Source organism: Oncorhynchus mykiss, chromosome 2 (genome assembly GCF_013265735.2).
Source record: "Oncorhynchus mykiss isolate Arlee chromosome 2, USDA_OmykA_1.1, whole genome shotgun sequence".
Classification (NCBI taxonomy): domain Eukaryota; kingdom Metazoa; phylum Chordata; class Actinopteri; order Salmoniformes; family Salmonidae; genus Oncorhynchus; species Oncorhynchus mykiss.
The window spans coordinates 18,479,080-18,548,860 of record NC_048566.1 but is presented as its reverse complement, the minus strand read 5'-3'; the positions used below and the strand labels follow the sequence as shown (position 1 = coordinate 18,548,860).

General features: G+C 42.8%; 6 protein-coding genes across 17 annotated transcripts in view; 2 read left to right on the top strand and 4 right to left on the bottom strand.

Moving 5' to 3' along the window:
• LOC110536748 (CCR4-NOT transcription complex subunit 3) overlaps positions 1–3,855 on the bottom strand; it is an 11,592-nt gene extending 7,737 nt beyond the window's left edge. For 5 of the 8 annotated variants that reach the window (XM_036940452.1, XM_036940495.1, XM_036940489.1 and 2 more), the window contains exons 1-5: positions 3,179–3,335; positions 2,593–2,647; positions 2,353–2,420; positions 2,179–2,253; positions 1,955–2,044 (exon numbers count right to left, since the gene is read on the bottom strand). In XM_036940452.1, coding sequence (XP_036796347.1) covers positions 1,955–2,044; positions 2,179–2,253; positions 2,353–2,420; positions 2,593–2,617 — 258 coding nt within the window. In that variant the 5' untranslated portion in view covers positions 2,618–2,647; positions 3,179–3,335. The other 3 variants (XM_036940478.1, XM_036940462.1, XM_036940470.1) reach the window with 3 other exon arrangements.
• LOC110536755 (TCF3 fusion partner homolog) lies at positions 3,479–6,376 on the bottom strand. The gene is made up of 7 exons (XM_021622420.2): positions 6,233–6,376; positions 5,629–5,730; positions 5,239–5,385; positions 4,792–4,862; positions 4,594–4,663; positions 4,184–4,336; positions 3,479–3,914 (listed from the first exon to the last, which is right to left on the bottom strand). Exons 1-7 carry the CDS (start codon positions 6,239–6,241, stop codon positions 3,840–3,842), a joined length of 627 nt encoding a protein of 208 aa, XP_021478095.2. The 5' UTR covers positions 6,242–6,376; the 3' UTR covers positions 3,479–3,839.
• Positions 6,238–7,811, top strand: LOC110536756 (NADH dehydrogenase [ubiquinone] 1 alpha subcomplex subunit 3). Its single transcript, XM_021622432.2, has 4 exons — positions 6,238–6,392; positions 7,159–7,233; positions 7,444–7,521; positions 7,611–7,811. Exons 1-4 carry the CDS (start codon positions 6,386–6,388, stop codon positions 7,700–7,702), a joined length of 252 nt encoding a protein of 83 aa, XP_021478107.1. The 5' UTR covers positions 6,238–6,385; the 3' UTR covers positions 7,703–7,811.
• A 2,343-nt stretch (positions 7,812–10,154) lies between these two features.
• Positions 10,155–24,573, bottom strand: LOC110536732 (brain-specific angiogenesis inhibitor 1-associated protein 2). 3 transcript variants are annotated; one of them, XR_005035471.1, is made up of 16 exons: positions 24,033–24,573; positions 20,398–20,527; positions 20,134–20,209; positions 19,831–19,917; positions 17,888–17,949; positions 17,717–17,788; positions 17,441–17,578; positions 15,639–15,791; positions 15,351–15,527; positions 14,485–15,139; positions 14,174–14,378; positions 13,952–14,017; positions 13,123–13,378; positions 12,994–13,034; positions 12,212–12,850; positions 10,155–12,123 (listed from the first exon to the last, which is right to left on the bottom strand). XR_005035471.1 is itself a non-coding variant. In XM_036940438.1 (15 exons), the coding sequence occupies exons 2-15, from the start codon at positions 20,443–20,445 to the stop codon at positions 12,778–12,780; spliced, it is 2,109 nt and encodes a 702-aa protein (XP_036796333.1). In that variant the 5' UTR covers positions 20,446–20,527; positions 24,033–24,573; the 3' UTR covers positions 10,155–12,777. The 3 variants fall into 3 exon arrangements, 2 of the variants coding, with proteins under 2 accessions (XP_036796333.1, XP_036796341.1); XM_036940438.1 differs by having other exon boundaries at positions 10,155–12,850; XM_036940446.1 differs by having other exon boundaries at positions 10,155–12,850; positions 24,223–24,573.
• Positions 24,574–32,849: 8,276 nt separating this feature from the next.
• LOC110536706 (neuronal pentraxin-2-like) lies at positions 32,850–49,062 on the top strand. Of its 2 annotated transcripts, none has more exons than XM_036940432.1 (5): positions 32,850–32,915; positions 35,303–36,182; positions 37,243–37,857; positions 46,938–47,117; positions 48,084–49,062. In XM_036940432.1, the coding sequence occupies exons 2-5, from the start codon at positions 35,496–35,498 to the stop codon at positions 48,291–48,293; spliced, it is 1,692 nt and encodes a 563-aa protein (XP_036796327.1). In that variant the 5' UTR covers positions 32,850–32,915; positions 35,303–35,495; the 3' UTR covers positions 48,294–49,062. The 2 variants fall into 2 exon arrangements, with proteins under 2 accessions (XP_036796327.1, XP_036796325.1); XM_036940430.1 differs by having other exon boundaries at positions 37,240–37,857.
• Positions 49,063–55,807: 6,745 nt separating this feature from the next.
• LOC110536690 (cytohesin-2) lies at positions 55,808–63,779 on the bottom strand. Of its 2 annotated transcripts, none has more exons than XM_021622389.2 (12): positions 63,583–63,779; positions 61,802–61,952; positions 61,285–61,351; positions 60,993–61,111; positions 60,822–60,902; positions 60,554–60,666; positions 60,329–60,477; positions 59,920–60,031; positions 58,770–58,846; positions 58,549–58,620; positions 58,308–58,462; positions 55,808–58,189 (listed from the first exon to the last, which is right to left on the bottom strand). In XM_021622389.2, exons 1-12 carry the CDS (start codon positions 63,647–63,649, stop codon positions 58,102–58,104), a joined length of 1,251 nt encoding a protein of 416 aa, XP_021478064.1. In that variant the 5' UTR covers positions 63,650–63,779; the 3' UTR covers positions 55,808–58,101. The 2 variants fall into 2 exon arrangements, with proteins under 2 accessions (XP_021478064.1, XP_036796313.1); XM_036940418.1 differs by lacking the exon at positions 63,583–63,779 and adding an exon at positions 62,673–62,791 and having other exon boundaries at positions 58,770–58,848; positions 59,919–60,031.
• Positions 63,780–69,781: the final 6,002 nt, after the last annotated feature.

The window sequence follows — 69,781 nt, the reverse complement described above, 5'->3', positions numbered from 1 at the left end:
GTTCGACTTAATACACCTATCAGCAGCTGGTGTGGCTGAAATTGCTGAATACATTCATTTGAATGGGTGTCCAAATACTTTTGTATATATAGTACATATACAGGGAGTACCAGATCAATGTGCAGGGGTACAGTACAAGGTATTTGAGATAGATGTGTACAGAAAATGCAAAGTGACTAGGCATCAGAATAGATAATAGTAAGAATAAGGAACAGAGTAGCAGCAGCAAATGATGGGTGTGAAAGTGTGTTATGTTGGTATGTGTGCGTATGTAGTGTATGTGAATGTGTTTGGGCTGTGTGAGTGTCAGTGTAGTGTATATAAACTGAGCGTACAAAACATTAGGAACAGATGCTCTTTCCATGACAGACCAGGTGAATGCTATGATCCCTTATTGATGTCACCTGTTAAATCCCCTTGAAATCAGTGTCGATGAAGGGGAGGGAGACAGGTTAAAGATTTTTAAACCTTGAGACTGATTGTGTATGTGTGCCATTCAGAGGGACAGCGGGCAAGACAAAAGCTTTAAGTGCCTTTGAACAGGGTATTAAGGTGGTAGTAAGTGCCAGACGCACCGGTTTGAGTGCGTCAAGAACTGCAACGCTGCTGGGTTTGTCACACTAAAGGTTTTCCTGTGTGTATCAAGAATGGTCCCCCACCCAAAGAACATCCAGCCAACTTGACAACTGTGGGAAGCATTGGAGTCAACATTGGCCAGCATCCCTGTGAAACCCTGACACCTTGTAGAGTCCATGCCTGAAAAATGTAGGCTGTTCTGAGGGCAAAAGGGGGTACAACTCAATATTAGGAAGGTGTTCCTAATGTTTTGTACACTCAGTGTATAGTGCGTATATATAGTCTTGTGAGTGTGCATAGTCAGTGCAAGATAATATCAGTTAACCAATAGCTACCCGGACTATCTGCTTTGATCCTTTTGCACTAACTCTTTCGACCCAACACATACGCTGCTGTTACTGTTTATTATATATCCTGTTGCCTAGTCATTCAATAATTTCTAATATTTTACTAAGCTACAGTTCATATAAGGAAATCAGTCAATTGATATGAATTCATTAGGTCCTAATCTATGGATTTCACATGACTGGGCAGTGGTGAAGCCGCGGTTGGGCACAGGCCCACCCACTGGGGAGCCAGGACCAGCCAATCAGAATAAGTTTTTCCCCATAAAAGGGCTTCATTAGTGACTGAAATACCCCATTGGGTTGCCTTTTATTGTACCCAGCACAAGGTGCACCTGTGTAATCAGCCTCTTGATATGCCACACCTGTCAGGTGGATGGATTATCTTGGCAAAGGAGAAAAGCTCACTAACAGGGATATAAACAAATTTGTGCTCAAAATTTGAAAGAAATAAGCTTTATGTGCGTATGGAACATTTGTGGGATTTTTTTTATTTCAGCTCATAAAACACAGGACCAACACTTTATATGGTGTATTTATACTTTTGTTCAGTCTATATGGTTGTACACATCAACCTCAATTACCTCATACCCCTACACATACTCATGTACATAGCTAAGTTATTGTTACCTACTGTGTATTTATTCCTCATGTTATTATTTTTCTACACTTTCTCTCTGCACTGTTAGTCTACACTGATTGTTCACAAAGCATGTGCCAAATAGAATTGGGATTTGAGATAGGGTTAATGCAGATAGTCCATAGAACCATTTAATTAACTATTTAGCAGTCTTATGGCTATGGTCCTTTAAAACACTGCTGTCCCTCTGGACAACATAATGATATACAGTGTGTGTGTGTATATATATATATATATATTATTTTATCCGCTTCGTGTTTTGTTTCCTTGCCACGGTATCGCAACACTGGTATCGTCCTGGCCCTAGTTGAAAGGTAAACACAATATGGTGGAGACCTAATCGCCCTTTTCTCCTATCAGTGTTAAACAAAGAAGCTATTTTGGAGAGTATTACCGTCTCTATGACCTTGCGATTATCCACTAGCTGCCTTTTGTCTTTGATCTCATTTGATGCCACCCATGTTTTTATCTGATCCCTCAATCGCTGCAGGAGAGATGACAAGAAAACAACAATTAGAACTTAAGTAAAGACCCATAGCTTTATCAGTGTGAGCAGACAACATGGGATATTAAGACAGCTGCATATATTGCTTACTATTAGTAAGCAATGAGTCTTACCTGTAGCTTTTTAATCTCTTTTTTAAGGTCTGCCTCATATTTTTCCTTTTGGTTGGCATTGGCTGCATTGTGAAGCTGTGAAACAAAGTGACAAAGATCAGTTTGTTTGATAGGAGACAAATCATTATTTCATGCACAGTGAATATGCAATGCATAGTGTTAAGGAGTCCTCACCTTCTGCCAAATGTCTTCAAACTGTTCTACGCCTTCAGCTACCTTTTTCAAACATCTGTCAATTTCACCTGGGGAGGAAAGAAAGAGGTCATTATGAAAATATGCCAATATATTTTACTGGACTAACATATTACATTGAATCTCAAAGATTAATCCAATAATTTAAATAACTGATAGTCGAAAGTGTGTGAGAGGTCAGTCTCCAGTCCATTACGTCCATCATCGCTCTATGCTAGTTACCTTGGAGTTTTCTCTTATCAGCCATGGCTTCACTACGACAATGTCCTCATACCGTCTTTCATTGAGAGAAGGAGATTAACGTTAGCTAAAAACAATGCAAACAGACTAAATGAACATTGATTGCATTGTATCTAAGTCCCTAGCTAGCTTCATAGCATCTAGTAGCTACAGATTATTCAAACACTTGCAGCGAAATGTACCTCGGTTTAGCAAATAATTAACATGCGGGTAATTTTAGCGTACATCACTATTTGCATCAATCGTAAAACAGTTCAATAGATGTCTAGCTGGAAATGTCAGCAACATTAGCCAGCTAGCTAACGTAGCCAATTCACATGCTGTTTGGCAGGTTTCGACAACTCATTTCAATGCAATTGCTATTCGATGCATTATTATGCATGAAGTGTATATATTGCAATTATATTTTGGGCACAGTTGACGTTATGTTGGTAATTGTTATAATGCTAGCAAATGTAGCTAGCTACTGCAATCACAATGCTAGCTAGCTAGCTAGCTAGCTGGTAATTTATGAAAATTAGGGAAACTGTGTCAACCAGCTAAATTCACATTTGTTTTAGACATTTACCTAGGGTTTGGGCTTTTCGTTTGTCTCTTTCAATTAGAACTAAAACTATTTCCCCAGTCTTCTTTACTTCCAATTTGTGTTTTCTTTTCGTCAATCTGGCTGTACAGTACACTAAAGATGGACGGTAGATAAATCCCACCCACAAAATGTGGATTCTGGCCTAAACCCTACCTCCAAGCTATGATAGGACCAAATTCTCCACCGTCGTTGGACAACTTCCGCAGGTATACTTTCCTGTGATTGGTTTATCAGATGATTGATGGGTCAATGATAAAATATATAACAAACTGAACCCTGAAGTTCTGAATAAACATTTTATACGGAACATTTAGTAAGCGTCACGTCGACAAACAATCATAAAACATGTTCAGAGTATCCTGATAAAAGGTTCACATCAATACATGTACTGTCAATGTAACTTCCACAAGGACCGGACCATGCATTCTCTACTCGAGCAGAATGGGTGGGTGGATTACCATGGTCAAGACCTTCAGCCATTTCCAGACCATAGTTGTGCATAAATTATAATCTTATCCACCTTGTTTTTCATTACAGCCCTGGCTGTATGTGTTTCAGTGACATCACGTCTGGGGAAGTGGGAGGCCAAGCAACAGAATGCTGCTTCATTTCTCCTCCCACTAGCAGCCGGCCATTCCCCTGGTCAGTGAGACAAAGCGGTTGGGCTGGGAAAGTCACTGAACTGCGTCTCTGCCAACATGGAGAGGTCTGCTTCAGTCTGTAGAGAGGAGTGAAGATGGTGTTAACAGAACCACTGTAGGGAAACAGACTGACAGATCTGTCGTCTGCCAGATTGGAGAACGCTGGAGTGCAATCTGTTCCATATGCACAGAATAGAACACGCAATACACTGTCAGTGTAAAGGAGAAGCCGTCACCTTTCTCTGCACAGTCGCACAAACATTTCACCACTAGTCTTTGTTCATTCATTTAGTTTGGGTGTACACGTTAATTTCACACTCAAGGTTTATGAGTGCGTCTCACACACCTGTGGGTCTTTCTCCTGTTTTGGAACTCGATGCCTCTTCTTCTTGGATCCCACTGTGGATTGGAAAGGGACAGAGGGGGAGGAGCTAGGAAGGTCATTCAGCCCATCATCTTCTACTCCAGGGCCGATGTCTAAATGGGCACCAGACTCTTCCTGAAACAACAACAGTGTTACTTTTAGTATAAAGATATAGTATGTGGGGGGGAACTCAGTTTCAGAAGAGTTCTCCAGTTTCATGCCAACAGAAAACCACCCAGTTGACATCTTCTACATCACCATCAAAGTTAATGGTGAAAGATTGAATAACGAATCGTTGTTACATTTCAATATACTATAACTGTATATCATGGAACTCTACTGGTTTATTATTAAAGAAACACTTTTTAACTTTTTGAAAATCTCATTCTCACCTCAAGCGATATGGTGAGCTGTGCATTTCTATAGTCATCTCCATGGGCATCGAGGGTCTTCATTAGGAACCTACAGTAGGGAAGTTCAGTTGCTGTTGTAGTTGAGCTAGCCTGTATTTACAATGGACAGGCCAATAGACCAGACTGAAAAAGACATGAACCAATGAAAGGACAGACAGAGCTTCAGTCCTTTTTTACCTTCTCTCTTTCTTCATGCGACGTGTTAGTCTTTGTACCTGGTGAAGGCGACCAAGGATCTTCTCATTCACCTGCAGAGAAAATGGTGAAAGGATTAGGGGTGCAAAGTTCCTGGAACGGTCAATAAATGCCCTGGTTTGCGGATTCCCGGAATCAGGAGGGAATAAGCAGGAAATCCAGAAACCTCCAACCAGGATTTCTGGAAAACCAGAAAATGTATTGAACATTTTGCAACCCTAGAAAGGATTCATTACCATGCATTTCTTTATGCCACATGTGTGCACTGGCATTACCAACAGCAAACTATATGTTCACAGATGCTCATCCATATAACTTGGTTCTTAAATAGAGCACTACCTGAAGATACGATAGTAAAGGCGCAATAAAAATCCACACTTGGCAGGGTCGTACAATCACACACACAAATGATTCCCCACAGTCACTCACCTGTTCGATCTCCTTACACCTCTTGATCAAAGCCAGGTACTTCCTCTTCTCCAATTCTCTCATCTCCTCCTGCTGCTGCTCTGGCCTTGCTCCTGACCCTTGACCTCTGCCCTCTAGCAACTCACTGACCCCAGGGCCAAGCTCTACCTAATGATAAACTGTCATTTAGCACACACCATTTTTGTTTCTTTCATCATTCCCCTCTAAGCAGGGACTGAATTAGACCTTGGACACCTGGGGTGTGCAATTCATTATCAGGTAGAACAAAAAAACAGCAGATTCTGGACCTTGTTGAGTAAGAGTTGAATAACCCGGCTCTAGCACCATATTCAATTTCCAACCAACCGAGCCACTGGATTCATAATAGTCTGACTCAGAACTCTTACTTACCTCCCCTGGGCCCAGTTCCACCCCACCTGGCTCCAGCTCTGCTTCCAGGATGTGGCCCCCAAAGAGAGGCGGCAGGGCCAGGCCGGAGAAATCCTCCATCATCTGTGTGAGGGGTGGAAGGAGGAATAAGATCGTTCACCCCCTCATAAATCACCCCCTAGACGGTGTCACGAATCTACACTACATTTGACAAACAGGTAGGGTTAATTCCTTGACTCAACCTGACAGCATATTTTCTTTAGCCCTACACTAAAGGACGCCTCGTCCTATGTGGGGCTAATCTTTAGGAATGTTATAGCTAGTTACCATAATAACTAATTGCTTGCAGACAGCGTTAGCTAATCAGCTACACCGTCCTCAACTCCAAATAAAACTACATTTAGGTGACCTAAGTTTGATTTGGTTAACGAAATCACAACTCGTTAACGTGAGCTTTTCTTGAAAACGATTAAACCGAGATGACAACACATTCGATTAGCTAATGTTAGCCTAACTTTCTAACGACGTTACTGAAAAGCATCTAACATGCGCAGCATTATTTTGAAGATTTACGACTAACTACTGTATCTGGATGGCCTGACTGACACTTTAAACATATGTTTACCCGATCCATTGACCGCAGCGGTCAAAGCATCACCGCAGGTTTCACGCTGTCAAACAACCTTTTTGTGTTGTTGCAACTGGCGCAATAATTATACGACATTATGTAGACTACAGTTCCCATGTTCCCCAGCCCGGCAATACTACAAACAGCAACATGGCAGGTGGGTGAACTTTGCTATTAGCGAGCTAGCTGTTTCGTTTTATGCTTGATCCCTCTGTCAATCAAACACTGGTGTTCTGATAATGCTAGTGTATGATTAATTGTAACAAAATATTGTATTCAACTCTAATTTAGTATGCATATTTTAATTTACCATGCCAAACGAAATGTGTGACCTTGGACCAACATAGTGTTAGCCGATTTGTTTTAGCTGCATGTCGCGTCTCCACTTCATTCTTTACCTAACCTTTTTTAGGTAAAAGCTCAAATCAGAATGTAGTAGTTTGATCATTAAATATCTCCAATCTGAATCGCTTGCATTCCGCAGTCCACCGCTCTCTTCTGACTGAGCTGAGTGTAAACCTGGGCCACGTTCAGTTGTCGAACTTTGCAGATAGAAATCCCATTAATTAGAGCTGATGTGATTCTTATTCTACATGTCAGAGAGGCATGTTTGTTGTATATAGCGTATTTCTATCGGAACGTTCCCAAACGTTGTGTCCTGCTTACCCTTGTGTAAACAGAGCAGTTGGATAGGGTTGATCTTCTAGCTTCATCTTCAGTATTTATCTGCGCAATGCTGTCATGTTTACAATACTGTATAGACTCAAACTAATGGGTATATGACATGTAGTTTCGAGTCATATAAGCCCAGCAAGCTATTTGTATCTAGTTATATCCTTAAAACAATCATCAATCATAGATCATCCATAACACAGTGCATTTGTGCCACTGTAACTTAAATGTCTGTTTGCTTCTCCTGCCAGGAATTGGAGCTTTCCTGAAGAATGCATGGAATAAGGAGCCAGTGGTATTGGCCGCCTGTGCAATTGGACTTCTCGGTCAGTACATCTCTCAAAGTATACATCACAGGTTGTAATGCTCATATCTTACAATATGCTAAATTCAACTGTAGTTACACCTTATGGATTCTGACATTACATGATACACATAAAATAAACTTGTGTGCACTGCCCTTCAGCCCTCCCTGAATTGAGTTGTGTGTTCACTTTGTGTAACATATCATTGATATTTTATGTATTTCTTCCCAGCCGTTACTGTTCCATTAGTGAGTCCCTTAACGAAGTACTCGGGCATGATGAATGCAGCTGTGCCATACAACTACCCAGGTAAGCCATTAAACCATTATGAGCAAATAATTAAGTCTGGCCCTAGACAGTTGATGGCATAAACAAAACCTTTTTCCTCTCTCCCCCAGTCCCTGTGCGAAACAATGGCAAGATGGACGATGTCCCCAGCCACCCTTGTGACCCTAAAGGACCAAACCTGGACTGGATTAAAAGCCTGTAACCGTCCACATTCTCCTCCCTGTACAGATCACAGCCCGTTGTTCCTGTCTCTCTGTGTCTGCTTCTCAGTAGATGGCCCTCAATAAAGATGATCTATTTAATACCACCAACTTTGCTCTTGGATTCTGTTGGGATGTTGTTTGATGTCAATATGATTTGGCCATTTTTATGAATATTGTAGCATGTGTATTGTATTGTGAAACACAATACATATTTCCTTATTAATAAAATGACTTATTCAAAAGGTATTCACAACCTCATTGGATTAATACACCCTTGATTCAATTCAGAAATTAATGTTAGGAAACCTACTAATATACAATGTATACTGCATTAACCTATTATGTACTTTTATACAATAGGCAACAGACTTTAGAACTACAAGCTATTACCCTACACACACACACAAGAAATGTCTGGCAGTCAAGTGGATGTGAGATGGTGGATGACCACAAAAAAAGGAGGGGGAAATTATAATTTTAAATGTGGCTTTGACATCCAGAAAATGTATTTAAAAATCAAATCAGATTACAAACCCCTCTGATATCATCCCCCATTTGGGAAGTATTGGTTAATTATGGGACCTTTGGTCTGTGCTTTGTGTCCATAAAGCTCTCTGCTCTCTTATCTATTGGTCTCCTGGGGGTGTCTGTGTTCAGGTTACACCTCTTCCTCACAGGGCTGAGGACCCCTTCATAAACCAACCTCAGGTCAATGAGGAACTCACATAACTCTTGGAAACACAGAGAAAGCTTGAAATTAACACCTGCTCCAAATCTAGAATCTCCAATCACTTGTTCTCTTTTCTCCTGGGATATGATGTGGAAAGCAGTGGTACTAGCGTGTATCTGCTGGTGGCTGGGCTGCAGGCGATAGACAGAAAAACATATAGAGTGTCGCTGTGTGGTTGAGAGTTCATTCCAGTGGTCATCTTCACCTGTGGAGGAAGACGGTCACTCAGTGCAGATGAGGCATGCTGCTGGCTGGAGAAGCTTTATCTCAGCTGGCTTATAGCTCAGTGTTTCTAAGTGTTGCACATTTTATTCTAGCCCAGCACTAATACACCAGATGCAGCTAATCAGTGGCTGTATATGTTTAGTTGAGTAGCTGAATCAGGTGTGTTGGGCTGGAACAGAAGTGGTGCAACTCTGGTGCCTGGAACTGGAATACAGTATCTGACTGTACCTATTAGTGGAACTGGCATACTGGAATACAGTATCTGACTGTACCTATTAGTGGAACTGGAATACTGGAATACAGTATCTGACTGTACCTATTAGTGGAACTGGAATACTGGAATACAGTATCTGACTGTACCTATTAGTGGAACTGGAATACTGGAATACAGTATCTGACTGTACCTATTAGTGGAACTGGAATACTGGAATACAGTATCTGACTGTACCTATTACATCCTGTTAGACAGTTAACTGGTGTGATGAAAGAAGTTTGAATGCTGATCCAGCTAGTTTTTAGTTACGGAATTACAGCAATCTTTGAGTTTTGAGCAGTATGAGAAACAGTCAAGATGCTACACTGTATTTCAGGAGACTTCCCTCAAGACCCCTTCAGCTCCCATGATGAGGACTCATCTGAAGGCTGGAACCCAGACTTGGCCCCACGGGGTCCCTTCCAGCAGGCCACCTCCTTGGGGGCCCCTGGCTGGTCCAGAGAGTTCCAGGAGGCTGGGATGTTCAGCAGTCCAGCCCACACCCTTATCTCAGAGGAGGTGCTGGGGGCTCTTCGTACATCTGACTTTCTATGTTTCCCCACCAGCTACATATATGACCACACTTATCAAGAATTAAATCTGTTTATAAAATACATTAAATAGATTACATTAGAAAAATGTTATTGTCCATGCAATGTGGAAATGTGCTTTTACACATAAAAACAATCAGGGCATCGGAATGCTTTATCATCAAGAACATAGACTACTGGGGCCTCCCGAGTGGCGCAGTGGTCTAGCTGCCTAGCTGTGCCACTAGAGTCCAGGCTCTGTCGCAGCCGGCCGTGACCGGGAGACCCATAGGGCGGCGCACAATTGGCCCAGCGTCGTTCGGGCTAGCGGAGGGTTCGGCCGGCAGAGATGTTCTTGTCCCATTGCGCTCTAGCGACTCCTGTGGCAGGCCGGGCACAACTCACGATGCAGCGTTTCCTCCGACACATTGTTGCGGCTGGTTAAGCGGGTAATTGTGACATTGTGTGTTTCGGAGTCCATACGGGAGTTGCAGCGATGGGATAAGACTAACTACCAATTGGATACCGTAAAATCCCCAAAATACTACTGAAACTATTGCCTACAGTAAAATTGTACTAATCATGTGCATAGGGTCTTATGGATTAAGGAGTATAAGGCATTTGTGGCCACTCAATTCCACTGAAGCTGAGGAGATTTTAAATGAAATACCAGCAAAATGGTTTGGTTGTTCAATGCGAAGATGAACACTGGGTATAGTGATTAACATGTTTATTGAAGTATTCATTGGAAACAAATACAATAACAGTGGTATCAGGAATGTGTGTGTATTTGTAAGGTTTTATACTGTGACCATGATTGTTGTGTGTCTCGGAAAGGCAATGCTGTTTTAAAGAGAAAAAAGCTACAGATGAAGTAACAAAATAATATAACAAAACAAATTAAAAGACGGAAATAAAAGTAGGGGCAGAGGCAATTGTTTCGTTCTTAAACACGTAGTTAAGACAATCCTACTAACAGAGACATCCTGAATATAAGATCCTGAATAGTCACCACAGCATCACCTTTATTTTGCCTTTTACAACTGGATCCCATTCTCATATAGCTAGATTGACATTGAAAGGTCATATTTTGAAGAAGGTTAGGACGGTGAAAAGGTGCAAGGTTAAGGAATAACAAAGTTAAACAAGATCAAAAACTGTTTTTTTTGTGTGCAATTTGTACAAACATAAGTAAACTTCAACTATGTGATTTCACTATACTCAGTATTTAAATCAACAGAAATGTTTTTTTATTGTGTGTTAGAATTACCATAGCAAGAAAGTCAATCATTTCACAGGCTAGGTTAGAGATGCAAGTTAATACGATACAGAAACATGCGGAGAGAAGGAACTATACACTGTAAGGGCCGGAAATCAGAATAAAGATCATAAAGAGAAACTCCATTTTCCCAGCCACATATTTCCACCCTGAATCTCTCAACTGCAGTTTTCTAGATGACAGAGACACCAGCGAGATACCAGATGACAGACTAGAGAGACACCAGACATGGAGAAAGTGAGAGAAATATACTACTTTCTACATCTAGTTTACCATTGACACTTGCTCACACACTGTTCCACTTTCCAAATACTTTCCTCAACACTTTCAAAGTTAGACTTCATAAACACAATCAGTCTTCGCCCTTTAAATAAGGTTCTGTACGGTTTGCAATTGGTAAACGTGCAGCTAAAATCTGCTAGATGTGAACAATCTGTTGGAGTCGAATTCTAAATCAATCGAGAAGACACTAGTAAAAACAAGCGAGTTGAATCCATCTCTTTTCTTATACTTTTATCCCTCAACACAATGCCAATTTCTCAAACCTACTGTCCAGGAAAACCCATCCTCCAAACCCTCCACTGTTTCTTTCCTCTTCTACCTGTCCAATACAAATGGAAGTACAGTTCACCCCACAGGGATGCATTGTTACAGATGTAAGATCTTCATTTTAGCCAGTTGCAGGAAAATAATCCTGCAGCAACAAGAAATGTAAATTAATCTACATTTTTGTAGGGGTTGATAGACACACTTTAGAAGCCTTTTTAAAACTAAAATACACTACAAGTTTGCATTTCCTGCTACGCAGGAACATTCTCACCAACAAAAGAGTGATCAAATAAAGATCCTACATCTGTACGGTTGCTCCTTCTTACTTCTATTAATACGTTTGTCGATAACAGAGACTCTTGAAGGTAAACGTTCAATACAATCTACACATAGCAGCAATAGCTTTGCAATGCAACATATTTCTGTGTATAACATATCACATCAACTGCCTTTGTAAATTGATCACTTGATCTTAAAAATATAATTCCTTATACAAATCCTACCGCACATTAAAACAAATTATTTAAAAAATATTGGTGTTTAAACTTATTCCTACCCAGCATTTTGCTGATGACATCAGTAAGCAACATCAATACACTTTTATTTAAATCTTCATACAGAGAACATGTAAATTAAGTTGTACAAAGTGATTGGTAGGTCTGCATCTATCGTGGAACTACATCTGCCTAGCTAACAATGTGTTTAAACATACTCTTATTGAATCCCAACAATGAAAAACATTTTATGACAATTCTTCAACATGTTTGGATTTTCCTGGATCATACACACACATATCTCTGCACAACTCTCTTCTCAAAAATCCTCCTCGATGAAAATACTGATAAAACAGGAGCCTGTCCTTTAAGACAATTCCTAATGGTACAAGTAAAGTATGCTATAATTCATTAAACTATTACCCAACTACAGGCTGCTACCAGGAACCAGTCCCTGAAAGGGTACAGACAAAAAAACATAATAAACATTTTCTACCAAGGTTACTTTTAGAAAAGTGTTGTAAAATGAAAATAACATTATAAAATTATCAGTAATGCCCAGGGCTCAAATGTTAATGTTGGACATTCTGACAAAATGGCCCTCATCTGTTTGTGTTTTTACTAACATCACAGAGCTTTTCAAATTCCAACTCACACTCATCTTTTTACTCTATAATTCTCAAATACTATGGTAGATTTTTAATCAAGTTCTCATTTTGTCCAAAGGGTCTTTAACAATTACGGTTGGCACTCAAATTTCAGCTTTGATTCTTCTATCTTCAAAATAACACCACATAAGTGTCTGTATTTTGACTTAGGCCTGATTAATACACATCTAATCAGCACTTGTAAATAACCAACATGAACAGAAAGGTTTACTTAAGGCTTTCTCTTAAGGCTGAACAGTTGAGAACTCAACCAACACAGTTACTGGACTCTGAGAACAAACTCAAAACACATGAATGTTTCCTATTAACACCTCTCCATTGGATGCCTGTTCAAGGAGACCATGTCCTATTCGATGATGGGTGCAGAGCGATCGTTGGTCACCGTCTTTCTGAGCCGGACATGGGCAAATGGGTTGGTCCTGCCAGGGAGACAATGTGCATATCAGGCATGACAGGAGCTTAGACACGTTTATCGACAGTCATCTATCTAAAGTGGACCAGGGTTGGTGACTACTGCAATGCAGTATGTCTACTGTATAAATAATACAATGAATGCATTTACCAGGTTGGGGAGGGTGGAGGAGAGGCGAAGTCTGACGAGAGCTGTGGTAAAAGCGAAGAAGATCCTAGTGTTATTAACCCATTACATATCATATCTACATTATATTCTGTCATTATAAGCCATCTATACCTCTTGCATCAGCATTGACAGAGCCGGTCGGTCAGGGGGCCCTGCCCACTCTACCCCTTCACCTCTGACCTTCGGCCTCAGGCTGACCTGGTTGGAGTCGGCCATGCTGTATGGGCGCGGGCGGAAGGTGCTGACCCTCTGAGGGGGGAACGAGCGCTCCTCCTCAGACTCAGGGGTCAGGGCAGGCAGGCCAGGGGAGACCAGCTTGTCTAACTGACCCGTACTGGTACTGTTGACCTTAGAGAGGAGCGGGGAGCTGGAGAGAAAGTGTCTTGCTCAACTCAATATCCTTAATGACAATCGCAGGCATATTGTTCTGACATTTCAGACTGAGGATAAATGGAGGAAAGTGGTCATGCTAACTCATCAACTGTACTGTTGATCTTGGAGAGCAAAGGGGACCTACGAGGTGGTAGAAGATTAGGACGGAGCTTAGGTAGATGGAAAGAATGATGGTCATTCATTCTCTAAAGGCCCGGTCTCTTTGCTTGGCATGGACACATCAAAACGACAATGACACTTAGAGGAAAAAAAGAGCATATGTGTGTCAAAGTGTCAGTGATCTCTCTCAGCTTCCTGTGAATAAGCCAAAGTCATCACTGCCAGTTTGTAGACATCGTACTGACAGACAATGTTGTTGACAACGCTGCAGCTAGGCTGTTAGATCAGAGTCAATACAGGGAAGGGTGGAGAGCATAGCGGAAGGATTTCTAGAGTTAGTGTCAAGATTTAATCATAACCCTACAAGTTGACTTCCATTTAAGACAATAACATTTTGAGGAATGAAATGACAATATCATAACAGTTTCTTGTTTCTATGGTGACGGACCTGCTGTCGAGGGGATCCAAGGTGTTTGGGTAGGGTTGAGTGTAGGAGAAAGGGAACCAGCCTTTCCTGTAAGGGAGAGAGGGAGGAATTGTTTTGGTATTATCTGTATATAACCTAGAAAACCCATGGATTGCCTGAATATGTCATTTCAGAACAGTCCTCAGTTGGTGTTTGAAGAATTGTAGGGTTTTGTACAGCTGAATGGTGGGTTCTAACTCTTACCGTCCCGTCCGTTCGTTCTGACCATAGTGCCACCCGTCTCTGGGCTCAGAGATGAGGAGGCTGAGAGCGTCGCCTGGCAGGAAGTGAAGTAAGCAGGCCCCGCCCACTCCACTGCCCTCTGAACCCCCAGGAGCGTGGGCAAATATGGCTTCCACACGAGACGGGCTGGAGAGAGGGAGAACTCGGTCTCTGGGCAGAGTGGAACCTGAAAGATAGAGAGGGACAGAGGTGTGAAATTAATTAAATAGACATCACATTGGGAAAGAAATGGACAAGATGGCAAATAAGTGAAGGGGGGTATCAAAACCTACCCATAAACCCTCCCACCCGGGCCTCGCTGACTGGTTTCCTTGGCAACGGCAGTGTAGACGTTCCATACATCTCTGCTGCCTTCATCAGCATGGGATTATGGGACCGCAATGCTGTGTTCCCTCCTCCTTGCACTCCCTGGTGATGCAGCGAGGGGGTTATGGCTCTGGAAAGAGGTGCACTGTGGGGTAGTGGAGGACTGTGAGGGGCACTGAGGGACAACGGCAGGGCCAGGCCCTGTAGGGAGGAGTAGGATGGGGAGCCCTGGCTGAGAGAAAGCACAGTGGAGGGGATCAGACTAGGAGAAAGGCTGGAGGTGCTGGTGGCCAGGAGAAGAGAGGTCTGCTGGGCTTGGCTGGAGCCAACCGTGGAGGAGGTGGATGAAGTGATGGGAGTGTTAGCAGTAGTGATAGCATTAGCACTTGTGTTGTTGTTAGCATTGGGGCTAGCTGAGACACTAATAGGCGTGCTGATCTGCTGAGGGGAGCCTGCCCCACTCCCTCCAATAGCCCCTCCAGTGGCAGCGAGGGAGCGGAAGGTCTGGGGTCCGGGGGAATGTTGGGGAGGGGAGATGTCACTCTGGGAAGAAGAGGGGATGGGTCTCTGCTGCTTGGAGCCACCATTCAACAAGGGAGGCACCTCCTGTACTGACAGCCTCTGAAAGAGAGAAATGGTAAGAGAGAGAGATAAGACAGAGAGATGAGAAGAAACAATGGAATTTTGCTAAATGACTGAAAACCATCTGAATGCTGTCTAAATAACAGAATACCCTAATCTTATAATAACTTCACTTTATCTTCTGAAGTACATGTAATTCAGACATTTGTCTGTGAATTCCTACTAATGAACTGAATCCCCTTGCCCTCACCTGTTCTGGCTGTGCAGCGCCCAGCTTGGCATGTCGGAGGAGCTCAGCTATCCCAGATGCCCCAGAGCCCTGAGGGGCGGTGTGACGCAGCAGGTTGAGCGCCCGTTCAGGTAGTCTGGTTGGCTGGGAGCATGACTGTTGCCATGAGGACAGCTTCTGTGACAGGAGCTCTCTCACCTGGACACAGGGAGGAAGGAGAGGCAGGTTGGCAGTTGGATGGGAGTCAGGGACCGTGTGTGTGTGTGTGTGTGTGTGTGTGTGTGTGTGTGTGTGTGTGTGTGTGTGTACCTTGCAGTGGTAGTTGATGAGCAGCTTGGTGACTGAACACTGGCGGTCCACAAGGAAGCAGTATCGTCTCCTCTCCTCCGTCAGCGCTGAGCGGTAACCCACAGCAACCAGCGTGTCCAGCTCAGCCTGACGACGACTCATTAGCTCCACATACTGACAGAGGTTAGTAAACACACACATAAAAACAAATGCAGCATAACAGAGAAAGGCTCTGGAGCAACGAACCGCCCTTGCTGTCTCTGCCTGGCCGGTTCCCCTCTCTCCACTGGGATTCTCTGCCTCTAACCCTCTTACAGGGGCTGAGTTACTGGTGCTCTTCCATGCCGTCCCTAGGAGGGGTGCGTCACTTGAGTGGGTTGAGTCACTGACGTGATCTTCCTGTCTGGGTTGGCGCCCCCCCTTGGGTTGTGCTGTGGCGGAGATCTTTGTGGGCTATACTCGGCCTTGTCTCAGGATGGTAAGTTGGTGGTTGAAGATATCCCTCTAGTGGTGTGGGGGCTGTGCTTTGGCAAAGTGGGTGGGGTTATATCCTTCCTGTTTGGACCTGTCTGGGGGTATCATCAGATGGGGCCACAGTGTCTCCTGACCCCTCCTGTCTCAGCCTCCAGTGTTTATGCTGCAGTAGTTTATGTGTCGGGGGGCTAGGGTCAGTTTGTTATATCTGGAGTACTTCTCCTGTCTTATCCGGTGTCTTGTGTGGATTTAAGTATGCTCTCTCTAATTCTCTCTTTCTTTCTCTCGGAGGAGGACCTGAGTCCTAGGACCATGCCTCAGGACTACCTGGCATGATGACTCCTTGCTGTCCCCAGTCCACCTGGCCGTGCTGCTGCTCCAGTTTCAACTGCTCTGCCTGCGGCTATGGAATCCTGACCTGTTCACCAGACGTGCTACCTGTCCCAGACCTCCTGTTTTCAACTCTCTAGAGACAGCAGGAGTGGTAGAGATACTCTCAATGATCGGCTATGAAAAGCCAACTGACATTTACTCCTGAGGTGCTGACTTGCTGCACCCTCGACAACTACTGTGATTATTATTATTTGACCATGCTAGTCATTTATGAACATTTGAACATTTTGGCCATGTTCTGTTATAATCTCCACCCGGCACAGCCAGAAGAGGACTGGCCACCCCTCATAGGCTGGTTCCTCTCTAGGTTTCTTCCTAGGTTTTGACCTTTCTAGGGAGTTTTTCCTAGCCATCGTGCTTCTACACCTGCATTGCTTGCTGTTTGGGGTTTTAGGCTGGGTTTCTGTACAGCACTTTGAGATATCAGCTGATGTACGAAGGGCTATATAAATAAATTTGATTTGAACAGAGGCAGAGGAGTAGGAGATATGTGACCTTTATAATACACTGTAGGGAGAGAGGCTCATCGGAGGGACCAAAAGGAAGAAGTGACATCATATCCTATCTGCTGAGCAGCGATAAACTAAATCCTAATCACAAAATATTATCCCTCACCTTCCTTAACCTTTTCTTCCATTGTCCACCCCTTCTTATTTCCTGTCCTCTCATTCCAAAGATTTCTCCTCTTTCTCTTCCAAATCAGCTGAGCCAGATTGCTGTTTAATCTCATCCATACTTCCGCACACAGACTGTACATACACACACACAAACACTTGACTGTGCCTTGTAATGCTGAGTAAGATGATTTAGTCTGGTGGTGTTTCCAAGAAAATCCCACACAAATCTCAAGTGTCAAAACACAATTGTAAGTGTTTCAAAAATACACAAATGGCATCGTTGAAACCTTACACTCAAAGCACTACTGACACAAAATGGTGTTGTTGAATGCTAGTTACCTGCATCTCCCTATCTCCATACTTGTTGGGGTGGCGACTGCCCTGGCTCTTCCTGCGCAGCTTCTTGAGCTGTGATTGGCAGCACTCGATAGATTCCGACTTCGACTTGCGCTCACTCTGATATTTCTTCAACGTGGCCTGAGATCGAGAGAGAACGGGAGCGAGAACACCCGATTGAGAGAGAGACAGAGCAACAGATAGAAAAATAGTCAGAAAAGTGGTTGCGCTGTAGAGAGAAGGAAATATGTTAACGTAAAATGAAATAGATAAACTCACGGTAAGATATTTAATGTCCAACTCCAGCTTTTGCTCCAACTGGGACAGCAGCTCAGAATGGAACAGCTTCAACTGTAGATCATATTCCACCATCATTCATACAGCATCACAATAGTTAACAATCATATCACCACACACACACACACACGCACACACACGGTAAACACTCACCACGTCCTCCAGTTGAACCTGAATCTGCCTGTGCACCTCGGCCATCTGGAATAACGTGTCTCCTGGAATCCCCAAGAAGACACAGGGATACAGAGAATACGTCACCAACACAGGATACACAGAATACGTCATCAACACAGGGATACAGAGAATACGTCATCAACACAGGGATACAGAGAATACGTCATCATCACAGGGATACAGAGAATACGTCATCAACACAGGATACAGAGAATACGTCATCAACACAGGGATACAGAGAATACGTCATCAACACAGGGATACAGAGAATACGTCATCAACACAGGGATACAGAGAATACGTCATCAACACAGGGATACAGAGAATACGTCATCAACACAGGGATACAGAGAATATGTCATCAACACAGGGATACAGAGAATACGTCATCAACACAGGGATACAGAGAATACGTCATCAACACAGGGATACAGAGAATACGTCATCAACACAGGGATACAGAGAATACGTCATCAACACAGGGATACAGAGAATACGTCATCAACACAGGATACAGAGAATACGTCATCAACACAGGATACAGAGAATACGTCATCAACACAGGATACAGAGAATACGTCATCAACACAGGATACAGAGAATACGTCATCAACACAGGATACAGAGAATACGTCATCAACACAGGATACAGAGAATACGTCATCAACACAGGATACAGAGAATATGTCATCAACACAGGATACAGAGAATACGTCATCAACACAGGATACAGAGAATACGTTATCAACACAGGGATAGAGAATACATCATCAATACAGGATACAGAGAATACGTCATCAACACAGGGATACAGAGAATACGTCATCAACACAGGGATACAGATATTACGTCATCAACACAGGGATACAGAGAATACGTCATCAACACAGGGATACAGAGAATAGGTTATCAACACAGGATACAGAGAATACGTCATCAACACAGTATACGTTATCAACACAGGATACAGAGAATACGTTATCAACACAGGATACAGAGAATACGTCATCAACACAGGGATAGAGAGAATACGTCATCAACACAGGGATACAGAGAATACGTCATCAACACAGGATACAGAGAATACATCATCAACACAGGGATACAGAGAATACGTCATCAACACAGGATACAGAGAATACGTCATCAACACAGGATACAGAGATTACATCATCAACACAGGGATACAGAGAATACGTCATCAACACAGGATACAGAGAATACATCATCTACACAGGATACAGAGAATACATCATCAACACAGGGATACAGAGAATACGTCATCAACACAGGGATACAGAGAATACGTCATCAACACAGGGATACAGAGCGGGATAAAATTGTTGGTAAAAAAACACTTGTTGTGACTTCACGTTGTCTGTATGTGCAATATTGTGTCTGAGGTGTCGGATCAATAAAGTAGTATCTTATCTCACCTGGAGCTGTTAACTGACTGAATGATTGCATCTCTCAACTTCTCAGTCTATGATGTCAGCTGTGAATCTGCCAATGTGGTAAAGGCTGTGTGTCTCTCCCACAGCACAGTAGTTTGTGGTGTCTGGCATCTCTCCCTCCCTACCCGACTGTTTGCAGCATTACAATGAGATCATGTGGTGTTGTTAATCTCTTAACAATCACCCCACTCTCTCCCTCTCCCTCAGTTCCCTCACGCTCGCTCTCACTCTCAGCTCCCTCCCTCACTCACTCACTCACTCCCTACTTTCTCTCGTTCCTCCACTCTCTAGCTCGCTTCTTCTCCCATAGTCCCTTAGTGTTTCTCACCCCACCCACCGGTCTCTCTCTCTCAATCTCTCCCACTCACCCAGTCACCCACTCACGCAGTCACTCACGCAGTCACTCACGCAGTCACCCACCCAGTCACCCACCCAGTCGCCCACCCAGTCACCCACCCAGTCACTCACCCAGTTCTTTGGACCCTTGGCTGTCGCTGGCCAGTTCTCCCAGTTTGACCAGACCATCGAAGTATCCCTTGGCTGCTACCGTCACTCCTGAGAGGAAAACACCTTTCAGTGAGGGGCACCATGTAACAAAGACCCTCTAAATGGGCTTCAGGATTGGGCCTGGGTGGAATGCAGCTTCTATGCCAGACACCAGAGAGCCATCATTAAAATGTCCAAACAAACATGGCCTACCAACTTGCCCACCCAACGCCACTAGATATGCTATACCATACAGTATAGTGTGTGCACACCACTCTCTCTCACCTGTCAGGGCTTTCTCATAGTGTTTCCCCATGGTCACAAAGTTCTTCAGACTGGGGTTGAACTGGTCCAGAATCCCCTACAAAACACATGACAACAAGAGACAATATTCATGTCTCCTCTTCAACTTTACCACTTAGTCACAGTCTGTGATCATTGCTGCTAGCAGACTGAGTTTCAACAAAAGTGTTATGTAGGGCACTCGCCTGACTACATCTACAGACTAATTCATTGCTCTTGGAGGCAACAAACCTACACACACTGTACCTTATACACGTTTTCTGTCATCTTGTTGACCTCGTCTGAACGAGACATGGTGTTTCAGAATGTTTATGTATTGTAGTCTCCTCCCCTGTATCTGAGGGTATTAGGCTTTACAACAGCAGACTGAAGTCCCCTGGAAACACAAAGATGGAGAAAAACAAGTGTTGGCAGGTAGCCTAGCGGTTAAGAGTGTTGGGTCAGTAACCAAAAGGTTTCTGGTTCAAATCCCAGAACAGACTAGGTGAAGAATCTGTTGATGTGCCCTTGAGCAAGGCACTTATCCACAGGAACATACAGGAACAATTAGGGTTAAGAGTGTCTGTTAAATGACCAAAATGTACAATTAATTCAAGTATAAAGAACTTCTATGAGAGGTCTAACCAGACAACCAAGAGTTATTCAGGCTGAGGTGTTTGGAGGTGACCTGGCAAATCACACTCACCCATACAGAGTGAGATGGAGGGTTTCATCAGTGGTCTATGATCCATACAGGAGGCAATGACCAGACAGCTTATCCCTAAACTACCACCCAACATGCTTGTGCTGTGACCCATCTTTTAGAGTTGTTTGGGACTGTGTAAAGTCTATTCCCAAGACTTCTAGCAGTCCTATGCCGTGACCCAAGAGGAATAAACCACAGCCCACCAGTGGGTCCCAGTCTTTGGGAACCCCGGCTGCTCCTCATCAAGAGGGTGACCTTCCAGAGCTAACGACTGGAAATGTTGACTTTATGTCCTGCTCCATTATCCGATATGGGTCAACATTTTTCATGTAATCTCTGTAGGATAACAAAGATGAGCTGTAAGGGGGAAACTGAGTTGAGCGTGACTTTAGCCATTTAATCCAGGGGGGAATTCTGTCACCGAACACCTTGGTCAGTTCAGCAACGGTTCTCTCTCTGTGGTCCAATGTTTATTCAGTGCCATGACACTTGTGCCTGGTGTTGGAAAAGTCCATTGTTCTTATCTGAGGGGTTATGAATGGTCTGAAACAAACTGATAGCAGAAACATTTGGGTTGCCCTAATGTAGGGTAGAGATAAAGTAATTGGTGGACTCAATCGCAAAAGTTAAGAAGTGCCGTGTTATTCACATCCTTATGGAAGCAGGAAATACAACCTCAGGGCCTGGAATCAAAGGAGGGTCTGACTGCTGTTCTAAGACACGTTTTGGTAATAATGTTTTTTTTAACTTCATAACTCAGACACAGAAGTAATAACAGACGTCCAGATGTATCACAGATCACATGACCTAAGCAAAATACACCAGGGTATCCCTGTATAATACATGGTGTCTGCAGTGGTGGAGTACCTACTGGAAAAAACAGCATTTCTTACTCTAACATATAATCCAATCAAATCAAAGTATTTGTCACATGCACAGGATACAGCACGTTTAAACGGTACAGTGAAATGCTTACTTGCAAGCGACAGCACACTGAGTAACAGGCCATTCAAACGCTTCCACTATAATGCCTAACTTATTACATGACACAATCAGAAGATTGGTAATATAGACCACTTTAGGCAATACTTGTGTCATGCTTATGACACTTCATTACATGGGTTGGTGGAAATAGAGTGGGCAGAATAGACATAGTTCTGATACGGTATTATAGAAATAGAGTGGGCAGAATAGACATTGTTCTGATACGGTATTATAGAACGTCTCAGAAATAATTCTAGTCATTCAAGTTCTATTCTGTAAACCTACAGTACTCTAGCCATGATGAATGTACAGTGGCTCTCACACAAGCCTCTTCTCTCTAGTGTTACAGCACGGTGGTCCTCGTGTGGGACAACACACACATCTGACCTCACTCTACACTAAGGCTCACACATGCTCCTTTCAGACAACATCCTGTGTGTGTGGCATTCTGCAGCATGTCATGCATTGGCTCACTTGTTGATGTCAGTGGATGGTCATTGGGCAGACAGACATGTGTTGGGTAACACTGACCGGTCAGGCTGCTGTTGAATAGACCTGACGACATCATTTGATTCCACAGATGTATGGGTTACAGCCCTGTACAGTACAACTGACCTCCTGTGGACTTTTTGCATTGTTACTTATGTTCAAGGAGGCTCTGAGCTTGTTAAAGGCGTCCTCTAGCAATTTGACGTTTTCCTGTTGAATATCCCAAGTATAAATACAGTAATGTACATACACTTGAGGGTGACTTTTTGGGAGCAAAATAGTGTTTTTTTTTTAGACACAACTACAAACGTCAAGGAGTTATTACCCTTACAGAAAAAAAACACGTGTAAAATTTCACATATGAAATCATGTGAAAATGTGTTTTTGGAACACTTCAAATGTGATCACGTTTTCACATGTATAGTTTCATGTTATCACATATTGCTTTCCATGTTGTCACACGTTATCGCATTAACTTCCCAATTCACATGTGATCACGTGAAATTCATGTGTTTTTTCCTGTAAGGGTTGGTCTGATGGTCTGAAGGTCTGATGTGATGTCATTGGCCTCCCCCCTTGTTTGAGGAGCAATAGTGAACCAAAGAGGAAAGGCCCACACCCCACTTGTGTCATGTTATACCTGGACCACCTATTGAGATGTGCCTTTTGGTAAGTAAATCAGGTGTGTGAAGGGGAAAGGAGACTGGAGTAAGACTAATTGGGTAAGCAGAAGTGCACAAAGAACTGTTATCAATATCAAAGAAATCCAATGAAGAATTTCCTTGATCAATATCCTATTGTTGACCGGGCAGAAACACATTTTTTGGGGTGTCAGGTAGCCTAGTGGTTAGAACATTGGGCCAGTAACTGAAAGTGTTGCAGGATCGAATCCTGAGCTGACAAGGTAAAAATCGGTCTTTCTGCCCCTGAACAAGGCAGTTATTAACCTATAGCCAACTCAACACACTACCTCTGGTTCCCCATGAGAGCTGATCTACAATCAGTTATGCTTGTTATGTCCTGATGGTTAAGATTGGGGTTTGGTAAACTGGCCGTTAATCTGCAGATTGAGGCACATTCTCAAGGTCCAATTTAAGTGGTTAATTAATTTCTTGTTATTCAAACCAGGTTGGTCAATTGGGAACCAATTGTCATGCGCAATGACAACATAGCCAAATATAGAATTACACAGCAAAACTATAATCAATGTACTAAAACGGATTTTGTAATATAGGTATTGAAATACAATTTTTACATTTTGTTGCCAAAGATGTTTCAGAAACAGCTACTAGGCCTACATAACGTCAACAACTGAAAACTGTTGACAAGCTCTGCATGAGTTTAAGTGATTACACTGGTATTGGCAACAATTACAAGTGTGACAGAGATGTAACATCATAGGTGAAAAATATCATAAACAAATGTCTGTGAAACAGGAACGTTATAAACAGATTGGAGGATTTGAGGTTGTGTTTATCACTTCGACTCTTATTGGCATACATAACTAAAATACGAAACATCTTCTCTAAACCAAGTTAAACGAATTATCGAGATGTGAAAGTGGACGAAATGAGAGACATTACTCTCTCAGCAAATCAGTATCACCAGTCTATAGCCTTAATTCAGCAACACCTGTTGATCTCCAGGCCGACATATAAAACTCAGCGCAATTCATTCAAAGTTAGATAAGCAGCAAAATAGTTGATACAAAGTGGAATTGTACCTTTTCTGAGCTCATTGTTGGGAGAAAAAAAAACAGATGACCGAAACGCCGTTTGCCTTTTGTCTTTTTTTCCTTTTCTTCTATTGCTTTCCCCTTCGTTAGTGGGGGTTGTTTCACCCAGCAGTGCACTAAATCTCAACCTCCCCCCCGCCTTCGCTCTCTCCCTCTCCCTTTTTTAATTATTACTCACACAAATCGGCGTCAGACTTTTGGTGCAGTTCTGTACCTCTACTCACTGTTGAGCCGATTAGCAACATGCCTTCACGCACCACCCCGGACAGAACATTCACCGCGAATAAACCCCGACCGCTGCATCAAACTCCCTACCGTTAGAAACCTCAGGTCTCTTCCGTTCTCTGTCTCTCTTTACCACTCTCCTTTTCTCTCACAATGTCCTCACTCCCGTTCACCCTCTCGCTCACTATCCCTCTCTTTCTCCCTCTCTCATTCACTCACTCACTCACTCGGGCAGAATAACAATGAGCAAACGGGACCCGGGATGAATAGCGGTAGAGAGAATAATGACTAGAAACTTTTTAAAGCAAGGATGGCAGACCCCGAAGTCACGTATCATTGGCCTACATCCGCCACCCCCTTCTCACATTCCCTCCATTCATTCTCTTAAGTGGGCAGTAGCCCTTTGGTTTATTATTCACATAATATTAAATATGTTGCCTATAGCCTATTACTTTAAACATGTTTTTGGGTGAGAGTGATAAATCAATAGGAGTAAAAAATATTTGGCTAAAACGTTATAAAATTTAAAAAATGTTTTTACAAAAACATGTAATACTTCTCAGGTGATTCATCTATTTGGTATGTCAAGGGGTTGAGCCAGGGTTGAAGATCGGTCGAAAGCAAAGGTTAGTGTTAGGGTTATGCCAAGATTATGGTTAGAGTTAGGGTTACGCAAGGCTAGGGGAGGGGAGGGATCCCATTTCCCTGTGCTGCCCTCAGGAGGTAATTTCTTGAGTGAAATCCAATCCAGAAAAAAAGTTAATCATTATGCCAAGATTAGGGTTATGGTTATACCAAAATGGGTTAGGATTAGGGTTAGTGTTAGGGTTGTGGTTGAGGCTAGGGTTAAACATATAGTTTAATTGGGTTGTAGTAGCTACCACTGACCAACAGATGGCAGTTGTGTGACGATAATCAGTGCAGTGCAACAAGCAGAACAGAAGCTGCTGCTGAATTGGTCCCTTTGGTAACTACAGTGGGAATAGATGTGAAACTGGGTGGTTCTGTGTCATTGGGTCTAGCTCTATGGAGGTGTTGGCCTGCTAGTATAGGTGGTTGATTGGTCTCGTGAGCCGGTGCCCTGGCACCTTGTATCTGAGCTGTAAAGCGGTTTGTCTCTGTTCACTTCCTCAGGCCTACTTTAAGACTGATTGACGCACAACATATTGACAAACGGCAGCACTACTGGCCTAATAAACACCAGAATAACTCATCTAGATCTCTCTTTCTCTCGAGGTCCCTCACAGTCTCTCTCTCTCTGTCCTTTTCTTGCTCTTTCCACCTGTCTATTTCTTATTCAATTCAGTTCAAAGGGCTTTATTGGCATGGGAAACATATGTTTACATTGCCAAAGCAGGTGAAATAGATAATAAACAAAAGTGAAATAAACAATATAAAACGAACAGTAAATATTACACTCACAAAGGTTCCAAAGGAATAGAGACATTTCAAATGTCATATTATGGCTATATACAGTACAGTGTTGTAAAGATGTGCAAATAGTTAAAGTACAAAAGGGAAAATAAATAAACATAAATATGGGTTGTATTTACAATGGTGTTTGTTCTTCATTGGTTGCCCTTTTCTTGTGGCAACAGGTCACAAATCTCGCTGCTGTGATGGCAGACTGTGGTATTTCACTCAATAGATATGGGAGTTTATCAAAATTGGATTTGCTTTTGAATTCTTTGTGGGTCTGAGTATGTCTCTCTCTCTATCTAGCTCTTACTAGCTTGTAATTATTAAGGCGCCCTCTGTCCCTCTCTCGGTCACATCCTGATCGGTCACATCCTGATCGGTCACATCCTGATCGGTCACATCCTGATCGCACACATCCGCTGCATCAGTGTCACGTTCTACTGAGGCTGACTTCTTTCTTGGAACTTGAAGGAAGTCTACCGTGTGTGGCGCTAGATGTGGGTCACCTAGAGCTGTTTTCCTGGACAATGTCCCAGTGGGTCAAATGTGCACCTAAGGCCAAACTCAGGTATCTTGGATAAAACAGTCAATTATTATAAAGCCACATTTAGAGGGTGTGGGGTCAATGTTCAAACCAAAGCAGGGGGAGACTCCACATGATTATTGCATTTCCATGCTGGGTTTCTAACGGTATTTTGTGTTTACATTCAACAGCAGCAAGGCATCACATGATCATGTATAGTGTTGACGTCAGACAGAAGGACCAAGGACACAGATGGTAAACACATGATCCTGCCAAACACAGGGCCAAATGTAGCACCTCAGACACTATAAATACCACACAGGCCTCAGATTGTGAATTTGTCAAGATGCAGTAGATGGTATAGAGTACAGTATATACATATGAGGTGAGTAATGTAGGGTATGGGTATGTAAATATTATATAAAGTGGCATTGTTTAAAGTGACTAGTGATACATTTATTACATCCAATTTTTAATTATTAAAGTGGCTAGAGATTTGAGTCAGTATGTTGACCGCAGCCACTCAATGTTAGTGATGGCTGTTTAACAGTCTGATGGCCTTGATGCACCTGTACTGACCTCGCCTTCTGGATGATAGCGGGGTGAACAGGCAGTGGCTCGGGTGGTTGTTGTCCTTGATGATCTTTTTGGCCTTCCTGTGACATCGGGTGGTGTAGGTGTCCTGGAGGTCAGGTAGTTTGCCCCCGGTGATGCGTTGTGCAGACCTCACTATCCTCTGGAGAGCCTTACGGTTGTGGGCGGAGCAGTTGCCGTACCAGGCGGTGATACAGCCCGACAGGATGCTCTCGGTTGTGCATCTGTAAAAGTTTGTGAATGTTTTTGGTGACAAGACAAATTTCTTCAGCCTCCTGAGGTTGAAGAGGCGCTGTTGCGTCTTCTTCACCACACTGTCTGTGTGGGTGGACTATTTCAGTTTGTCTGTGATGTGTACGCCGAGGAACTTAAAACTTTCCACCTTCTCCACTACTGTCCCGTCGATGTGGATAGGGGGGTGCTCCCTCTGCTGTTTCCTGCAGTCCACAATCATCTCCTTTGTTTTGTTGACATTGAGTATCTGTAAGTATGTAACCAGGTATTCATCTCTTATTATGTAAGGAGATCAGAGTGACTTATCGCTTCACACTGGGACTGACTCGTTGGGTTATATGTACTAAGTTCTATGACAGAATTCCACCAGGGATATTTTATGGCAGAATTGTCATGGTGTTCCAGAATTCTCATGATGTTCTATGGCAGAATTCTCATGGTGTTCCATAATTCTCATGATGTTCTATGGCCGAATTGTCATGGTGTTCAAGAATTCTCATGATGTTCTATGGCAGAATTGTCATGGTGTTCCATAATTCTCATGATGTTCTATGGCCGAATTCTCATGGTGTTCCAGAATTCTCATGATGTTCTATGGCAGAATTGTCATGGTGTTCCATAATTCTCATGATGTTCTATGGCAGAATTGTCATGGTGTTCCAGAATTCTCATGATGTTCTTTGGCAGAATTCTCATGGTGTTCCAGAATTCTCATGATGTTCTATGGCCGAATTCTCATGGTGTTCAAGATTTCTCATGATGTTCTTTGGCAGAATTGTCATGGTGTTTCAGAATTCTCATGATGTTCTATGGCATAATTCTCATGGTGTTCCAGAATTCTCATGATGTTCTATGGCAGAAATGATATCATGTGCTTATACAGTGCCTTGCGAAAGTATTCGGCCCCCTTGAACTTTGCGACCTTTTGCCACATTTCAGGCTTCAAGCATAAAGATATAAAACTGCATTAAAACTGAATCAACAACAAGTGGGACACAATCTTGAAGTGGAATGACATTTATTGGATATTTCAAACTTTTTTAACAAATGAAAAACTGAAAAATTGGGCGTGCAAAATTATTCAGCCCCTTTACTTTCAATGCAGCAAACTCTCTCCAGAAGTACAGTGAGGATCTCTGAATGATCCAATGTTGACCTAAATGACTAATGATGATAAATACAATCCACCTGTGTGTAATCAAGTCTCCGTATAAATGCACCTGCACTGTGATAGTCTCAGCAAATCTACCAAGACCTGGCCGTCCCTCTAAACTTTCAGCTCATACAAGGAGAAGACTGATCAGAGATGCAGCCAAGAGGCCCATGATCACTCTGGATGAACTGCAGAGATCTACAGCTGAGGTGGGAGACTCTGTCCATAGGACAACAATCAGTCGTATATTGCACAAATCTGGCCTTTATGGAAGAGTGGCAAGAAGAAAGCCATTTCTTAAAGATATCCATAAAAAGTGTTGTTTAAAGTTTGCCACAAGCCACCTGGGAGACACAAACATGTGGAAGAAGATGTTCTGGTCAGATGAAACCAAAATTTAACTTTTTGGCAACAATGCAAAACGTTATGTTTGGCGTAAAAGCAACACAGCTCATCACCATGAACACACCATCCCCACTGTCAAACATGGTGGTGGCAGCATCATGGTTTGGGCCTGCTTTTCTTCAGCAGGGACAGGGGAGATGGTTAAAATTGATGGGAAGATGGATGGAGCCAAATACAGGACCATTCTGGAAGAAAACCTGATGGAGTCTGCAAAAGACCTGAGACTGGGACGGAGATTTGTCTTCCAACAAGACAATGATCCAAAACATGAAGCAAAATCTACAATGGAATGGTTCAAAAATAAACATATCCAGGTGTTAGAATGGCCAAGTCAAAGTCCAGACCTGAATCCAATCGAGAATCTGTGGAAAGAACTGAAAACTGCTGTTCACAAATGCTCTCCATCCAACCTCACTGAGCTCGAGCTGTTTTGCAAGGAGGAATGGGAAAAAATTTCAGTCTCTCGATGTGCAAACCTGATAGAGACATACCCCAAGCGACTTACAGCTGTAATCGCAGCAAAAGGTGGCTCTACAAAGTATTAACTTAAGGGGCTGAATAATTTTGCACTCCCAATTTTTCAGTTTTTGATTTGTTAAAAAAAGTTTGAAATATCCAATAAATGTTGTTCCACTTCATGATTGTGTCCCAATTGTTGTTGATTCTTCACAAAAAAATACAGTTTTATATCTTTATGTTTGAAGCCTGAAATGTGGCAAAAGGTCGCAAAGTTCAAGGGGGCCGAAAACTTTCGCAAGGCACTGTAGGTGTGTGTGTGTCTCTCTCTTTTTCGGTTACAGTCCTCTGTGACAGTGCAGTGTCGTGTGTGCCTGTTTACAGTGCAATGTCGTGTGTGTCTGTGTAACAGTGCAGTGTGTGTGTGTCTGTGTATGTCTTTGTCTGTCTGTGACAGTGCAGAGTGTGAGGTATTTCCTGAACAGTCACCCTGAGTGTGCCATGTGTTGGAGGATAATAAAAGCTAACCAGGTTGTTCACCACCTCTCAAAGAGGGATTCTGCTTCAATCTGCCTAATCTGATCAAATGGGAAATGATTAAGTGTGAGCGCTGGCACGGTGTCTCAACGCCAGCTGGCCTGACCAGATGGCATCTTATATAGTAAGGCATCTACAGAATTCTACTTTCATGTGGATCAAACTCTGTAATTATTAGATACAAATCAACCTGGGTCTCTATTGGATATGTGAAATGTGAATTCAGTTTGATTAAAGCACCTCTCCAATTCTATGATTAATTATCATTATAGTTCAATTCTACTCCATCATGTATTCCAGTGAATGACAACAGTCGGGGCAGTCAGGACATCAACATCATCATCAGTTAGAACTCTAATAAATGTTTACTTGTTGAAGACTAATCTCGGTTAACCCAGAGCTAAAATCTTGCGTAATTTGGTCAGATGCACAGTTTATGTTTAGTCTGTCCACAAGATATTAGTTGAAGACCAAGAGTTTAACATGGCCAGGGTGCTAGTTGAGTGTATAGACTCTCGTATTTAACTACAGTGCATTTGGAAAGTATTCAGACCCCTTGACCTTTTCCACATTTTGTTGCGTTACAGCCTTATTCTAAAACATATTAATAAAAAAAATTCCCTCATCAATCTACACACAATACCCATAGCAAAAAAATAAAAAACAGAAATTCCTTATTTACATAAGTATTCAGATCCTTTACTATGAAACTCAAAATTGAGCTCAGGTGCATCCTGTTTCCATTGATCATCCTGGAGATGTTTCTACAACTTGATTGGAGTCCATCTATGGTAAATGTAATTGATTGGACATGATTTGGAAAGGCACACACCTGTCTATATAAGGGCTCACAGTTGACAGTGCATGTCAGAGCAAAAACCAAGCCATGAGGTTAAAGGAATTGTCCGTAGAGCTCCGAGACAGGATTGTGTCGAGGCACAGATCTGGGGAAGGGTACCAAAAAATGTCTGCAGCATTGAAGATCCCCAAGAACACAGTGGCCTCCATCATTCTTAAAATGGAAGAAGTTTGGATCCACCAAGACTCTTCCTAGAGCTGGTAGCCTGGCCAAACTAAGCAATCGAGTGAGAAGGGCCTTGGTCAGGGAGGTGACCAAGAACCTGATGGTCACTCTGACAGAGCTCCAGAGTTCCTCTGTGGAGATGGGAGAACCTTCGAGAAGGACATCCTTCTCTGCAGCACTCCACCAATCAGGCCTTTATGGTAGAGTGGCCAGACGGAAGCTACTCCTCAATAAAAGGCACATGACAGCCCGCTTGGAGTTTGCCAAAAGTCACCTAAAGAACTCTCACACCATGAGAAACAAGATTCTCTGGTCTGATGAAACCAATATTGAACTCTTTGGCCTGAATGCCAAGCGTCACGTCTGGAGGAAACCTGGCACCATCCCTACGGTGAAGCATGGTGGTGTCAGAATCATGCTGTGGGGATGTTTTACAGCGGCAGGGACTGGGAGACTAGTCCGGATCAAGGGAAAGGTGAACGGAGCAAAGTACAGAGAGATCCTTGATGAAAACCTGCCGCTGTAAAACATCCCCACAGCATGATTCTGACACCACCGTGCTTCACCGTAGGGATGGTGCCAGGTTTCCTCCAGACGTGATGCTTGGCATTCAGGCCAAAGACTTCAGTATATATATATTTGTTTTTATACACTACCGGTCAAATGTTTTAGAACACCTACTCATTAAAGGGTTTTTCTTTGTTTTTATAATTTTATACATTGTAGAAAAACAATGAAGACATCAAACTATGAAATAACACATATGGAATCATGTAGTAACCCCAAAAGTGTTAAACAAATCAGAATTTAAAAAATCTTCAAATAGCCACCCTTTGCCTTGATGACAGCTTTGCACACTCTTGGCATTCTCTCAACAAGCTTCACCTGGAATGCTTTTCTAGCAGTCTTGAAGGAGCTCCCACATATGCTGAGGCCAGGTCATCTGATGCAGCACTCCATAACTCTCCTTCTTTGTCAAATAGCCCTACATAACCTGGAGGTTAAGCCCAAACCAGATGGGATGGCGTATCGCTGCAGAATGCTGCAGAATGCTGTGGTAGCCATGCTGGTTAAGTGATGAAGTGCTGCATCAGATGACCTGGCCTCCACAATCACCTAACCTCAACCCAATTGAGATGGTTTGGTATGAGTTGGACTGCAGAGTGAAGGAAAAGCAGCCAACAAGTGCTCAGCATATGTGGGAACTCCTTCAAGACTGTTGGAAAAGCATTCCAGGTGAATCTGGTTGAGAGAATGCCAAGAGTGTGCAAAGCTGTCATTAGGGCAAAGGGTGGCTACTTTGAAGAATCTCAGATCTAAAATACATTTTGATTGATCAACCCTTTTTTGGTTACTACATGATTCCATATCTGTTATTTAATAGTTGTTATGTCTTCACTATTATTTTACAGTTTAGAAAATAGTAAAATGAAGAAAAACCCTTGTCCAAACTTTTGACTGGTACTGTAAGTAGTAATTTAAATTATTTTTACTTAAGTACTTTACACCACTGGATTTTATTTGGTTTGAGTGTATATCTGGCCTTTGCCTGAGTCTTGTTTGTGTGTGCTGAGCGTGTTCCTCTAATTGACCTGAATACGAGCAGCCATCTGTTGGTCTGAAGCCTCTGTGCTGGACAGGGCTGGGCTATAGGCTATAGGCTGCCAGTCAGACTGCCTGGAGTATACAGGCAGATTAATCAGCCCAATTATCCTGTTAAGATGTAGGTGAACCACCGCCTGTGGCAGTGAAGATAGCAGAGTGTGTGTATGTGTTAGTGTTGGTGGATGAGTACATGGTCAATTTCAAGGATTGACAATCTGTAAAGTTGACAGCGGGAAATGAGAAATGCAGCAGGCGTCTTCTGAGCATAATGCAATGTATCACCAGTGTTGTTGGGGTTATTTCCATTTCAACTACAAAAGTTCACTAAATCAATATTCATCCATATTGATTAATTAAATGTAATTGCCTTTTCAATTACTGGTATGAACTCTCCAGAATTGACAGAATCTAAATGGAATTGATCCCAACCCTGCAGCATGTAGTATAGCCTACAGAGAAAGAGACTGGAAAGGTTGGGGTGAGCCGAGAGAGAGAGAGAGAGAGGGAGAGAGAGAGAGAGAGAGAGAGAGAGAGAGAGAGAGAGAGAGAGAGAGAGAGAGAGAGAGAGAGAGAGAGAGAGAGAGATATGTGTTAACACACTCCCCTGGAGTAAATCTCCCAATCTGATCAGTGTATGTGGTGAGGTGGATTTACTAACTGACCAACAGAACAGAAGCAGGACACACAGGTTCTCAGGTAAGGACACTTTCTTTCTGTTCAACAATGTGTAGATTATGACCATTCACGTTGGATTTATTGACTTTCATTCCAAGATGAATTAGATTATTTCAAGTTCAGTTTGATGTTAGATACAGGTGTATTTCTCTCCAAGGTGATGCTTTCTATCCATTACTACAAGCGTTTCTATGGGTCTCTGTCATTACATTCTGACTGACCGAGGGGTCATCTACAAACTTTGTAAACCTGTCTAGTGAAATTCAACTCAATTGATATTAATTTTACCCATTTATCAGATATACTCTGGTTGTGCTGTGTAGAGGCCAGGATTGGGGTCAATTGTTCTTCAATCTAGGATAATTTTTTAAAATCCTCAATTAGATTGGAATTGACAACCCATCCCTGGAAATTATATTGTCATGCTTCGGTGGTCTCCTTCTGGCTTTGGTAAACTCCACTTAATTGCAAACGTAGCCACCATATGAGCAGATGTTAGGTTTTTGTTGGTCAGCCCTTTTCTAATTAGTGTTAAATGTGCCCGTCAGCTTTAAATGTATCTGTAATCACTGACTTCAATGCCCACTTAAACCATATGGTGCCCGTAGGCCTACTATAAAGTAAAGCCCCCCCCCCCCCCCACACACACACGCACACACAGCAGAGGAAAACGTTCTTGTCTCGCGACTCTGTCAGCCTAGTAGGTATTTGTAATTAGGTTAATTGGAAGATCTGTGAAAGATAACAAAGGTAGGGCTAAAAAGGCCAAAGAATTGAGATTGGGTGAAACAGGGTTGTGTGGCTCGACAATCTGGCTCTCCTCTAAGCCAGTGTTTCCCAAACTCGGTCCTGGGGCCGCCCCTGGGTACATGTTTTGGTTTTTGCCCTAGCACTACACAGCTGATTCAAGTCACAAACTCATCTTCAAGCTTATATTATATTAGATATTATCTCTCTCTCTCTTTATGGCCATATGAATGACTGTCAGTTGAACTCTGCAGTTGAACTGGGTGGAACAATGTCTGGATTGGGAGCGACAGGTGGCCATCACGGTTTTAGCTGTCACCCCACGTGCCCACACATCTTTATTTACGGTACCGTAAAAATACATCCAATGGTGATTAGATGTGATTAGGAGTGTCTGATTGCTATGGTAGACCGTAATAGATCATTGCCAACCTTTCTCCTTGCGAGGGAAGTAGCGTAGAAAACCTTAGATCGGGCTGGTCATAGAAATAAGAGCAGCAGATGCTTGAACTTACACGACAAGGTGTGAGTGATCATCAAGAGATTTCTTAAGCAGCCAGTAAAAACAACATTATAATTTCAGAACATACTCTATTCTTAATAATGTGAAGGCTTAGATGCTCACTTTATTTCTTACTGATTTACTTATTTTTTTGTGTTTTTGTTATAATGATCTGGTGTGTGTGCTATCGGTACTCTGTGTTTTTGTTATAATGATCTGGTGTGTGTGCTATCGGTACTCTGTGTTTTTGTTATAATGATCTGGTGTGTGTGCTATCGGTACTCTGTGATTTTGTTATAATGATCTGGTGTGTGTGCTATCAGTACTCTGTGATTTTGTTATAATGATCTGGTGTGTGTGCTATCGGTACTCTGTGATTTTGTTATGATGATCTGGTGTGTGTGCTGTCAGTACTCTGTGTTTTTGTTATAATGATCTGGTGTGTGTGCTATCAGTACTCTGTGATTTTGTTATAATGATCTGGTGTGTGTGCTATCGGTACTCTGTGATTTTGTTATGATGATCTGGTGTGTGTGCTGTCAGTACTCTGTGTTTTTGTTATAATGATCTGGTGTGTGTGCTATCAGTACTCTGTGTTTTTGTTATGATGATCTGGTGTGTGTGCTGTCAGTACTCTGTGTTTTTGTTATGATGATCTGGTGTGTGTGCTGTCAGTACTCTGTGTTTTTGTTATGATGATCTGGTGTGTGTGCTATCGGTACTCTGTGATTTTGTTTTATTCCAGGCCAATCCCTTGATTAATCTCTCAAAAGCCAATGAATGCATCAACCCTGCAGATGGAATACTGCACTACAGTCAGGCACATGCGTGTAAAAAAACAAACAAACAATGACTCTTTATTTCATTTAGTCTATTCTCTCTCTTGTAACTTCAAATGCAACGAATTGCCTATCGGTTTACAATGAGTACCGCCAGTAGTAGGTTAGTAGCACGTGTTGCCTCACGGTCAGGGACAGGGACAGGGACAGGGACAGGGACAGGGACAGGGACAGGGAAGGGACAGGGAAGGGGGCGACTGCAGTTTGACTGTTTGTTATCCACAGCAATAGAAGGGGAACTACCGGTCCCTGCTACTTCGTGTGCTGTCCTAGACCAAAAGTTACTCAGCTGCATTCTAAACCTCATACTTTTCTTGCAGGTGCTTTCCACAACAGCTCTGGTTCTCCCACACCATAAAATAAGAAACTTTCAGCGGTATCAGACCACAGAGCTATTGGAAAATAGCTTTTCTGGGACATGCTGCTTTTAATTCAAAAGAGTTAAACTTACTCACATCAGACAGGTTGAAGTCTATTTATTCAACCTCAAACCATACTCAAAGAGTGCTGAAAATGGGACACAAGTGCACCTCTAAACCCTCGCCGTTACAAACACTCATCCTCTCCACCATCCTCCTCTTCATCTCCCCTACCTCTGCCATGCCAGGGCCTGACTATGGAGGCCACCCGCGATTCATCTGCATTCCCGTCCCTGCTGATACCGACCCTGCCTGCTTCCCCTCTGGGGGGCCAGTCATGGGGCCTAGCGGGGCAGGGCACCACGGGCCTCCTGTAGGGCCCCCGAACAATAATGGCTGGTGGGGAATGACAGAGGAGGCTAAAACCAGTATTTTACACCTGAGAGAGAGCCTGGTGCAGCAGAAAGAGACCATCCTGGATATGAGAGAGACCATCAGGGAGCTAACCGCCAAGCTCACCCTGTGTGAGGGCTCTGGGCCAGGCATCGGGGGTCACAACGACCACCATGGACCTCCATCTCATCATGGAGGGGCTGTCAGCCAACTGCCTTACGCTGACAACGGTCACCATGGCAACCAGCAGGGTCACCATGGAAACAACAACCATGCCTTGGATGCAGCCGGACACTACCCTGGGAATGGGGAGCACCGGTCGGACAGTGGGCATAACAACAGGGGGCAGGATAAACACGCAACACCAGAGGATATGATATCATCAAAATCGCCGGAGGAACTGGGCAGGATGCTGCAGGCCCTTAAAGAGAGAATGGATAACCTGCAGGTGAGAGAGAGTTCTGTTTAGTACAGAAAAGAGATAATAGAGATAGGATGGGGTCATGAGGAAAGAGATAAAAGAATGACAGAGGGATGAGAGACAGATACTAAAATCAGGATTAAGGGATTACTTTAAATTGTTTTGGACAAAAGCGTCTGCTAAATAGCAGATTACTATATTATAATGCGAGAGAGAGAAAGAGAGAGAGCGAGAGAAGAAGTGGGGTGTAATGTGTTTCCACGTGTCACTTCCTTGTCTTGTCTCAGGTCAGGTGATGCACATGCCATTGGATTGTTTGGTCAAATAAACAAATCAAGCTGAATAAGAGCTCGGGATATTTACATCTGTTAATCAGTTAATCACATGAAAGTACCACGCTGCCATGCGAGACAGAATTCTACATCCTGTTTTCTGGCATCAAAATCCTTTATTTGTAAAAACAACCCAGGAACACCATTGTCCCTTTCCTCTGCTACACTGCCAGCCCTGTCTGACTGTCTGGAGCAGAACAGTGGGGTTGGATGATCACCCTGTCTAAGTCAAAATGGGCACACTAGACAAGGTTATTGAGCACTGACGGTTTAAATGGATTCTGCTTGAGTACGCTTGGTAGGGTTTGGTATGATTGGGTGGCTTTGAGATGAGCAGGGCAGAGCTAGCTGGGTGAGTTTAAGATTGGTAGAGAGAGTTAGGTTAGCTTGGTAGATGGGTAAAATTAGTGTAGCTGGATGGAGCTGGGCAGGGCAGATCATTCCTACCTGTTCTCTCTCTCTTGCTTTCTCTCGTAATTCAGGCTTTATCGTCCGGGTTTGTGGCCTGATTATTAGGCTGTAAGTGGAGATCATGATAATTGACACTGATCTCAGATCTGTACCCTCTGCTGCCCGTGCCATCTGTCTATCGTCACGGTCCCACAGAGAGACCACAAGTCAACGACGTAAAAACGGTCAAATAGCAATACTTATCTCTCAATCTGTTTCTCAATCACAACCATAATAAAAAAAATAATGTACGTACTGTAGTCAACAGTAAATAAGGGTAGTGTTTGTGTCTCCCTCCCCAGCAGTCAAGGAACACCTCCACCACCTACTCCAGCTCTCTGAAGGAGCTCCTCCAGAGGAAGATCAGTGCTCTGGAACAGCAGATGCACCACACCGCTGCTGCCCTCAGCAGCAGCCCCAATCACCATGACGACAGCGATCACCACGATGACGGGCACCATGAAGACCACGACGATGACGGGCATCACGACGACAGTCATCATGACGACCACCCCGATGATCACCATGACGATGGGCAACACGACAACGAGGCAGATAGCCATGGTTACCTGCAGAGAACGGGTTATCGCATACCAGGGCCCAGGGCAGGCCTGCACTCCAACAACAAATTGGACTCTCTACTGAATAACCTGCACCACACAGGTACCAACAGCAGGAAGAAGACCAAGACCCCTGATGCCTTCCAGATCGGCTTCCCCATGAGAACCAACTACATGTACGGGAAGGTGAAGATGACCCTCCTCCACGAGATCTTTGCCCTCACCCTGTGTCTGTGGATAAAGGGGGGCGCAGGCCCCGGGCTGGGGACCCCCTTCTCCTACTCTGTTCCAGGACAGGCCAACGAACTGGTGCTGATTGAGTGGGGCAACAACCCCATGGAGCTGTTGGTGGATGACAAGGTGAGATGGGGAGAGAGAGCGTTGAGTAGAGATTGGCCATGTCTGAATACCCATCCTAGTGTATTACATACCTAAACTGCATACTCATTTTGGTGTTTGGTCTAGTGGAATTCACTCGTCTTTTCATCTTTTCCAACATGTTTGACAACAGCTGATAATCAGAGAAATTGACGTGCTGTACCAAAATTAACGAATTGTGGGAGTCTATTTTGGAAATGTCAGTCTATTTATAAAACAATATATTTTTCTGCATACTATTTACACTGAACAAAAATATAAACACAACGTGTAAAGTGTTGGTCCCATGTTTCATGAGCTGAAATAAAAGAGACCCATACATTTTCCACTCACAAAAAGCTTATTTCTCTCAACTTTTGTGCAGAAATTTGTTTACATCCCTGTTAGTGAGAATCTTTCCTTTGCAAAGATCATTGATCCACCTGACAGGTGTAGCTTAACAAGAAGCTGATTAAACAGCATGATCATTACACAGGTGCACCTTGTGCTAGGGACAATAAAAGGCCACTCTAAAATGTGCAGTTTTGTCACACAACACAATGCCACAGATGTCTCAAGTTTAGAGGGAGCATGCAATTGGCATGCTGACTGCAGGATAGTCCACCTGAGCTGTTGCCGGATAATTGAATGTTAATTTCTCTACCATAAGCCGCCTCCAACATTGTTTGAAAGAATTTGGCAGTACCTCCAACCGGCCTCACAACCACAGACCACATGTATGGCATCGTGTGGGCGAGCAGTTTTCTGATGTCAACGTTGTGAACAGAGTGCCCCATGGTGGTGGTGGGGTCATGGTATGGGCAGGCAGAAGCTACAGACAAACACAATTGCATTTTATTAATGGCAATTTGAATGCACAGAGATACCGTGATGAGATCCTGAGGCCCATTGTCGTGCCATTCATCCGCAGCCAAGGATCTGTACACAATTCCTGGTAGCTGAAAATGTTCCAGTTCTTCCATGGCCTGCATACTCAGACATGTCACCCATTGAGCATGTTTGGGATGCTCTGGATCGACGTTTACGACAGTGGGTTCCAGTTCCTGCCAATATTCAGCAACTTCGCACAGCCATTGAAGAGGAGAGGGACAACATTCCACAAGGCCACAATCAACTGTCTGATCAACTCTATGCGAAGGAGATGTCGCACTGGATGAGGCAAATGGTGGTCACACCAGATACTGACTGGTTTTCTAATCCACACCCCTACCTTTTTTAAAGGTATCTGTGACCAACAGATGCATATCTGTATTCCCAGTTGTGAAATCCATAGATTAGGGCCTAATGAATTCATTTCAATTGACTGATTTCCGTACATGAAGTGTAAATCAGTAAAATAATTAAAATTGTTGCATGTTGTGTTTATATTTTTGTTCAGTATAGTATGCTAGAACGGGTATTTGGACATGGGCAGAGTGGATGCTATATAACTCTCTTGGCTTTAACACTTCAGCTGTGAGGATAAAAGCCACGTAAGCCACGTCTCTGTAGCCAAAGGTTTAGCCCAGAAGGCCTGTTGGACTCAGTAGCTCAGAAGCTCAGTATATAATAACTAGGCTACACTGAAGAGCATTGTAACTCCGAAGGTTAACCGAATGGACTTTCTGACACCAGTGATCCGTCTTAATGGCGTGACAATGACGTCAGAGAGCAGCTTACTTAGACAGCAGGTGGAGAGAGTCTTAACCAGAGTGTGAATTACACCATGGTTTTCGTGGGTCTCTATCAATTTAAAAAAAAATGTATGTGACTAATATTAAAGACATCATTTAAACTGTAAAAAATGTATTACCTTTTAATGTGGCATTAACACAACCAGTCATGATATTTTCATCTGATTGTCAAACAAATCACTTCAAAAAGTAGGGTACCTATGCGTGTTCATCCACTCCAAAATAATTCCTGCATCCAAACTGCATGTACAGTTGAAGTCAGAAGTTTCCATACACCTTAGACAAATGCACTTAAACTAAGTTTTTCACAATTCCTGACATTTAATCCTAGTAAAAATTCCCTGTTTTAGGTCAGTTAGGATCACCACTTTATTTGAAGAATGTGAAATGTCAGAATAATAGTAGAGAATGATTTATTTCAGCTTTTAATTCTTTCATCACATTCCCAGTGAGTCAGAAATGTACATACACTCAATTAGTATTTGGTAGCATTGCCTTTAAATTGTTTAACTTGGGTTAAACGTTTCGGGTAGCCTTCCACAAGCTTCCCACAATAACTTGGGTGAATTTTGGCCCATTCCTCCTGACAGAGCTGGTGTAACTGAGTCAGGTTTGTAGGCCTCCTTGCTCACACACGCTTTTTCAGTTCTGCCCACAAATTTTCTATAGGATTGAGGTCAGGGCTTTGTGATGGCCACTCCAATACCTTGACTTTGTTGTCCTTAAGCCATTTTGCCACAACTTTGGAAGTATGCTTGGGGTCATCGTCCATTTGGAAGACCCATTTGCGATCAAGCTTTAACTTCCTGACTGATGTCTTAAGATGTTGCTTCAATAATATATCCACATAATTTTCCTCCTCATGATGCCATCTATTTTGTGAAGTGCACCAGTCCCACCTGCAGCAAAGCACCCCCACAACATGATGCTGCCACCCCTGTGTTTCACAGTTGGGATGGTGTTCTTTGTCTTGCAAGCCTCCCTCTTTTTCCTCCAAACATAATGATGGTCATCATGGCCAAACAGTTCTATTTTTGTTTCATCAGACCAGAGGACATTTCTCCAAAAATTACAATCTTTGTCCCCATGTGCAGTGGCAAACCGTAGTCTGGCTTTTTTATTGTGGTTTTGGAGCAGTGGCTTCTTACTTGCTGAGCGGCATTTCAGGTTATGTCGATATAGGACTTTTACAGTTGATGTAGATACTTTTGTACCTGTTTCCTACAGCATCTTCACACGGTCCTTTGCTGTTGTTCTGGGATTGATTTGCACTTTTCGCACCAAAGTACGTTCATCTCCAGGAGACAGAACGCGTCTCCTTCCTCAGCGGTATGACGGCTGCGAGGTCCCATTGTGTTTATACTTGTGTACTATTGTTTGTACAGATGAACATGGTACCTTCAGGCGTTTGGAAATTGCTTCCAAGGATGAACCAGACTTGTGGAGGTCTGCAATTTTCTTTCTGAGGTCGTGGCTGATTTCTTTTGATTTTCCCATGATGTCAAGCAAAGAGGCACTGAGTTTGAAGGTAGGCCTTGAAATACATCCACAGGTACACCTCCAATTGACTCAAATGATGTCAATTAGCCTATCAGAAGCTTCTAAAGCCATGACATCATTTTCTGGAATTTTCCAAGCTGTTTAAAGGCACAGTCAACTTAGTGTATGTAAACTTCTGATCCACTGGAATTGTGATACAGTGAATTATGTGAAAGTGAAATAATCTGTCTGTAAACAATTGTTAGAAAAAATATCTGTGCAAGAAGTAGATGTCCTAACCGACTTGCCAATGTATGTAAACTTCCGACTTCAACTGTATACTCGCGCCACTTGATGAATGGAAATAGACATGTGTTACAAAACACCAAGAAGTGTGCCTATTGAAATTCAGCCATTGCCATTGATTAGGCCTACATTAATTGATGCTTCTTGCTGACAAATTGACCTTTTTTGTAGCCTGAAAAGTCTGGACACCTGATAAACAGGATGGTCTGGTCATCCTAACACACAGTGAACTTACCAGACTAGGCTACAACGTGTAAGCCTATTACCATGAACTTCAAATAGATCTACCGGTAGACAGTTATGTAGTGTGTTTTATCTTTATTGCCGGTCACAAAAAAAAAAAAAGTAAGGCTCCCTATACATTCAGTTGTTTTTACCTTACAGTAGGCTTACATCACTTCTGTTAGCCTACCTTTTACCTTCCGGTAGGCTTACATCACTTCTGTTAGCCTACCTTTTACCTTCCGGTAGGCTTACATCACTTCTGTTAGCCTACCTTTTACCTTCCGGTAGGCTTACATCACTTCTGTTAGCCTACCTTTTACCTTCCAGTAGGCTTACATCACTTCTGTTAGCCTACCTTTTACCTTCCGGTAGGCTTACATCACTTCTGTTAGCCTACCTTTTACCTTCCATTAGGCTTACATCACTTCTGTTAGCCTACCTTTTACCTTCCGGTAGGCTTACATTACTTCTGTTAGCCTACCTTTTACCTTCCAGTAGGCTTACATCACTTCTGTTAGCCTACCTTTTACCTTCCGGTAGGCTTACATTACTTCTGTTAGCCTACCTTTTACCTTCCAGTAGGCTTACATCACTTCTGTTAGCCTACCTTTTACCTTCCAGTAGGCTTACATCACTTCTGTTAGCCTACCTTTTACCTTCCAGTAGGCTTACATCACTTCTGTTAGCCTACCTTTTACCTTCCAGTAGGCTTACGTCACTTCTGTTAGCCTACCTTTTACCTTCCGGTAGGCTTACATCACTTCTGTTAGCCTACCTTTTACCTTCCGGTAGGCTTACATCACTTCTGTTAGCCTACCTTTTACCTTCCGGTAGGCTTACATCACTTCTGTTAGCCTACCTTTTACCTTCCGGTAGGCTTACATCACTTCTGTTAGCCTACCTTTTACCTTCCAGTAGGCTTACATCACTTCTGTTAGCCTACCTTTTACCTTCCGGTAGGCTTACATCACTTCTGTTAGCCTACCTTTTACCTTCCGGTAGGCTTACATCACTTCTGTTAGCCTACCTTTTACCTTCCGGTAGGCTTACATCACTTCTGTTAGCCTACCTTTTACCTTCCAGTAGGCTTACATCACTTCTGTTAGCCTACCTTTTACCTTCCAGTAGGCTTTCATCACTTCTGTTAGCCTACCCTCTCAGCAGAGGCAATTTTACACACATGAACACACACAGAACAGGTAGCCTACATCCAATATAATACATGAGTTAAATTAATCAAAACATGTTTTACTCCCTTGTTCATGAGTTAGTCCATAGTTAATGAGTTAATGCTTGGAGTCTTCACAGATCGTGTGACATAAAACACTTCCTTTCTGTCCTTACATTGATGAAATTGATGACAGTGTTATTTATCATTATTAAGCATTTAACAATTGAATTAGAACATTGAACGTTAATCATTTATCCTCTTCTAACTAAAGAGTCACCTTGCAGGCCTACTGTCATTAACGTATAGCCTACTTGTTGGATGGATTGGATGCACATTGGTGTCGGGCTGGAGACTAGTTGTCTTGTGATATTGTCTACCATCATCAGTTGATCCAGGAAAGAAAACAAATATTGATAGAAATAATAAAGCGAAATAAATGGTCTACTATATTTGGCCACGGATGGCACAGAGAAACCGAGGTCAAGACAGTTTCAAGTTGAATATTTAAGGGATATTTGCGCTTCCAAACCTCAATAGCTTTCAAACCACTTGAGCCACAGACTCCAAATAAGTATCATGATGTTGGAAAAATTGCGCACAACATTGCGCATGTCTTATTTTCACGATTTGGATATTAATTCGCTTTCCAAAGCTCATAAACGTGGAGATGTGAACAGCATTTTGTATTCCTAGTTGAATTAGTTAGGGAGCATAAACAAAGTACAAACTTTTTTCAGAATTCAGTGGCCCTACACATTGCACACCCTTTAGTTTATCCATTTTCCTTGCTCGATTTTACATAAATGTCTCAAACTTTCTCATTTCAATAGCTCCTTGGTCATGTGACCTACTGGACTCAAACAAGGTTCAGAATGTCCACTGACTACCCTTCTATTTTGCACACACTTTGGTTTGTCTGTTTTCATCTCACACGTTTTTACATTAATTTAGTAAACTTTTTAATTTCAATAGCTCCTTGGTCATGTGACCTACTGGACTCAAACAAGGTTCAGAATGTCCACTGACTACCCTTCTATTTTGCACACACTTTGGTTTGTCTGTTTTCATCTCACACGTTTTTACATTAATTTAGTAAACTTTTTAATTTCAATAGCTCCTTGGTCATGTGACCTACTGACCTCAAACAAGGTTCAGAATGTCCACTGACTACCCTTCTATTTTGCACACACTTTGGTTTGTCTGTTTTCATCTCACACGTTTTTACATTAATTTAGTAAACTTTTTAATTTCAATAGCTCCTTGGTCATGTGACCTACTGACCTCAAACAAGGTTCAGAATGTCCACTGACTACCCTTCTATTTTGCACACACTTTGGTTTGTCTGTTTTCATCTCACACGTTTTTACATTAATTTAGTAAACTTTTTAATTTCAATAGCTCCTTGGTCATGTGACCTACTGACCTCAAACAAGGTTCAGAATGTCCACTCAGTGGACCTACACATTGCACACCCTTTAGTTTGTCATTTTCATCTCACAAGATTTTGCATACATTTTTCAAACTTTCTAATTTGTTACCTACTGACCTCAAACTACTTTCAGAATGTCCACGGACTGGCGGAGATGGGCGCCGCGAGGCGTCCAGTGCGGTAACGCAACCAATCCCGGAGAAGCTGGCGGGAACCCCGGGGAGAGTTTTATTTTCTTTGTGAAGGGCAAGACGCCCTGGAATGGGATCGACCCAAGAGATGGGCCCTGGAAAGCGTTGCGGTTCCGGTGGCGTCCAGTGAGCTCTCGCTGGCCCTTGAAAATCCGGGGGAGAGGGTAAATCTCGTGCTGGGCCGTACCCATATCAGTAGCAGGTCTCCAAGGTGGACAGCCTCTGGCATGTTAAAACACTGTAGGTAAGGGAAGTCGGCAAGTCAGATCCGTAACTTCAGGATAAGGATTGGCTCTAAGGGCTGTGTCGGTCGGGCTGGGGTGCGAAGTGGGGCTCAAGCCGTCGCCCTCCTCTCGCCACCGTTGGAAGTTCGTTATGCGGCCCATCTCGCAGTCTCTTGTGCGTGGTCTCGCAAGGGGCTGCGTGAGGGGCTTCATTGGGTGGTGTCTGTCGGCAGGCCAAAGGCGGACCTGTGGGGGATTGGGTCCGGCAGTTGGTGGCGACAACTCTGGACGCGTCCTGGGCCCTTCTCGCGGATCTCCCCAGCTACAGCGCTCGCCGGCCCTGTTCACGCTGGGTCTCCGGCGGGTCGCATCAGCCGGCGCCTAGCAGCTGACTTAGAACTGGTGCGGACCAGGAGAATCCGACTGTTTAATTAAAACAAAGCATTGCGAAGGCCCGTGTTGACGTTATGTGATTTCTGCCCAGTGCTCAGAATGTCAAAGTGAAGAAATTCAATGAAGCACGAGTAAACGGCGGGAGTAACAATGACTCTCTTAAAGAGTCCTTAGCCTTAGTAAGGGAGATAACGAGGATGCCTTCTAGCAGGACTTTTCCAATCCCTCCCTGTATGTCACCTGTTTTCAGGTGTCGCTAACGATGCAAACCAAACGGGAGTTACCTCGGTACTAGTCCGTACACAAAGAGAGTCTTGCAGATGGTGACGGCTGTTGATCGTTAACGGAAGGCGGCAGACGGTCCTGGAATATGGGGCTTTCGGTCAAGCATGAAAATGTGAGGGCGGTTCCACCAAACTCAATGATTTTCTGCGGGGCTCTTGTAAACAAATTCTGACCTTGACAGGAAGCCAATTGGAGAATGACGGCTCGAACGCATCCCTGGCTTTGGCTGGGAGGGGGGAGTTATGTCCTGGGAGAAGGCTGATGAAAGTGTACCACTCGCGTCAGTCTGATCACAGAGCGGCTATGGTGAAACATTTAAACACACGTCCCCCGTATACTTAGCTAACTGTAAACCGCAACGGTTTGAATCGAACGCTGGCTTCGGCTGGATATTCTGACACCAGTTTGAGGGTTGTAGGTCACATGACCAGAGAGCTATTGAAATTCGAAACAATGAAAAACAGAACAATTCATTTAAAATCACCTGAGATGAAAATGGACGAACTAATGTGTGTGCAATATATAAGGCTAGTGACTGGATGTTCTGAAAGTAGTTTAAGGGTTGTAGGTCACATGACCAAGGAGCTATTGAAATTAGAAACATTGACAAACATTGAAAATCTATGTGTAAAGGAACTTAGTCCGAAATTCAGCACTACAGAGTGGACAGTGCTGCCACATATAAATAAATGGTTTAAACCATGACAGAGAGGTGGGGGTATTTGTTTCATTTGGAAACATTTATTTACATATTTCCCCCATATAAAACATATTTACCACTACATTTTAAACAAACAGGAGAGTAGTTCATTAGCATAATTTAGAGACTTCCCCAGTAATTCACAACCTTGGTCTCAGCCCTCATGAAGAAATACTACAGAGTTACTACTCAGCAATACTACACAAGATCTACACAACCCTACTGGTTTTACTGTTTGATTGCTGTTGAGATGTGTAGTAAACCAGTAGTGATTAATGTAGTCATTTAAATAGTAAATGAGTGACAAATTGGGACCTTTCATCACTGGTGAACAATGCATATTTCCTATTTAAATCACTTCTGTGTAACTTCTGAACTTTTGGGTATTTACTACTTAAAACCTACACATACCTACACAATTCCTACATGTTCACTATTGAATTACTACACAAAGCCTACTGCTGTATGCCTACTCAATCCCTATTGAATTTCTACTGCCATTTGTGCGTGTAGTGTCACCACTACTGAATTTCTCCTGATCCTTTTTCATTTCCTAATAAGTTATATAAACGGCTAAACAACGACATGAAAGTATTCTCTAAAACTTAAAGGAACTCGTGTCAGCATGAGGGCTAACGATGAAAGACAGGACGACGAAGGATGGGAGAGGATTACATTCAGGATTGGCTAGCTAACAACAGCCAACTACTTCCTGTCTTGTCTTTGGTGGTCACGAAAAGCCGGTGTTGTCTTCCTGTAGTGTGACCACTTATTTACTACCAACATCAAGTAGTAAAAAGTCTACTTGACTACTATTGACAAGCCTGTGTAGTATAGCTGTAGTGTTTTAACTACTTATTTACTACCAACATCAAGTCATCAAGTAGTACAAATCTTTACCTGTTTACTACTGTAAACACACAAGTTATCTCCTTGTGCTGTCAACCTGGTGGTACTCAATCCCTACTCTCCTCCCTTCCCCCCAGGCAGTGACTCTGCCCCTTTCTATCAGCGATGGAAAGTGGCACCATGTGTGTGTGACGTGGTCGACTAGGGACGGTGAGTGGGAGGCGTACCAGGACGGGGTGAAGAGGGGCTCTGGGGAGAACCTGTCCGCATGGCATCCCATCAAACCTGGAGGGGTCTTCATCCTCGGACAGGAACAGGTAATCTTCAAATTCTTTCAGTTGGTTATTGAGTGTCTACAAAAAGCTTCTGCATTACACAAGACAAGAAAAGTGCACACTAAGCCATTTTCCCTGCGACCTAACTCATTAACCCCTTGAGCAAGGCAGTTAACAACAACAAACTGCTCCCAGGCAGCCCATCGCGCTTCTCTGATTCATAGGGGTTGGGTTAAATGCGGAAGCCACATTTCAGTTGAATGCATTCAGTTGTGCAACTGACTAGGTATCCCCTTTCCCTTCCTTCCTTCCCTTCTCAGCCCATAATTTCACCTATTATAGACTGAGTCCCTTATCCTAGTATAGCTTCCCTTTATGTATCACGCCACGACTGTCTAGAACTCTAAGGCTATGTTTACACAGGCACACCAATTCTGATCTTTTTTTTTTTACCACTAATTGGTCTTTTCAGCTATTTACAATAATTGGGCAATATATCAGAATTGGGCCACCAGTGTAAACAAAGCCAAAGCAGAGTGACTGTTGTGCACTCTCCCTTAACCAACCACAAAAGCAGTCACTTTGCTAGCATGGGCTTTCTCTCAGAAACAGTGATTGTGGTTGGGGTTAAGGTCAGAGTCATTACTGTGTAATCCTGGCCTCTGACCTTTGAACCCTGACCTTGTCTCGTTTAGAGCAGCAGATAGGTTTTGTCATATAATGAAGGCAGACTACCACCTACTACTGCACACCATACATACAAGGCACAGGTTGGGGAGGACAGGCTCGTGGTAATGGCTGGAGCGGAATAGGTGGAATGGTATCAAGTACATCAAACACATGCCATTCCATTAGCTCCGTTCCGGACATTATTGTGAGACGTTCTTCCTTCAGCAGCATCCTGTGATCCAAAGCTAGCCACAAACAAACCCCATTATTTAGTTTAAATGCATTTATGGCTCCTTTCTTAAGTCCAAATCCTAACATTACCTTGTCTCTCTCCTCCAGGACACTCTGGGAGGTCGTTTCGACGCCACGCAGGCGTTTATGGGGGACATCTCTGACCTCCAGATGTGGGCTAATGTACTCACGGCCCATGACATCTACAGCCTGGCCTCCTGCAACAGCCACCTCAGCGGGGACGTCATCACCTGGTCCGAGAACGTGGTGGAGCTCCACGGAGGGGTCACCAAGTACCCCTTCGACCCCTGTCACTAAGGGCAACCAACTATTATGACATTACCAATGGATCCATATCACACACATACTTAAAAGTACTCCTATCGAAGAAGGATTTTTTTCCGATCCAGAGGGGGTGTGAGATCACACGGGATAGAGAATCCACTCCACATAATATTACCACCTGACTAAAACTATGCCTTCCTTTTAGTCTGAAAGACTGAAGAGCCCCATTCCCAGAGACTGTGTTATGACTATTATGGAATTAAATGTTTTGATAATGAAATGGACTATATATACAGTGCCTTCAGAAAGTATTCACACCCCTTGACTTATTCCACATTTTGTTGTGTTACAGCCTCAATTCTAAATGTATTAAATTATAACAAACGTTCACCCATCTACACATAATACCCCATAATGACAAAGTGAAAACATGTTTTTACATGTATTGAAAATAAAATACAGAAATAACCATTTACACAAGTATTCACACCCCTGAGTTAATTCTTTGTAGAAGCAACTTCGGCAGTGATTACAGCTGTGAGTCTTTCTGGGTAAGTCTCTAAGAGCTTTCCAGACCTGGATTGTGCAATAATTCTTCAAGCTCTGTCAAATTGGTTGTTGATCATAGACAACCATTTTCCGGTCTTACCATAGATTTTCAAGTAGAGTTAAGTCAAAACCATAAATTGACCACTCAGGAACATTCCAATCTGCTTGGTAAGCAACTCCAGTGTAGATTTGGTCTTGTGTTTAAGGTTATTTGTTCTGCTGAAATGTGAATTAATTTCCCAGTGTCCGTTGGAAAGCAGACTGAAACAAGTTTTCCTCTAGGATATTGCCTGTGCTTAGATCTATTCCATTTATTTTTAATCCTGAAAAACTCCCCAGTCCTTAACGATTACAAGCATACCCATAACATGATGCAGCCACCAATGTGCTTGAAAATATGGAGAGTGGTATTCAGTAATGTTCTGTATTGGATTTGCTCCAAACATAACACTTTATATTCAGGACAACAAGTGAATTGCTTAGCCACATTTTTAGCAGTATTACTTTAGTGCCTTGTTCCAAAGAGGATTCATGTTTTGGAATATTTTTATTCTGTACAGGCTTCCTTCTTTTCACTCTGTCAATTAGATTTGCATTGTGGTGTAACTACAATGTTGTTGATCCATCCTCAATTTTCTCCTGTCACAGCCAAATTCACTGCTTGACTGTGAGGGACCTTACAGATAATTGTATGTGTCGGGAACAGAGATGAGGTAGTCATTCAAAAATAACGTTAAACACTATTATTGCACACAACGTCCATGCAACTTATGTGACTTTTTAAGCAAAATTGTACTCCTAAACTTATTCTAACGTGCCATAACAAAGGGGTTGAATATTGATTGACTTAAGACATTTCAGCTTTTCATTTTTTATTAATTTGACATTATTGGGTATTGTGTGTAGGCCAGTGACCAAACATCTAACTGTAATAAATGTTTTATTCAGGCTGTAACACAACAAATGTAGAATAAGTCAAGTGGTGTGAATAGTTTCTGAAGGCTCTGTATATGTATCTATTTTTCTAGCTTCTATTTGACCCTTTATTAGTGTTTTAATGTCACAACAAGGATAATATGATATATTGTCATATAGTTGATGAAGATCAATAGATATTGTTGTTACGGTACACAGCATCCTTATAGTGGGCCCGTATAATTGACTTTGAAAGTGGTTACATAGGTAGAAGGAGAGAGTGAGGTTGACCAATGGATTCTCTTTGAAAGAAGATTCCTTGAAACATACAGCTACTATACCAAAGAAACCAAAGAAAAGTTAGACTAATTCATTTGTTTAGTCTTTTTTATTTTTTTTCCTGTTTTCCTGTGAAATAGTACATTGAGTACATTTCCTTAAAGCCGGAGTCCTTAGTTGTTACATTCATTTTTGGACTTATAAATTAATGACATATACCCATTTATTCTTTAAGAATATAACTTAGAAATGAATCATGAGCTTAGTTCAAATGTCATACCATATCAGAACCCAAAATATAAGCTTGTTTTACTCCAATATTTGTAAACAATGCAAATGTAAACTAACACTGTATAGCCTCCAAACATGGTTAAAACTGATCATGTTGATATCATGGGTGGTCAGTCTTTGCATCCACAGCTCTGTCTATGAATTTAAGAGTGGTTACATTTCTCCAGGCCCATATCTCAGCTTTATACCCAACCAGAGGTGGGGTGACCTCTTCGTTATGGTTTCAATTCAGGATTCTAGCTTTGTGTCATTGTTTTGATTTCAGAAAAATGTTTCAATGATTTACCTGAGACATGAATTCCCAGCAAAGAAATGTGCTTTATGAGTCTTTATATGTATACTGAACAAAAATATAAACACAACATGCAACAATTTCAAAGATTTTACTGAGTTACAGTGTATATAAGGAAATCAGTCAATTGAAAGAAATTAATTACGCCCTAATCTATGGATTTCACATGACTGAGCAGGGGCGCAGCCATGGGTGAGCCTAGGAGGGCATAGGCCCACCCACTTGGGAGTCAGGTCCGCCCACTGGGGAGCCAAGCACAGCCAATCAGAATGAGTTTTTCCCCACAAAAAGGCTTTATTTCAGACAGAAATACTCCTCAGCCCTCAGCGACTTATGGTAGAGAAACTAACATTCAATTCTCTGGCAACAGCTCTGTTGGACATTCCTGCAGTCAGCATGCCAATTGCATGCTCCCTCTAAACTTGAGACATCTGTGGCATTGTGTTGTGACAAAACTGTACATTTTAGAGTGACCTTTTATTGTCCCCAGCACAAGGTGCACCTGTGTAATGATCATGCTGTTTAATCAGTTTCCATCCACCTGCCACACATGTCAGGTGGATTATCTTGGCAAAGGGGAAATGCTCACTAACAGTGATGTAAAAAAACATGTGTACAAAATTTGAGAGAAAAAGCTTTTTGTGAGTATGGAACATTTCTGGGATATTTTATTTCAGCTCATGAAACATGGGACCAACACTTTACATGTTGAGTTCATATTTTTGTTCAGTACACATACAACACATTTTAAAGCTACGTAGGGGAGTGAAAATGTAAGGGAGTTACCCCACATTTCTCTTTATCTCTCTTTTTAATGTAGAAGTCAGGTTTCACCCCTAAACCAAGAATCAGACAAGCAACAGATTTATGATTTTATTTACAATGCACTTTGTATTTAGCAGGTAAGAAAGTTCCACTGAAATTGAGTTCTTGTTATTTAGCGATATTGAACAGAAGTGTGTGTTCATTTGTACTACTTTATTTGTCAATGTATGTACCTTTTTATTTGAAATCGTGTTGTTGTTTGATGGCCAAATTTATAAAACATTTCTCAAATTCCTTTTTTATCCAAATGTTATATTAGGCTAATATAACATTTGCTGTAATAACATTGTGGCTTTGGAAATGTTTGATCTGGCTGTGTTTCTATCAGTAGACGTTGTCTGTGGATACTGCACACGTATCAGAAACGATTTGATACTATTTGTAAATAAAAACCTTGATGTTTCTGTTTGAATGTTTATTTACTAATCAATTTATGTTCTTGAATCCCATTCTAACCTCAGACTGCAATTGACCTGTCTTGTTTGACCTGTCTGCTTCCCTCACTGCTGATAGCCTGTTACTAACACCCAGCACACACAATCAATCTCTCAGCAACCCAATGTGGCCACACTACAGTACCCACAGGTCACCACACTAGAGATGGGGTGGTCTATACCAGTGGAGGGACCCCATTTTACCTTGTTATCCATGATGGCATGCACGCACTCATAGCTCAGGTGTGAACTTAGACCACACATTTTGAATCAAAATCAAATCAAATGTATTTATATAGCCCTTCTTACGTCAGCTGATATCTCAAAGTGCTGTACAGAAACCCAGCCTAAAACCCCAAACAGCAAGCAATGCAGGTGTAGAAGCACGGTGGCTAGGAAAAACTCCCTAGAAAGGCCAAAACCTAAGAAGAAACCTAGAGAGGAACCAGGCTATGAGGGGTGGCCAGTCCTCTTCTGGCTGTGCCAGGTGGAGATTATAACAGAACATGGCCAAGATGTTCAAATGTTCATAAATGACCGGCATGGTCAAATAATAATAATCACAGTAGTTGTCGAGGGTGCAACAGGCCAGCACCTCAGGATTAAATGTCAGTTGGCTTTCATAGCCGATCATTAAGAGTATCTCTACCTCTCCTGCTGTCTCTAGAGAGTTGAAAACAGGAGGTTTGGGACAGGTAGCATGTCCGGTGAACAGGTCAGAATTCCATAGCCGCAGGCAGAACAGTTGAAACTGGAGCAGCAGCATGGCCAGGTGGACTGGGGACAGTAAGGAGTCATCATGCCAGGTAGTCCTGAGGCATGGTCCTAGGGCTCAGGTCCTCCTCCGAGAGAAAGAAAGAGAGAATTAGAGAGAGCATACTTAAATTCACACAGGACACCGGATAAGACAGGAGAAGTACTCCAGATATAACAAACTGACCCTAGCCCCCCGACACATAAACTACTGCAGCATAAATACTGGAGGCTGAAGCATTTCATATACATTGTTTGTCTTCAGGAAGGCAGTGAGTTGCTGCGCAAAAGCTTTTTCAAAATGTTTTGAGAGGAATGGAAGATTCGATATAGGCCGATAGTTTTTTATATTTTCTGGGTCAAGGTTTGTCTTTTTCCAAGAGAGGCTTTATTACTGCCACTTTTAGTGAGTTTGGTACACATCCTGTGGATAGAGAGCCGTTTATTATGTTCAACATAGGAGGGCCAAGCACAGGAAGCAGCTCTTTCAGTAGTTTAGTTGGAATAGGGTCCAGTATACAGCTTGAAGGTTTAGAGGCCATGGTTATTTTCATCATTGTGTCAAGAGATATAGTACTAAAACACTTGAGTGTCTCTCTTGATCCTAGGTCCTGGCAGAGTTGTGCAGACTCAGGACAACTGAGCTTTGGAGGAATACGCCGATTTAAAGAGGAGTCCGTAATTTGCTTTCTAATGATCATGATCTTTTCCTCAAAGAAGTTCATGAATTTAGTACTGCTGAAGTGAAAGCCATCCTCTCTTGGGGAATGCTGCCTTTTAGTTAGCTTTGCGACAGTATCAAAAAGGTATTTTGGATTGTTCTTATTTTCCTCAATTAAGTTGGAAAAATAGGATGATCGAGCAGCAGTGAGGGCTCTTCGATACTGCACGGTACTGTCTTTCCAAGCTAGTCGGAAGACTTCCAGTTTGGTGTGGCGCCATTTCCGTTCCAATTTTCTGGAAGTTTGCTTCAGAGCTCGGGTATTTTCTGTATACCATGGAGCTTGTTTCTAATGACAAATGTTTTTGTTTTTTAGGGGTGCAACTGCATCTAGGGTATTGCGCAAGGTTAAATTGAGTTCCTCAGTTAGGTGGTTAACTGATTTGTGTCCTCTGATGTCCTTGGGTAGGCAGAGGGAGTCTGGAAGGGCATCAAGGAATCTTTGTGTTGTTTGAGAATTTATAGCACGACTTTTGATGCTCCTTGGTTGGGGTCAGAGCAGATTATTTGTTGCGATTGCAAACGTAATAAAATGGTGGTCCGATTGTCCAGGATTATGAGGAAAAACATTAAGATCCACAACATTTATTCCATGGGACAAAACTAGGTCCAGAGTATGACTGTGACAGTGAGTAGGTCCAGAGACATGTTGGACAAAACCCACTGAGTCGATGATGCCTCCGAAAGCCTTTTGGAGTGGGTCTGTGGACTTTTCCATGTGAATATTAAAGTCACCAAAGATTAGAATATTATCTGCTATGACTACAAGGTGGGTAACAATTAGGGTTGCAAAATTCCAGGAACTTTCAATAAATTCCTTGGTGTTCCATAAATCCTTGTTGGATTTCCTGCTTATTCTGGGAAATCTCCAACCGGAATCTCAGGAAAACCAGGGAATTTATTGAAAGTTCCCAGAATTTTGCAACCCTAGTCACTGTAATAAAAACATTTAGAATTTGATCTGCCGACATCTGTAAACTAAGTCTAATAATAATCACTCAAACACACAGGAGTATTGTCTCAGTTCACTTTTTATTGTTTCACAACAGTTGACTGGCACCCGTGTACCGTGGTTTTGTTTTTGCTACATATAGCACAGATGACCTATCCATCTTTACATTGCTGTAAAACAAAAATAAATAATAAATCAAACACTATCCCAGGAAGTAGTGGTGGTGGGGTCTGGGGGACAGAAGTAGTGGTGGTGGGGTCTGGGGGACAGAAGTAGTGGTGGTGGGGTCTGGGGGACAGAAGTAGTGATGTTGGGGTCTGGGGGACAGAAGTAGTGATGTTGGGGTCTGGGGGACAGAAGTAGTGATGTTGGGGTCTGGGGGACAGAAGTAGTGATGTTGGGGTCTGGGGGACAGAAGTAGTGATGTTGGGGTCTGGGGGACAGAAGTAGTGGTGGTGGGGTCTGGGGGACAGAAGTAGTGGTGGTGGGGTCTGGGGGACAGAAGTAGTGATGTTGGGGTCTGGGGGACAGAAGTAGTGATGTTGGGGTCTGGGGGACAGAAGTAGTGATGTTGGGGTCTGGGGGACAGAAGTAGTGATGTTGGGGTCTGGGGGACAGAAGTAGTGATGTTGGGGTCTGGGGGACAGAAGTAGTGATGTTGGGGTCTGGGGGACAGAAGTAGTGATGTTGGGGTCTGGGGGACAGAAGTAGTGGTGGTGGGGTCTGGGGGACAGAAGTAGTGGTGGTGGGGTCTGGGGGACAGAAGTAGTGATGTTGGGGTCTGGGGGACAGAAGTAGTGGTGGTGGGGTCTGGGGGACAGAAGTAGTGGTGGTGGGGTCTGGGGGACAGAAGTAGTGATGTTGGGGTCTGGGGGACAGAAGTAGTGGTGTTGGGGTCTGGGGGACAGAAGTAGTGATGTTGGGGTCTGGGGGACAGAAGTAGTGGTGTTGGGGTCTGGGGGACAGAAGTAGTGATGTTGGGGTCTGGGGGACAGAAGTAGTGGTGGTGGGGTCTGGGGGACAGAAGTAGTGGTGGTGGGGTCTGGGGGACAGAAGTAGTGGTGGTGGGGTCTGGGGGACAGAAGTAGTGGTGGTGGGGTCTGGGGGACAGAAGTAGTGATGTTGGGGTCTGGGGGACAGAAGTAGTGGTGGTGGGGTCTGGGGGACAGAAGTAGTGATGTTGGGGTCTGGGGGACAGAAGTAGTGATGTTGGGGTCTGGGGGACAGAAGTAGTGATGTTGGGGTCTGGGGGACAGAAGTAGTGGTGGTGGGGTCTGGGGGACAGAAGTAGTGGTGGTGGGGTCTGGGGGACAGAAGTAGTGGTGGTGGGGTCTGGGGGACAGAAGTAGTGGTGGTGGGGTCTGGGGGACAGAAGTAGTGGTGGTGGGGTCTGGGGGACAGAAGTAGTGGTGGTGGGGTCTGGGGGACAGAAGTAGTGGTGGTGGGGTCTGGGGGACAGAAGTAGTGGTGGTGGGGTCTGGGGGACAGAAGTAGTGATGTTGGGGTCTGGGGGACAGAAGTAGTGGTGGTGGGGTCTGGGGGACAGAAGTAGTGATGTTGGGGTCTGGGGGACAGAAGTAGTGGTGGTGGGGTCTGGGGGACAGAAGTAGTGATGTTGGGGTCTGGGGGACAGAAATATTAATTAGTGTCCTTTCTCACAAAAGTCTGTCTCTTTGTTGAGTTGGAACAGTGTGACGTCCCAACTCCATTTTGGCAACTTTGCACTTCAAGAATACCCAGACAGGTCTGTGTTTCAGTGTCGTGTAGTGTACAGCAGCCATGCCTGTAGGTTGGCTCACTGCTGTGTGTCTATAACACCACACACTCAGAGAATAACTAGAGAAGACTAAGAGATCATTTTTTTGTACCTAGACTTTCCTATGTAAACAACATTTAGAGTAAAACTTCTATAGTTGTCAGAGCTGGAAGTGATCAAAATATGGACTTGTGAAGCCTTCATCACAACCAGTGAGGATGATGCAGGACAGCCGGGCCACCACTGGAGTCTACTACAGATAGTTAGTATTGCCAATCTAAAAGGTACAGCTCTTTAAAGCCTGTATAATGCTTAAATATTGATAAAGTGCAGCAGACAATCCTAATTCTGCATTTTCCATATTCAGTCTAATGAAATGTTAATCCAATGACAAATGAAAATATCTACGAGTCAATTCAGGCATAATGTATCATTTGACATGTATCCTTAACATTGTTATTCATTCAATACATTTGAATATTTCAGCAATTACATAATATTGAAAGATATATTAGTGCTCCATGTTTGTTGTCCTTTTCAATTCAATCACATTAAGAGGAATCTGATGCCTTTTCCTGGCTTGACTGATGATTCAACTTCAGAACCATCATTTCAGATTTCAGTTCTCATATTAGACAGGTCGTTTCAGACTTATCATAGGGTGATGTCCCAATAACCACCCATAGCTTGCTTTTCTTTTAGGTCACAGATCTGACAGGATTGGATGGGCATCAGTATTATGAAGGACACCTAACCAGCCCTTTCATATATCCATGATGGTTATGGTGGAAAGAAAGCCATTACAGGCATCTGGGACACCTGTTTGTGCTTCAGTGAGCCTCATTCATTCAGGCTCTTAGAGGATAATAGAGGTTCCTTCAGGACAGTGCAACATTATCAACAGTACAGATAGAAATAGAATGTATAGAACTGACAGGATTCCTTGTTCCATACCACACAGAACCATGCCTTTTCTATACTAAACATTTCTATCCAAAAAGTTTTGTGATGTCATCACTCTCCTGTCCTGAATATTCTAAATGTTCCAATTGGAGGTTGATTCTATTGTGTCAACAGGGAACACTAACAATCTTTCTCAAATGTACCCAACACTAACACGAGTCTGGTCCATCTGTGTGTATGGAGGATTAACCCTCATCTCCACATGCAGTTCTACAGTAGCTCTTACAAAACAAAAGATGTAACAAACAAAAATAAACAATAAATTAAATCTATGTGTGTTGTAAACAATATTCTAACAAGTATTTACAAATAAATGAAGTATACATTGTAATAAGCTGCCATTGTAACTTCTTAAAACCCACTGTAGCGTATTATAGAGTTGGGGTTAACAGTTTACGTGTCTGTATGAGGGAGTTTATAACAGTCTTGTGAAGGAAACGCCAGTGGTCATTGACAAGAGTCGTCGGCTTTAGTGTTCACTGCTCAATTGTTGCCGTATTGGTCAGTTTTTCTGGGAACATTTCCCGTAGATTGTTGATCATAACAAATTTAACATGAATGACATTTTTATGGTCTAAGCAGTAAGGACCAGCGTCATCTCCTTCACAGAGGCTACAGTATTAAAGTGGCACTTTGATAATGCTGATATAGACATGCTAACCTGGAGCCAAGATGTTAGAGTAAAGCACAGCAGACAACTAGGGCTGCATCTTAACAGGTTAAAGTGGCTTCCTCAGCCGCCGGGCATTCTGTCCTTCACACAGTGACCGGTTAGAACTGGACCATTGCCCCAATGTTAGATCGGTTACAGATGGAGAGGAAGTCACTTCAGACTGATGAGTTGCAGCCTGTTTGTGATGGAAGGTTCAGTTGCCCTGCTTGCTACCCTGAATAAAATACATATTTATTTCACAGTTCACTTCTGAACTGCCTGTTTGTGCTGGCCAGTCTCTTAAACAGGATAGCAACAAATCCTCCTCACAAAGAAAGAGGGAAAAAAGTGAGGAATGGAATGAATCTAGGGAGGAAAGAAAGGCTTGTGTCCCATGTTGGAATGAGAGATGAAGAGGTGGAGGAGGGGATGAAGAGGAGAGAGGAAGAAGGGAATGTTCTACGGTTGTTCCTCATTCTTCTTTAACGATATGCGTTTCTTCCTGGCAGCCAGCATCTCATAGAAGGGGTCCACGCTGACCGCAGAGCTGGAGAGAGGGATGGAAGAAACAGAAACAGAAGAAAGTTAGTCTGATGCATTTCTAAATATATCCATCCATACACCCTACTCTCCCTTCATGCCTGCCTGCCTCCCTCCCTACGTACTTGATGTGGTGGATCCATTCGTCTTTCTCCTCAGGTGTGGGGGCAGAGATGCGGTACACGTTGTGGTTCCCCTCCACCACTCTGCCGTCTGCCTCCGTCTTACAGGCCTTGATCAGCTGACCACGGTTGTTGGGGATGTACAGCTCAAAGCAGTTCTGGGAGGGAAGAGCGGGAGTCAGGAGAAATGGTGCAGTGATCATGTCCTATGTTGACATTCTAAATGTATTGATAACAAACTCACAGGTTTCCTGGGGTCTTCAACCTCCCGGATACTCAGGTTCTCTAGGGGAATGATACCTCTGGGCTCCTTATCCTGAGCACACACATTATACACACTGTAGTACAGAACACTGATCCACGTTACAATGTTCTGTTACATAGCTCTTTACTCTCTCTGTAATGGATTAAATTTCCATCACATTGCTCTACAGTGGCACTTTGGCAGCTACAATGTTGACTTACTGTAGTATACTCAAAGTAGTAAAGGCAGTTGTCTGTGAGAATGAACCATCTTCTTTTCCAGGTCTTCACCCGTCCTCCTGAAATACGAACAGACCAATAGAGGCATGAGACAGGGTGGTATCTGGAGGTCAGCAGAATACCAACTGGACTGGAGAAACTCATTCCACTTGACTGCTCCACATACTGAAGTAAATACTCCATTACTACACATCACCTTCAGGATATTACAGTTATTCAGACAGCTTGTATAGCCTTACATGTCCAATGCCTTTGTATGCCAATTCATCTCACACGGTAATATGTGACGTCTAATGTCTGACAAAAGGCATATGTGGACAATAACTTTTCTTCTATATGCCGGTTGGCCATTTTGGTTCCATAAGAATGATATTGTTTCTCATGGACCCATTCTCCCAGTACATACCTCCTGAGAAACAAGCGGCAGCAGCAGAGTGTGGAAATCACAGGGAGAAGCAGAGACAACAGGGACCAGAGGTTTTGGGGGAGGGAGGGAGAGAAGGGTCGGGAGGGAGAAGACAGCAGAGATATTAGTGACAAACAGATCACAGACCCCACCATGCAAGAGGAGACGGTTCAGACTGCCATGATGCAAGAGGGTGAGGTACTGAGGGAAGCTCCATGTAGAAGTCGCTCATAGACACATATCTAGGATCAGTTTACTGTGCCCCAATCCTAATCTTAACATAGCAGAGAAAACACAAACTGATCTTATATGAGAATCCAAGGGCAGCTCCCTCAGTATGGACAATTGTGTCTATTTACCCATCATGCAATGGCAGTCTTGAGATCATAATACATGGACGATGTTTTAGGCAACATTGCTGGACAACAAGTCTGGCAATATTGCCTCAGAACATTGGCGGTGTATCATTATCTTTAGTGTAAACTTGAGAGAGAAGGAAGCAGGCACATAACAGCACAAAGCCTTAGGAGAGAGAGCACACAAGTTTACGCTCACTATCCAAAAACCCTGGGGCTGATCAGGACCGTTACAGACATTACAGAATGTTAATATGTTTTTAAGCCATCCAAATAATCCATATTTGATTTTGAAACTACCTTGAGGTGATCGGCAGAGAGAAGCTGCAGTACCCCCTCCCACCACCCGGCGTCGCCACGGCCAACTCACCTAGTTTGAGGAGCCAGCCCTCTCTGTCAGGGTTGAAGAAGGTGTGTGTCAGGTCGTTCCCATCATCCTCAGGGATCTTGAAGGGCTCGTTCTTGATGCTGTCATAAAGATTCTATGGTAGACAGAGACATTCCAGAGGGGTTGGGTTAAATGCAAAAGACAGATTTCAGTTGAATGCATTCAGTTGTACAACTGATTAGGTATCCCCCTTTCCTTTCCATTGAGGAGAGACAAACAGCAGGGAGATTCACTATAACACACTGATATTTTATCTGAACTAGAGCTTCATTCTGAACCCCTCCAAACTGATGAAAAAAAGATGAACAATCACTCAGTCAACGACACCTCACTTCCACAGAAACTCCCCTAGCCCCTCCCCATAGCTCCTAGGTTCCCCTCCCTCACTCACTCTGAGCAGGTCCTCTGGTAGGTCTCCACCCTCGTTGATGCCTCTGTTCATGGAGATGAAGCGGTCCAATCCAGGCTTGTCTCTCACGTTGGGGTTGTGGAGGCTGGTGTTCAGCATGATGATAGCAAACGACAGCACATAGCACGTATCTGAGGAGAGAGCGGAACCATAGGATGAGAAGTGGCTAGTAGACCTCTGTGTTGTAACAACGGTAAGTGTGTGTACCAGTGCTCTGGAAGACCCCAGGGTTGCAGTGACAGTATCTCTGTGCAAAGGCCTCCATCATCCTGTCAATCTTTTGAGCCTCGCCAGGCAGACGGAAACTCCACAGGAACTGCCTGCAGGGGTCACACAAAGGTCAGAGGTCAGAGAGAGCACTGGCTGCCATGGTAACAAAGACGCTGATGTAGTGTTTTTATCCTCTAGACTTTGAAATTGATGTACTGTTTTTTATTAAATGTCAGAGCTTATCATAGAGGACACCCCAGCTTACCTGAGAGCCTGGACCAGGTTGAGATCAGTGAACTCATGAAGGTCAACAAACGCCTGCAGAACCTTGAGATTAAAGTCCTCCCTACAGGAGAGAAGAGGAACGTAGACTTCTGATGCTGTTCAGCCCAACAATAACAAAGACAATAGCAAGGTAGAGAGAGGGAATGGTTACCTCTCTCCCAGGTAGTCTCCTATCGCAGTCTTGTTGAGTCCCTCTCCTTTGTACAGGAACTGGGCAACATCCTCTTGAGTGTGTCTGAGCAACTCATTCTCCACCAGGAACACAATACCCTACACACACACACACACACACACACACACACAGACAGACAGAGAGAGAGGGTAACTACAATCAAAAGAGAGTAAACGCTCAAGAGATTGATGAGAAGACAGACAGTAAAAGAGAGGGGCTGGGTGTAGAGTGAAGATCAGATTTATGTATCCATTCCATGTCCCCTTTTCACCTTTTTGGGGTCCATGTTAAACTTCTTCCTTCCCATGGCCACATGCCTGTTCTTCTGTAGAGTTTTACTGCAGGGAGAGAAGACAAGGAGTGGATCTCATTCAACACAATACCTCTCCATCAATTATACATACAGTTAGAGGGTAATGGAGAGGACAGGGTTGGGAAGACAAACTAAAATAGCTCTTAGAAATGCTATATTGACTGAAAACACAATCTAATTTTCAGCTATGACCTGGGGAAGTTGCCGGGGAGAGGAGAATAGTCGAAGAAGCCAATAGGAAGCTATATATTTTTACATAAACTTCAAAGTGAAATTGCCATAGATGCAATATTGAGTAAATGCAGAGGTAACCTGAATGCATAGGAAGTTATTTTGGGAAACACGGCTGTCACATGGACTCTCTCTAATCATCCCATTATAATTCAACTTCAGATACACCAGGGAAGAGGGACTGTGCTACACACTGAATAATGGAACTGAAATATTCAGGGGACCATCTGTGTGTTTTTCTCACCTGCCCTCTGTGCTGGTCTCCAGTCCTTCCACCTCTATGATGGCCTCTCTGAGCTCGTCTCTGAGCCTCTGGATCTCCTGCAGCAGAGCTCCCTTCCTCCGACGGATGTCCTCCAGCTCAGAGCGCTCCTCTGGACTCAGGTCTACCGGGACTGTAGGGAAGGAGGGAGAAGAGGGGTGAGAGAATAAAGAGATGGATGGGGATAGAAAAAAAGGGAGCATGGAAATGGGAGACAATGGGAAAATGGTGGGGACAGAGGGAACAAGTTAAAATTGACCTGAAACATGACAGTATTCAAAGTCTGTTTGCTACTGTGCATTTCCAAGATGCTTTGAGTTTCTTACTGAAAACAATAAGAAGTTTGAGTAAAAGCTGTGTTTTCCAAAACACAAAACTAATCATATCCAATCCCATGTTCAAAACCATTGTTCAATTTCCTCTGTCTCTCCCCTCTCTATTCTTGCTTGTTTCTCCACTCACTGACCTGTACCTAATTCCTACATTTTTCTTGTCTAGTCAAATGGAAACATGTGGAAAATCAGGCGGTTGATGACGTGCGTCTCATTGCAGCCTTGATATACTGGAGCACTCAACCTTACAGCCTATTCATTGATAAAGAACAGTTCACAGAGCTCAGAAAACCAACTAGTCTTGCACAGAAGTAGCCTATCCACACGGAACAGAAGTACTGTAGATAAGAGGAAAAACAAGTTTAAAATCAAAAAAGACGAAACACTGGCTGCAGGGCTTTCACTCTGAAACATTCCATGGAATCCTGACAATCTCTAATGTGACAGCGGGAGTGGTTAGACATGACAAATACTAGTTGGGGACAGAGATAAGAGATCTGCATAAAAAAAAATGTGTTTACTGTTGGCGCTGCATATGTGAACTATGCAGGACAATTTGTAAAAAAACGTATTCATTCCAAATGACACTTCTCTCTAGCTACTGTCAATCCTCCGATGTTTTCAACTAAAGTAACTAAATGGATTAGGCGTGTTATCAGTGCTGCACTGATTTTTGTAGCCTCTTCGCTGAGAGGAATTTTTTTTCTTTCTAACACAGCACTCACTAACACACCTGTTTAGACTAATTATCAAGCCACTATCTAATTAGTTGTATCAGGTCAGGTGTGTTAGTGCTGGAACAACGACGTGCAGCCCTCTGGGTCCCCAGCCTGGACTGGAGTTACAAAAATAGAGGCGACAGTATCGCTGCAAACCACAATACTACCTCGGTAGAGTGACCAGCCACTACAGTGCCACGATCAGGTTAATGTGTTTAGGATGCTAAATGACATCTGCAAGTCAACAACCCCGTCCCTCCGAATGAGGTGAATAACTAACGAGCTAGCTAAGTTATTCAATGTTTTGATTCTTGAAGGACAGTGGGTAGGTTTAACGTGAAATAGTAACCAATACTGTAATGAATAACGTTAGCTAGCTATTTGGATGAGTGGTCAAACTACAAGAAGTAGTTAGCTACAACTAGTTACCCAGTAAGCCTAAAAAGAGTTAGCTAGCTTGCTAACTAGCGAGCTAACGTTAGCCAGTACTATATTATTAGCTTACGTCGACTGCGGTTGTATGCGACTCTCGTATGAGAAACATTGTATAATAAACAAAGATGACAACCATGTAGTACATTATAATGCATACAACGTTAATATTGTTTAGTGACAACTGTGCTCTAATTGTGTAGTGTAATACCTGCTGTTATAACTAGCTGGCTAGCTGAGTGTGTTATTATAAGCGAAGCGTTAGTGTAGCGATACTTACTGTAGTCCAGGTCATCCATTTTTGGCGCTTTGCTTTTAGGCATAAATATTTCAGAGTCGACTGTCATTCAATAAATGAAAAAGTAATGGATATATATGAAAATATATCCTCCAAATAAAAAGGAAATAAATAAATAACCAGCCTTGCGTACCGAAACCTGGGGCACAGACAAAGGAGGTGGTGGTACAGGAAGTGACGCTAACTTTTTGTTATAAATAAACACGTCCTCACTTTCGACCATGTTTGTAAGGAACTTTTGAACCCAGAAAGAAGCCACACAACCAAAGACACTGATAACAAGGCATTTTCATCTGTGACACAAACATCTGAGGTTGTTTGGCCAATATAGTAGAACTTGGTTTCTTTCCCAATAACTGCCTGGAAAAGGGGTCACTGTATGTTTTTTTATTAAAGGTTCCATGCAGCCGATTTTATCTCAATATCAAATTTAAATCAAATCAAATTTTATTGGTCACATACACATTTGTAGCAGATTTTATTGTGGGTGTAGCGAAATGCTTGTGTTCCTATCTCCAACAGTGCAGTAGTATCTAACAATTCACATTAAAGTAAACATTAAAGTAAAATAATGAAATTAAGAAATATATCAATATTTGATCGAGCAATGTTGGAGTGGCATTGACTAAATTACAGTACAATAGAATACAGTATATACATATGCGATTAGTATATTAAGTGGTTTACTGTGATTATTTTAGATCGTTTTAATTGAAAACAAACTAAAATAACTTTTTAGCAAAGAGTCATTTCACAAACAAGAATTTGGCTTGGACTTTCTGGGAGGGGTCTGAGTGGGGCAGAATAAAAAAAAAACTTGCTGTTATTGGCAAAAAAGTTTGGAACTCTCTTTCTTATTGATCTTTCTTGTTAAGATTGAATCCTACTACACCGCTCATCGGATGTGGTAGGACTTGAAAACTATTACGGACTACAAAGGTAAACCCAGACGCGAGCTGCCCAGTGACACAAGACTACCAGACGAGCTAAATGCCTTTTATGCTCACTTCGAGGCAAGCAACACTGAAGCAAGCACGAGAGCACCAGAGCACCAGCCGATGTGAGCAAGACCTTTAAACAGGTCAACATTCTCAAAGCCACGGGGCCAGACGGATTACTAGGACGTGTACTCATAGCATGCGCAGACCAACTGGCAAGTGTCTTCACTGACATTTTCAACCTCTCCCTGACCGAGTCTGTAATACCTACATGTTTCAAGCAGACCACCATAGTCCCTGTGCCCAGGAAGAGAAGGTAACCTGCCTAAATGATTACCACCCCATAGCACCCACATTAGTAGCCATGAAGTGTTTTAAAAGGCTGGTCATAGCTCACATCAACAGCATCCTCCCGGATACCCAAGACCTACTCCAATTCGCATACCGCCCCAATTGCACTCCACAATGCCCTTTCCCACCTGGACAAAAGGAACACCTATTTGAGAATGCTGTTCATTGACTACAGCTCAGTGTTCAACACCATAGTGCCCACAAAGCTCATCACTAAGCTAAGGACCCTGGGACTAAACATCTCCCTCTGCCACACTGATCCTCAACACTGGGGCCCCTCAGGGGTGTGTACTTAGTCCCCTCCTGTACTCCCTGTTCACCCACGACTGCTTGGCCAAGCACGACTCCAACACCATCATTAAGTTTGCTGACGACACAACAGTGGTAGGCCTGATCACCGACAACAATGAGACAGCCTATAAGGAGGTCAGAGACATGGCAGTGTGGTGCCAGGACCACAACCTCTCCCTCAATGTGAGCAAGACAAAGGAGATGATCGTGGACTACAGGAAAAGGCGGGCCAAATAGGCCCCCATTAACATCGACGGAGCTGTAGTGGAGCGGGTCGAGAGTTTCAAGTTCCTTGGTGTCCACATCACCAACAAACTATCATGGTCCAAACACACCAAGACAGTTGTGAAGAGGGCACGACAACACCTTTTCCCTCTCACGAGACTGAAAAGATTTGGCATGGGGTCCCCAGATCCTCAAAAAGTTCTGACCCCCTACAATTGTTTTGTACACTGTTGCTTCTCACTGTTTATTATCTATGCATAGTCACTTCACCCCTCCCTACATGTACAAATTACCTCAACTAACCTGTACCCCCGCACATAGACTAGGTACCCCCTGTATATAGCCTCGCTGTTGTTGTTTTGTGTTATTATTTTTTTTATTACTTTAGTTTATTTGGCAAATATTTTCTTAATTTTTTCTTGAACTACACTGTTGGTTAAGGGCTTGTAAGTAAGAATTTCACGGTAAGGTCTACACTTGTTGTATTCGGTGCATGTGACAAATAAAGTTTGATTTTGATTTGTCTATTAACTAATTTACCACATGGTGACGTCACCATGGAAAGGCCAAAGCTCCATCCCACCAAAACAGGCTGAATTGTTTTGCAGTATTTTCAAATAGCTTTCACTAAAAGGGCATTATCCAAATTTTGACAGTATTATTCCAACTTCAGCGTGGAAATATATGTAAAACACCGAAAAATCTAGCTTTTGACTGCACTCGGCCTTTAATGATTAGGTGAGGGACAATGTTCAGCACTTACTTCCTTATCATCACTGAGAAAAGGTCAGGAGAGGTGACCTCTCACAGGGCAGACCTGTAGATCACATGGGCAGCTACATGATTATGTAATGTACTCTGGAGTGTCAAATAACTCCTAATAGAATTTGGACCTAGGGAAAACATATGCCAGGTTTTTGCCTGACAAATGTCCAACACCATGGATGAGTGTCAAGGAAGGGAAAATGCATCCTTTCTCCTCCCTTTCTTCAGGTGGTCCAGAAATGATCGTATTGTGAGAAGGCAAGGTTCCCTCCCTGTCACATGTTTGCAATCCAACCTTGTCAATTCAGTGATTACCTAAGGAAGGTAGCATTTCAATATATTTGATCAGGCTCTCTGAGATGCAACAAAAACAGACATATGAGTTTCTGGCTGGTTCAGGGATCAGATATCAAAAGGAAGGAGAGCCTACTTCAAAGAAGAGAGGAAGGAGGGAGGCCATTGGAAGAGGAGGAGGAGCCATGGGGTGGCAATAACAAGACACTGTGGCAGGGGTAGATTAGTCAGAGGAGAGGGAGAGAGGGGGATGGAGGAAAAGGTTCTGAGGCATCAGCTTCCTTGTTTATCAGCGGACTGAGACTTATTAAATCAGCGGACAGGCACTAGGGCTAGACTTTGTTATTAAGTCAGGTTTCAAACAATGGTCTTCCAGATAAATATGCTAAGAATGTTGTCGGTAATGTTATTTTTCCTCTGTTAAAGCAAATCAATGCCACGTGTACTAAACAGATACGCAGTCTTTCCATAAACAATAAAAACATGTTGGGTACTCCTGAGGGGTGGGTCGATGCAAGGAAAATAACATTTTGTAGAGGTAGACAAGTTTACAAGATACATTTATTATTTTAAGGAAAAAACATTTTAAAAACAATATATAACTATATATAACTAACTGTACATTATATGTATATATTTTCATTTTAGTAATAATTACAAGTTTATTACAGGCCAATCCATCTATAGACAATACATCTTACTGGCATTAGCAAGGGGTCACACCTCGGGTTGCAAAATTCAGTTAACCAGGGAATTTATTGAAAGTTTTCCCGAAATCCCAGTTGTAGGACCCTGGTCACAGACACTGAGCAGTACAGCAGGTTTCAATTGTCACAGCGAGTCTCTAAAAATTGAGAGTGAATATTTTGTAATTATTTGTCATAATGCACAGACATCAGCCCGAGAACCACCATCCAGTCTTGTGAAATGTTTTATCCTCAGGCCATAGAAGGAAGCTTGGTGTATATCCTGTCAATTTACTTTGCATGACCAGGGAGGGACAGCTTTGGTCTAGGGACCAAGGCCCCGTTTGAAATGAAATATTTTCCTTAAAGTAATCACTGATAAACTAACTGATTAGCGACACTGCATCAGCAAGGATTATATCACATAGCCTTCACCTATCAAGTCTTGTGATATCAGGGATTACTAAGAAGGAGTAAAGGTTAAATAAAAAAAATAAGGAAAGGCTGCACCTGAAAGTATTTGAACAGGGCCCAAAATTAGCAGACAAGAGAACACAGAGGCCTTGAATTACTCAGACATGACTAATCCATATCAAGCGGCAGGGGTACTGTGGACCAAACAGCCCCAAGCAGTCAAACATGGCATAACTGATTGATACATGCTCATGAGATTAAATTCCAGACATATTAAATTTGTTCCAGTCACAAATACATAAGAATCATGTTTTTGAGGTTAACAAAAACACCCGTTCAACATAGACATACTAGGTACAGTTGAAGTCGGAAGTTTACGTACACCTTAGCCAAATACATTTAAACTCAGTTTTTCACAATTCCTGACATTGAATCCTAAAAATTCCCTGGTTTTAGGTCAGTTAGGATCACCACTTTATTTTAAGAATGTGAAATGTCATAAAAATAGTAGAGAGAATGATTTATTTCAGCTTTTATTTCTTTCATCACATTCCCAATGGGTCAGAAGTTTACATACACTCAATTAGTATTTGGTAGCATTGCCTTTAAATTTGGGAACTTGGGTCAAAACGTTTCGGATAGCCTTCCACAAGCTTCCCACAATAAGTTGGGTGAATTTTGGCCCATTCCTCCTGACAGAGCTACCACAACTTTTTTTGCCACAACTTTGGAAGTATGCTTGGGGTCATTGTCCACTTGGAAGCCCCATTTGTTGCTTCAATATATCCACATAATGTTCCATTCTCATGATGCCATCTATTTTGTGAAGTGCACCTGTCCCTCCTGCAGCAAAGCACCCCCTCAACATGATGCTGCCACCCCATGCTTCACGGTTGGGATGGTGTTCTTCGGCTTGCAAGCATCCCAAACCTCCCCTTTTAGGACTCGTTCTACTGTGGATATAGATACTTTTGTAACGGTTTCCTCGAGCATCTTCACATGGTCCTTTGCTTCTGTTCTGGGATTGATTTGCATTTTTCCCACCTTCCTGAGCAGTATGATGGCTGCGTGGTCCCATAGTGTTTATACTTGCATAGTATTGTTTGTACAGATGAACGTGGTACCTTCAAGCATTTGGAAATTGCTTCCAAGGATGAACCAGACTTGTGGAGGTCTACATTTTTTTTAATGAGGTCTTGGCTGATTTCTTTTGATTTTCCTATGCTGTCAAGAAAAGAGGCACTGAGTTTGAAGGTAGGCCTTGAAATACATCCAAAGGTACACTTCCACTTGCCTCAAATTATGTCAATTAGCCTATCAGAAGCTTCTAAAGCCATGACATCATTTTCTGGAATTTTCCAAACTGTTTAAAGGTACAGTCAACTTAGTGTATGTAAACTTCTGACCCACTGGAATTGTGATACAGTGAAATAATGAAATAGTGAAATAATCTGTCTGTAAACAATTGTTGGAAAAGTATAGTTTGTTAACAAGAAATTTGTGGAGTGGTTGAAAAACAAATTTTAATGACTCCAACCTAAGTGTATGTAAACTTCCGACTTCAACTGTATAGGCTACATCCCATTGAGAAAACCATTTCTGAAATGTAAGCTATGATTTGAGTTGGGAGGCACAGCCTCGTCTGTAATTAGCTAAATCCTCAAGATGGTAATCAATCATTTACTGAGTTTATGTTGTCTGTTTAAGATCATAACTGTCTCCTATGGAAACGATCTGCTTGTCATGTGGTAAATAACACCAGCAAGACAAGTACATATTGTTCCTTTCAACAGCAATCTTTATCTAAGAGATAAATACTCGAATACAATCGAGTGTTGATTTTCTGCAGCTGCATAACACTTCAGAATCTACTCACAATTAAAAGGCAGTTTACACATGTGGAACTAGTGACTATTTGCTGAAAACAACCAGCATTCTGGGTCTTTGTGAGACTTTGAGGATTCCGTGACAACATACATGAAACTTGATCAAGCAACAGTCTCGTGTTCACTCTGTTGCAACTTCATAATCTAGCATCATCATCATGCACCCTTTTTGCTAAGAAAAACAGGCAAATGCACTATACACCATGATGGCTAATGTTCAACAGTCTCATCTATCCTATTGTGGAATACCCGTGTAAAAGGACTCAATGAGATTTATATTTATTTCAGTGTTGATCTAACTTTACTGGTTTATTCTAGGAGTAATCATCTC

What these genes read in the sequence shown, in the direction of transcription:
- LOC110536755 (XM_021622420.2), bottom strand. An exon ending in TGGAACTGGGCCCAGGGGAG is followed by an intron (nt 5,386 to 5,628) that starts GTAAGTAAGAGT and finishes GTTTATCATTAG; the next exon opens with GTAGAGCTTGGCCCTGGGGT. An exon ending in CGCATGAAGAAAGAGAGAAG is followed by an intron (nt 4,664 to 4,791) that starts GTAAAAAAGGAC and finishes TCCCTACTGTAG; the next exon opens with GTTCCTAATGAAGACCCTCG.
- LOC110536756 (XM_021622432.2), top strand. An exon ending in CTGTGCAATTGGACTTCTCG is followed by an intron (nt 7,234 to 7,443) that starts GTCAGTACATCT and finishes ATTTCTTCCCAG; the next exon opens with CCGTTACTGTTCCATTAGTG. An exon ending in TGTGCCATACAACTACCCAG is followed by an intron (nt 7,522 to 7,610) that starts GTAAGCCATTAA and finishes TCTCTCCCCCAG; the next exon opens with TCCCTGTGCGAAACAATGGC.
- LOC110536732 (XM_036940438.1), bottom strand. Translation starts at nt 20,445, where the DNA reads ATGTCTCGTTCAGACGAGGTCAACAAGATGACAGAAAACGTGTATAAG. An exon ending in TGACAGAAAACGTGTATAAG is followed by an intron (nt 20,210 to 20,397) that starts GTACAGTGTGTG and finishes TGTGTTTTGTAG; the next exon opens with GGGATTCTGGACCAGTTCAA. An exon ending in CCTCCACCCTCCCCAACCTG is followed by an intron (nt 12,851 to 12,993) that starts GTAAATGCATTC and finishes TCTCCCTGGCAG; the next exon opens with GACCAACCCATTTGCCCATG.
- LOC110536706 (XM_036940430.1), top strand. Translation starts at nt 35,496, where the DNA reads ATGGGACACAAGTGCACCTCTAAACCCTCGCCGTTACAAACACTCATC. An exon ending in AGAGAATGGATAACCTGCAG is followed by an intron (nt 36,183 to 37,239) that starts GTGAGAGAGAGT and finishes CTCCCTCCCCAG; the next exon opens with CAGTCAAGGAACACCTCCAC. An exon ending in AGCTGTTGGTGGATGACAAG is followed by an intron (nt 37,858 to 46,937) that starts GTGAGATGGGGA and finishes CCTTCCCCCCAG; the next exon opens with GCAGTGACTCTGCCCCTTTC.
- LOC110536690 (XM_021622389.2), bottom strand. Translation starts at nt 63,649, where the DNA reads ATGACAGTCGACTCTGAAATATTTATGCCTAAAAGCAAAGCGCCAAAA. An exon ending in ACTACTTTGAGTATACTACA is followed by an intron (nt 58,621 to 58,769) that starts GTAAGTCAACAT and finishes GTGTGTGCTCAG; the next exon opens with GATAAGGAGCCCAGAGGTAT. An exon ending in GAATGGATCCACCACATCAA is followed by an intron (nt 58,190 to 58,307) that starts GTACGTAGGGAG and finishes CCCTCTCTCCAG; the next exon opens with CTCTGCGGTCAGCGTGGACC.